This window comes from Helianthus annuus, chromosome 7 (assembly GCF_002127325.2).
Source record: "Helianthus annuus cultivar XRQ/B chromosome 7, HanXRQr2.0-SUNRISE, whole genome shotgun sequence".
Classification (NCBI taxonomy): Eukaryota; Viridiplantae; Streptophyta; class Magnoliopsida; order Asterales; family Asteraceae; genus Helianthus; species Helianthus annuus.
This window is the reverse complement of record NC_035439.2, coordinates 140,092,069-140,164,157: the sequence shown is the minus strand read 5'-3', so window position 1 is coordinate 140,164,157 and position 72,089 is coordinate 140,092,069. Positions and strand designations below refer to the sequence as shown.

At 37.7% G+C, this 72,089-nt stretch overlaps 2 protein-coding genes, 1 long non-coding RNA gene and 1 other non-coding gene across 4 annotated transcripts; 1 reads left to right on the top strand and 3 right to left on the bottom strand.

Annotated features, from left to right (window-relative positions):
* Positions 1-37,318: 37,318 nt before the first annotated feature.
* Positions 37,319-37,902, bottom strand: LOC110867395. The gene is made up of 3 exons (XR_002551571.1): positions 37,817-37,902; positions 37,497-37,529; positions 37,319-37,390 (listed from the first exon to the last, which is right to left on the bottom strand). It is a non-coding gene; the product is annotated as an uncharacterized LOC110867395 (long non-coding RNA).
* A 14,694-nt stretch (positions 37,903-52,596) lies between these two features.
* LOC110867032 (APETALA2-like protein 1) lies at positions 52,597-55,119 on the bottom strand. The gene is made up of 6 exons (XM_035975063.1): positions 55,106-55,119; positions 54,787-54,874; positions 54,047-54,192; positions 53,930-53,974; positions 53,729-53,838; positions 52,597-53,111 (listed from the first exon to the last, which is right to left on the bottom strand). The coding sequence occupies exons 1-6, from the start codon at positions 55,117-55,119 to the stop codon at positions 53,008-53,010; spliced, it is 507 nt and encodes a 168-aa protein (XP_035830956.1). The 3' UTR covers positions 52,597-53,007.
* Positions 55,120-55,284: 165 nt separating this feature from the next.
* LOC110867033 (APETALA2-like protein 1) lies at positions 55,285-65,971 on the bottom strand. Its single transcript, XM_035975062.1, has 5 exons — positions 65,902-65,971; positions 64,454-64,541; positions 55,587-55,732; positions 55,470-55,514; positions 55,285-55,378 (listed from the first exon to the last, which is right to left on the bottom strand). The coding sequence occupies exons 1-5, from the start codon at positions 65,940-65,942 to the stop codon at positions 55,285-55,287; spliced, it is 414 nt and encodes a 137-aa protein (XP_035830955.1). The 5' UTR covers positions 65,943-65,971.
* On the top strand, positions 60,729-60,834 carry LOC118480834. Its single transcript, XR_004863815.1, has one exon. It is a non-coding gene; the product is annotated as a small nucleolar RNA R71 (small nucleolar RNA).
* Positions 65,972-72,089: the final 6,118 nt, after the last annotated feature.

Genomic DNA, 72,089 nt, shown 5'->3' with positions numbered 1-72,089 from the left:
AACCCCTCAAGTTTGTCATTTGTTCATAATTAACTCAATTTCCTATCCTTATTTGTTTTAACCAAGCTGAAGGGGTATGGTCCCAGATCTCGCGTCAGCATCGACCGCGAGTGACCATTACCCTTATCAAAACCCCTACTAGCTAACAACCTACCTGTGTCCATGCGGGGACGCACCGACACAGTGGTTGAATCCAATCTGCCCAATGATGGAGGAGGACTTACCTGGAATATGAGAACGGTATAGTGATGCGGCATAGCACCGCATCTGGTGTATGAAAACAGAAGCGTCCACAGCGATGCGGCCTAGCACCGCATCCAGTGAACACTTCTATCAATACAAGGGAGCTGGATAACAGCAACAGTCACCACGGGTGACGATGCGACTTGGCACCGCATCTCGCGTATTTCTTGATCAAAGAGTGAGAAGCCGGAACGTCTACAGTTACCGCAAACAGCGATGCGGCCCGCACCGCATCCTGTACACTCAGCAAGTGGGACTGACACCACAGAGCAAGTAGCACCAATGGCAGCCGCCTGTCAGGTCTACGTAAGTGACAGACTGACGTGGCATCACCTCCACAACCGACATGCCTGACACACCTGCAAAGGTGCAGCATGCCGTCAGTCTATCCATCCACCTCCTCCTTCACTCCTCGGCTATAAATACCAACCCCAAACCAGGTTTGAGGTATCTCTTCACAACTCTCTCACTACTACTACTATCATACTTTGCTTCCCAAGCAGACTACTGATTCTCACGCCGGAGAGTGGTAACAAGGAGCACCCCCCACCCCATCCTCCTTGTTACGAGTCACGGTTTGTTTCCTTGTGCAGGAGATCAACCGGCAGGCGATCCAGCCAGCGATCCTCGAGAGGAAGGGATTAACCCTTCTTGGCGAGACCAGTGTGTTAACCCTGCCCGGTTAACCATTGTTTCATCACAAGCATATAACTAGGTTTAATAACCTAGTTATTTCATTTCCTTCTTTTAAACGTGGTACATACTTGTAACTGAATAATTCTAGTTTTTGGGGTGTTACAAATCTACCCCCTTAAAGAAGGGTTCGTCCCCGAAACCTCTTTCATTTCTTCTATAACCCGTCTAGTCTTATTCTTCGTTCGTTCATTCATTCAGGTTACATTGGACGACTTACATAAGTATGTTGTGAGAAACTGACGTTTGTGACACATCCCATAATCCATAATTTGAAACTAGCATCCTTTCTAGGTTCTTTCGCTAACACACAATAATTTGGGCCATTTACATACTCATTTTTTTTTACTTTCATTTGAATTTAAACATTATCGCAAGATAATTATTATTTCATTCCGTTTATCTAGAGCAAACAACTACATTCTATTACTAACGTTGCTCTTAATTTCTTTCATGTCCCTATGTGAAGTGAGCGTATAATAGTACGCATTACCGTAAACATCCAGGTATCAACATTCTAACATAACTATCATTTTTATATCTCATTATCCGTACTTGTCATGAGGATCAATCATTAATCTACATTTCTCTCGCCACTTAAACTACTTACAACCTTATGTCTAACCTTATATTTAATCTTTCACATTACTTCCTTATACTAACCCGGCATGTCGTGCAAGAGCACCATATGAGCATTAATCAACTAGTTCCAAGTTTTCATTCAAGGTCCTTAAATCTTCCTCTTATTGACATAAATACTTTCTAAAGATGACCATTGCTAGTCGGTTATTTCATACTATACCATATTTGTCCTACCATTCATTTCATTCATATGTACAAATAATTTACAGATTCTTACCTTTCAATCTAGAATTAAACATTTTACTAACCTCGCCTTCATTGCATAAATTAACGATCTGCAAACCGGATTGGCCCGCTTCTGAATGAGTCCGTGTCAAGGCCGGTTCGATCCCTTCCTTTCATGAATGGGCTTCCGCTCATGGGCTTCCTTCTAACAATATCTTGTTTAAATGAACATGGCCAACAAGCCTAGCATCAAAGTTAGCATTTTCCATTGGTACTTATCATTATTACATTCTTTCCAATTTATTCTGTTTAGTGTTTTAAACACCCACAATTCTTTCGTTTTGTTAATTATTTCACCCCTTTACAGTTGCCTTTCCAAGGTCAAACTGGCGTTTCTTAATTATCATGGATGTAATGAAGTACACGATTGTACTTCTTTCCATTCATGCTTACATACAAGTACTTTAATACATCCTTTCTGTACTTCTTGCAAAACTTACCCTTCCCGTCCATACTTAAGTTATTGTTCGGGTCGTAGCCCGTCATTCATTTTGACCCACAAGAGTCATTTAGTAATATACCTATCACGTAACTTGCTCACATCTTATTTCTTTCAACTAAGGTTTCTTGCTACTACAATAGCTTTCATCGGTTTTACCTACATAGTAAATCAAATACTTCATGCTAATTTTACTATTACTTGCTTAATAACTATCACTTACTTTGTTTAACTGTTCAGAATCTAATTGTAAAATACATTCTGACCATATGTCTACCAACTACCCATTTCTGGCATATCCCTCTCTAGTCGAGCTATATGCCCCTACTTAAAAGAAAACATAACCTTTGTACATACCTTGCGCGAATCAAAACCTTTTGACTCGTTATCCATAACTTACAATGGTTATTTCTTTTCAATTGTGACAATGCATGTCCATTCATTACGCTTACCTATAAGCATAAAACTTGTCAAAATAAACATTAAGTACAAGGTTTAAATGGCGATTACCATTTGACCCGCATGACTCATTCGTCCCTTTAACCATTCTTGCATACAATCATATTTGTATAGATATATATATTCACACACACACACACACACACACACATATATATATATATATATGTTTAAGACATAACTTAGATAATATCCGCTTTTTAAAGAATACGTACTTGCTTAGTCTATAATTACTTACACATTCGAACTTTTATTTATTTATTTAATAATTTTTTTTATCATTCGTTCCTTTCTATGTTTCGAATCCGTCTCGCAAATTCTAACATATCATTCATACTTTCATTCCTTTCATGCTTCGAATTCGTCTCACGGATTCTAACATATCATTCGTACTTTCATTCCTTTCATGCTTTGAATCCGTCTCGCGGATTCTAAGATATCATTCATACTTTCATTCCTTTCATGCTTCGAATCCGTCTCGCGGATTCTAACATATCATTCGTACTTTCAAATCCCTGAAAGTCATACCTTTCTCTTCACTCTCACGTCTACCTACTACCTAATTCTAACAGACATACCTGCAACAATTATCACGGTCTCACGAACGTCATATGTTTCTTGTGTACTGACCAGGTACATAATCCATATACTAGTTTTGTGTCTTCGTGTAATTGTCACCTTATGCCCGAAAAATTAGGTTTCGGCACGTGTAATATTTTCATAACTTCGTTTCCATCCTATTATTATATTTCATTAAAATTTTTCCTTAATTTGATAAATTTTACCATTACATGCACCCATATGCTAAATTTACGTACCTGGGTTAATATGTCTTATTACATGCCTTGGTGCCGGTCCTAGACCACATTCATAGATCATCCCTTCCAAACTATTGTGCTTACCCTTCACATAACATACTATTAGTTTCCTTCAAATACATAATTCAATACATACTTAGATTCGCTTTTAACTTTAGGACTTGATCGAGTCTTGGATTGTACGGGTTCCTTGTCACAAGAGCACACAGGTTTGAGTTCAAGTATTCACCTCCTTCGACTTGATTTCCCTCAAACCAGGGCTCTGATACCAACTTGTAACGCCCATATTTCTTACTCCGAAAAAGTATTATTATTTACAAAATTCGGGCATGACCCGTTCGTATAATGAACGATTCCCTATAAGACCAACTTGTAAGAACTTAAATATGACACATCGGAAAATATGAGCCCAAAAATTTCTTTCTTATTTAGACACATTACTTACTTAAAGGCTCAAGTACAAATGATAAACATTTACAAAAGGGGATTTACAATAACCACAATAAATTAACGCTTCAAGACAATACATAATTCAAACTATGTGGTCGTTCTTCCCGTACAATCCTTGATTTGCGGCTCGATCAACGCATGCTTATCTTTGGTAGTAGAAGTGGAAATCCATGCGATACCTGTGGACATCCCATACAACTTAACCATTAGTCCTTGACAATATCATACTACATTATTATCACATAAATTAATGACCGTATAACATTCGACAATATAAACTTTAATCCATTTGATTATCCTCTTGAATTCTCTTATTCCGAGTTCGGCTTCAATTCTTCATGAACCCGATGTCCTCATACCTGCATTACATTTCAATCTCAATACACAACTTTAGTATTCATCAACACTCAAGCGTATTGATACCATTTCTATGTACATTCATAGTGGCTTACATTCATACATGCATACATTCCTATATTTATACATACTTACGAGCTCTTAATTACCACTTTTATTTTCACGTACTTTTTCCAACACGTCATATTCGCAGCTTTCCATTATATAAATTTTATACGTATTGACTTACATATTTACTCATCCCTAAACACATACACTATAGATTTTCTTCACTAACACAAGGTAAATCCATACTTATGCTATACGGAGACCCGTAGCACTTACTTATAATCAAAACCATCTAAATCGTTAGTTAAGAGACCTTAAAAGCCGATTAGATCAAGTTCCATGGCCAAAACAAACAATATAAAGATTTTTGCCAGTTCTGGAGGCTGTTGCGGGCCGTGACAGCTTTGGTCTCATCATTCGCGGGCCGCCAGAGCCTGTGGCGGGGCGCGACCGTCTAACCTATCTCCGTCGCGGGCGCGACAACCACTTTTCGACAGAATGTTATTTTCTTTTTGAGCTGCAGATTCCCAGCTCTATATACTCAATCCTACGTTGCATAAAACGTGCATAACTTTCATTTTACAATTCCGTTTTACAATCCGTTTCTTCCTACACGATCATAATTCAGCCCTCTAACGTATGGACTCAAAATCTGATATCCAGACTAAGAAAATTCTTAACTTATATGTTTTCGAATTTTACATTCATTCGCTAGTCATTTGACCCGTTCATGTCCTACCAAACAACTCATTCATTTATACTTAAAAACTGACAACCGAGTCTTTTATCTATTAGTTCACATCTCTGTTTCTCGATTAGCGTACTAATATGCAATTATATTTATTACCCAGTTATAATACCGCAGCCATTACCTAAGCATCATTCCGTCAAATCAATAGGACCTCATTTTTGACCCGTTCCTTCTACTTAGATAAAATTTCCGAATTCATACAACCAAACCATATTTAACTTCAATCGTCAATATGCTTAATTAACTAGACGTTACCTTACTTAAACAACTAAGAAGTGATTTCAGAAATCACCTACCTTATGCATCCGTGTTCATAACCGCTTCCTTGCCTCATTTTGATCCGTTAGCCCTCCATGCTTGGCCCATGCTAGTGTAGTTCCTATTCTTTCATGCCGTCATGCCATAATAATGTTAGTATTCATGCTCATTCATATTAACACACATTTTTCAACTCTTATCTACATTGACTTTCACTAACACGCATACGACATGAATAGTCAACCACATTGTTCAATATCTTCGAAATCCAAATTCGTTAACACACATAACACCTAATTGGTCTAACACATATTCCATGATCTCTCGATTCTTACATGTGTCAAAATGCCTAACCATGCTATAAATTCTCGGTTGACTTTCAGAAAGTCAACCTTCTAGCATATAGCTTCCTATTTTTTTTAAATAAGCATTCATGTTGATATGGTAGAACATATTAGTGACATCATATTCATTTCATACATAATGTTGTATGACACATACAACTACATGATCACCTAGTCACATACACATTATCAATTCACACATACTTATGCTTTCATAATTCTACATTCGACAACCACACTCTATGTGAATCAACTTAACATAATCGTAACATCATCCCTTGCTAGTAAGGTCATATGCTATATATTTAGTACACGTTCACTTTTAACCGCAATTAAGGGATTAGTAGACCACATAGCAAACCTTACCCGTGCAAACACAATGTACAAGCTCCTAATGCATAAACTTGACCAACACATGTAAGATTAAATATATTTATTCTATATTTAATCTAGTAGCCATTATAATCATTTACATTATATGGATCAAAATATATATAACAATCCTATTAAATAATTAGTTGGTAATTGTTGATGGGCCTAATTACCCTTATTAACTAATTAGGGTTTCCTCCTGGGTGCATATATAAGGAGAATAATGTGGAGGTTAAAGGGTTAGACAATTCTCTAAGAGTGTAAACCATACGTTTTTTTGTAAACCATACGTTTTTTTGTAAACGTTCAACTCTCTAACATGTGTGTTAGAACGGAATTATTGGTGTAAACCATACGTTTTTTGTAAACGTTAAATTCTCTTAAGTAAAGTTTTTTATGTCTTTAAATAAGAGTTTTATATTACTTGATTAGAGTTTTATCTCTCTAGTTAAGTCTCTATTTAAAGTAGACTTTTCATCCACCCATGGATTGATATGAACAAATAAGTCTTATAATGATTTTTGTAATCATTTGTCTTCTAACATGTGTGTTAGAAATGTTCATGAAACGCGTTAGTTTGGAAGCAATTTTTTAATTGTTTAGTTTCTAACGTGTGTATTAGAAATGATTATTTATTTGAACCATATATGTGTTTTTAGCAAGTCGAATTAAGATTTTGTGGAAATGTTAATATTTCTAACATGCGGTCAGAATTTCTTTCATTTTAACATGATTGTTAAAAAATGGTTAAAATACAAATGCTTTGAAATGTTTTAAGTAAACATTTTATATAAGTAATTTGTTGTAGCATTGATTTTAATGCTTTGTATGATTTAGAAATAAAAGGTCATACATTGAAGTTGATGTTTGATTGGCTTCAAGAATTAAATCACCATAAAATGATGGTGTAGTTGTGTGGGATTTATCACCAACTTTAATTTGTGATTTCTAAATCCATTTGAGTGAAATTTTAATTACTAATTTAACTCTTCATATGGTGAAACTCTTGAGTAGAGTTTTAATGATGATATTTGCTGAGTTTTATTAGAGTTTAAGTCTATAATTATTGAGACTCTTAACTCTTCATATGGTGAAACTCTTGAGTAGAGTTTTAATGATGACATTTGATGAGTTTTATTAGAGTTTAAGTCTATAATTATTGAGACTCTTAATTGTTCATATGGTGAAACTCTTGAGGAGAGTTTTAATGATAACATTTGATGAGTTTTATTAGAGTTTAAGTATATAATTATTGAGACTCTTAACTCTTCATATAGTGAAACTCTTGAGTAGAGTTTTAGTGATGACATTTGATGAGTTTTATTAGAGTTTGAGTCTATAACTATTGAGACTTTAACTCTTCATATGGTGAAACTCTTGAGTAGAGTTTTAATGATGACATTTAATGAGTTTAAGTCTATAATTATTGAGACTCTTAACTCTTCATATGGTGAAACTCTTGAGTAGAGTTTTATTGATGACATTTGATGAGTTTTAATAATGACATTTTATGCTTTAATTTGGTCATGTTTTGTATATATAAAATGACTTAAATTTTCTAACACGTGTGTTAGAAATTGTGTATCACGAATACGAGGTTAGAGATTGTTCATAATGAACAGAAATGTTTTATGTAAACATTTAATTGCCTATGTGTGTATTAAAAATGATGAGAAATGGTTTATTTTATAAATTATATCTTTGGAAAACGTTTTATGTAAACGTTCGATTCTATAATGTGCTTGTTATAACATTTTTTTTCTAACATGCGTGTTAGAAAATGTTATTTGGTAAACAACTTGGTGTTGTTGTGAACAAATTTAATTGTTCAAGTTTACTACTTAAATGTAGTATTTGTAACAACTTGGTGTTGTTTTGAGCATACTTGTCCAAATTTAAAGTTTCAAGATGAAATGGGGAACTTGTACTTACAAGTGCATGGAGTCTTATTGAGGGAGTACCTCAAGACATGCCGTGGGACGATATTGTTGAGAAGATTTCGGTCAGATTATAAAGTGTTGAAGATAAAAGCACTTTGCTATTTGATGTCTACATATTGTCTATGCTTCCGTTTAAATTTCAAAAGTGATTGGCACTTATGATTTAGTTTCTAATGTATTTTATTGTTTTGTGTTCAATATCTTCGGATAACACATGCAATTTTTTACAAAGAAATAAATCACTAAAGGTTGTGACGTATAAATTATTTTTGTGGAAAATAATTATAACGTCGGTTATACATTGTTTAAAAGAATATGGTTTTAAACGGATAGTACATGAAAATACTTGGACATAAACGACTTGAGAGTTGTTACATTGACTAAAAGTCAAAGACGAAACATCAAATGTATAACCACATTATGAGTGAGTAATGAAAGAACGTAGTGAGTGTATTGAGATGAAATACACTAACGACATTCACGTCGACATACTTCATTAGAAGTCATTGGAAAATCCACAAGTGTGAATTCTAACATATGAAAGTAAAAGTATTATATGTTATTGTATACCTTTAATAAATCTTGCAAGATTTGTAAGTAGATGCGTCTACCAATTGATTATTGTTAGATCTATATGGAGATTTTACCTTCATTTGGGAGAGAATCCTAAATATACATATCTCCTAATGAATAACAATAGATGTGTGTAAATCACTTATGGCAAAATTATGAATGCCATGTTGTTGAGTGTCGATCTAGTTGACTCTATCTCACACATAATAGTGATTGTAGACGAGGAACATTCATCTTGTTGGTGATGAATGTGTTCACCAAGTGACTTGGATTAAGACTTATGTTTAAGTCCTTATGAGTCAATGGTAAAGTGTTGGAGATCAAAGGTAAACAAGTTATGTTCCTTAAATGAATGATAAAATTTAGCTATGTGCTATATACAATAATTTGTGAGACCTTCCTAAATATTGAAGTTTTAGGATTATGAATAAGTCTCATTATTTTGTCTTAACAAGGGATGAATGTTGCAAAGTGATATTATGATATCCTTAGGGCTGTGAAGAATCAGAATGATGCATCTTCTGCTCACATGCTAAAGTATTGTAGTCTAAAGCATGCTAGACTAGTACTTGGTTAATTATGGGTCTTGACGGAGATTAATTAACTCTAAATATTCAAATGTGTATGAACACAAAAAGAATTTGTGTATAGACAAAGTTGAGGGAAAATTTTCATTCAGTATAAGGAAAAGACTTGTAACTTTTTAAGAGTTTGTTCGAAAAGCTAATGAGGAGAACTCATTGTCTAAGCTTATTCTAGATGTTAAAATAGAATTATTTTAAGTTGGTGACAAACTTATGACAATGGCATGTGTTGCTTTGGTCAGCTCAGAAGCTTATGTAAGCTAATGCAATATGAGTTGAATTCACTGATACAATGAAGTTGATCTTGTTCAATCATATGTGTATAAATGTCGCCATAAGTGGTGTTACGGAAATGTTGATCAAATGGCAAGAAATGTGGGGTATGTAGAAATGGTTCTCATTAACCTATCTAGATGTTATCTAACAACACTTAAATATGGGAGTGTCTTGCATTTGTTTTTGGCTAAGGATTTTGTAATCCAATCTAATATTGCAAATAGACGACTAAGTGGAGGACACAAATTTCGTAGTGCATAATGGAGATGTGTTTGCCTTAAATGATAAATGTATCATTCTAAGACAAATATTATAACCAGATTCAGGTGGCCACTGAGGTTATAGTCTTAGAAGTTGACAATAAGCAATGTTAACTTTCGAGTTATGAACACGTCATGACAATTGATCTCAACTACAACGTTATCTTTAGTGACTTGTCAAAGACAAAGATAATGTTATGGATCCAACAACCTGAGGGTTTGAGACCAAGTTGTGGAATGAGACTAAAGCCTACGGAAAAAGGGTGTGTGAAGGAAACCTACCTTAGTTGACTGGAGATCCCAAGATCTAAGTTCAATAGGACAACGGATTCATATACCTAAGGGTGGTCACTATAGGGGCATAACTGATATGCATAAGCTAGTATATATGGTTATATATACTCCCTAAACGATAAAGGGTGTTTATATATGTCCTAGTTCATTCCTATGAAATTCAGTGACAAATTGTGAGGTTAAGCATATTATGTGGTAAATGATTTTGCGTAATCATGATAACCACGATGCTTTTAATGATTTAAGGAGAATCACCTATGTTAGAGAGAAGTGGGGTCGCTTCGAATGGAATTTGGGGCACAATTCCTAGAGCTCTCGCAGAACCAGGAAAGTGTTCCACGACCATTATTGGACCCGACTATGAGGGGATGACCCAGCTAAGGAGAGTATTGTGTGAAGTGTATTGTCGTCTACACAAATGAGGGTTTGTTCAAGGACATCGTGTCTACAAACCGCTAGGAGGCTAAGTATGCTTCACAACGGAAAGTTCAAAGGGACACCTACTTATTCGGCAATACTCAACTGTCGAGGTTCCATTGGAAACTTTGTGTGTTTTGATCAGTCTCCATTCATGTGGGGGATTGTTGGAAATTTAGATATTATGAATGGATATTAATTTAGTGAAATTATAATTATTTACTAGACTATTCATATGGAACAAAAACTCTTAAGTAGAGTTCTTATGTCAATTTATTAGTTTTTATTAGAGTTTATGTCTCTAATAAATCTCTAATTAAGTGAGACTTTTCTCTACCTCATGTCTCTTGTATTAAAAGTAGGCTATGTGCCTAACTTGATGGTTTTCATATATAAAACTACAAGAGTAAATATGCATGAAGAGGAGACATAAAGATATGTATGAAGAGTCCTTGAAGAAGAAGTACTTGATGACCCATATGTTGGGAACATACAGAGATAAGTTCTCTACATGATTCAACTACATTTTTATTCTTAATTTCCAAAAAGTCTAACAAAATGTTTTTATCTGGTGTAACCTCGGGCGCGTGGCCTTCTCCGGCACTACAAACTGTGACAACCCTCACCAAAACAGGTATCCGTATGAATTAATTAATATTTAATTAATGCTTAATTACTGTGCTTGCTTACATTGTGGTTAAACTGCTACGTGATTTCTGATACATACATATACATGCATCATACTTTATTACTGTCACTCCATTATTTACACAGAACTATAGTGACAAACTTGATGCACAAAAGCACAGTTAGCACAATGAACGGATAACCCAGTAACATGCTGACATAGCCAGCACTAGACAGACACTGTCTCTGAGGCCAGTATGAGCCGGGAATAGATTACTACACCAGTAGAGAGTGTAGGGAGGTGAGGATTGTAAAACTTCGTCACTAGATGATAGTTATAGTGACCGGATGTGCCTAAAACATGCTTTAAATACAAAATTCTGCACTCTATTACAAAATTCAGCATTTTATTTAACTAGTAAAGTGCAAAAACATGGGAAAATAATACTAGACACTTTCCAAAGTGTTGGGAATTCATTGTGTCACAAAAACACTATAAAAGGGCACTTTAAATACTTATTTAACACTTTAACGGATCAATATCCAACCGAACAACCGGACTTTACCCGGAACATAAAAATATTGTCAATAACATTGTTTATCCTTTTCTGAGCTAGTTAGGGTCCCCGAACACCCTAACACCCGCTATATTACATAACACACTAACAACCCACTTGAAGTCCTAACTAAACTAACTAACACTTAACTATATCATCCAAATCCAACCAATAACCCCCCCCCCCCAATCCGGTCGGTCCCCATGTAGGACACTCCACAAATTTCTTGATTATTTAATTAGTCTATGTCTCATATCTAGATTACACAATACACCATGGATATTAGTAAGAGTTGGTCTATAAGTATGTATGAGAGATAAGCATTTCATTCACAAAAACACTTAACAAAAAAATTGCTCTCTCTCTCTCTTCTCTCCATAGTGTTCGGCCGAGAACACTAGAGCCACCACCACCATCATCAAGTTTTGATCTTGCTATTCCACATACATCCCAAGGTGCAAGGTGACATACGAGGAGACCCGGTGCTTTCGGAATCTCAAGAACCTCACTACATTGCTTTTATCCACCTTGTTTACGCTTTGATTCTTCCCTAGCCACGAGCTAGTAGTAAGTGCTTCTAAACACTCCCTTGTTCTTGTTTAAAGTGGTTAATAAGAGATTTAACGGATAAAAATCAAGAACACTAAAGATCCAAACTAAAAGTCTTGAAAGAATGATGAACTAGTTGGTTAAAGAGTAACTAGTGGTGTAAATCTTGTGGATCTTGTTTAGATATGATTATTTTATGTTTTTAGTTGCTAGTAGTGGAACGGATCGTCATCTAACCATGCTAGATCATGTCCATGGAACATGAACTAGCAATATGTTAAGTGTAAAAGATGCAAGATGATGAACCCTTCCACACATAAACATGAACTTATGTAAAAGTGATTTTTCTTGTAAAATAAAGTTCTAAACTAGTAGATCTAAAGATCTACAAGTGGTTCTTCGGAAAAACCAAGTGTAAGATGCAAGACTTGTTTTAAACCCGGATCTTACATAAACTACAAGCTTTTTAGTGAAAAAGCAAGTGTGTAAACACTTGTGTAACAAAAGATTTAACAAAGAAATATTTTCGTAATTTTTGAGTAGAAGTTGTAAAATCACATATTCTTTAGAAATAAAGTTTTCAAGAAACTGATTTTATTTTTAAAGATGACAAAATCCGCTAAATATGTTGTTAAGTTACTACATACTTTTACAAGACTTTCAAGTTCATGTGTTTGCGATTAATACTTGTTTTGACTAGTTTGATGTTTGAATATTGAATATTGATGGTTGAAAAGTTGTTGATTGAATTTTTAAAAGAAAATGATACGCTTGTAAGCGTGGCCACCTCCAGTTACAGGGGAAACTCTGGCGAAATTTTTTCCAGAAAATTAACACTTAAAAATATTTTTGTGACAAGTGTTATAAATATATTTTTAACTTGTTTTTCCAAATAAAATTCGCCACGATTTTTATTACAAAATAACCAAGAGTCGGAGGTGGATTTGCGTAAATAAAACTTGTTAAATATATATTTAGAATATATATTTCATAGTAAGACGCTTGTGTGATTTTATGATTATTTTGTGAAATAGAGATATATTATTTTTAGAGTAAAAATAATATTACTTAAAATATCATGAAGTTACGACTCCAAAATAATACCAACACCCTCACAATAAATATTTAAATTACACCGGTATTGATATTACCACACGAACTCTAAAATGTAACTTATGTATTTTCGGAAAATACTCTTAGATGCGTATTTTGATAAAAGTATTATTTTGGGAAATTGTATGGAATAAAATATAATATTTTTGGGAAAAATGTGTATATTTTGTAGATAGAATATTCTAGACAAATGAATTAAACTATATATTTTATTAAGTGAGACTTAATAATATATTTTTGAAATTATAAAAACGCACATGTACGAAAACCCTCATCCTTGGGAAGGAATATAATTATGAAATAATTAAGAAGTGTAAAAACGAAATAGTTGCCTAACTATTTCCCAAAGACATTAAACCTTAAGCCAAGGCACGACCGTCCGTCTAATAGAAGTTAGTACGTGTAGATCGTCACGCAGCAGGTTGATTGGGATTTACTATTTCGAGACGCACTTCAGTGAGTTCATGTCCCCCTTTTCTCTTAACTGTTTTCAGTTTTTATACTTCGGGGGTGAAATACATGTTACAATGTTTACGGATACTTTTATACATGGTATGGTTAGCGTAAGGAGGGTTACTACTTAGATCATGTGAGTGGGTAGGCAGAAACTAGAGGCCATTAATCCTCATTGTAGGACCGAGGGTCATTAGCAGTAGATCTATCTGGGTGTAGCGAGCCCAACAGAACGGACCTCGGGGTGACTTTGAGCCCGACGCAAAAATCTGCTAGGTTTGAGTCTTCCTACTGCACTTCACACATATCATTGGCTTTGCAACCCAATGGTGCTCTCTTTATTTCCTTATTTGCTACATACCATGGATTTTTCATACTTTCAAATGTATTACAAAGGTTTTACATATTCACTTACACATGAACTCGCTCAACATTTTTGTTGATTTTTCCAACTTACATGTATTTCAGGGAATTAGGGATTCTGGCGAGGTATGCTATGTCTACACGCTGCGTAGGAGAATGAGGTCATCCGAGGCTCTTGCCTGGACGAGTCACAAGTCTTAAACTGTGTTTATTTTACGTTTGTGGTTGTATCCTTGAATAAGATTTCATTTTGTTGTGTTGTACTTTCGTTGCATGTGTCAGCGTTAAAACATTGTTGTGGTATTTTACTTTTCAAACTTGAATCAATGGATGATCTTCATGGTTTTACCTTCATATAGCTTGGTTGTGATTAAGCTATGGTATTAAGAAGTCACACCAAATAAACCCACGCTTCCGCAAAGCCAGGGTGTGACACAAACTGCTTCGGTTGTTGTACCCTAGGAGATAGACGCGTCGTCTTTAGTAGAGGCGCGAAATCTGTTTTAAGGGAAGCGTGTTGAACACGTGTCTCAGCCACAACCGTCAACATTTGTTTGTTCTTTTTGTAGGAAATTATTGTACAAGAAGACGTGGTTCAAGACCTCGTTGAAACCTACACAACGGACTGAAAACACAACGAACCATACGAGTAGACGCGGTTAAAGATCAAGTTGAAGAATTTATCTTTTGAAAATATTGGTTTGAATCGATTGTTTTATTAAATATGTTGTAGTTCATATTTATTTTCGTTTGAATTTGTACACGGTCCATGTACTACAATTTCCCAAATGTTTAAAGAGAGTATCTTTATTTTTTTTATTAGTTTTATTAATAAAATTGTGATTCATTGTGCTCATCCCTACTTTGTGATTAGAGTCGATCCACAGTGTGGATCAATTCCAACCGCAAAGTTTTAACTAATGGCAAAATAGACCACAAACTTTTGGGTTTTCTTTAGTTTGTTCATCCTATCTTTTTTATGAATTTTATCTAAACTTATTGAATATAACATTTTTTTTAATGATAAATTTCTAATAATCTTTTTCCTCTAGGGGACTTTAACTCAGGACTTCCCTCTTCTAAACCTAAGTGTCTGAAAAAACACCAAGTCTAACCGAAGGGTTTATCCTTTTGGGAATGGTCTTATCAAGATGGTTAATCCTTAATCTTTCCTCAGTTGATGATCTGAGTATGATCTGCAAAACAACAACACCGTGAGACTCGTTACAAGGAGGAGAAGTGAGTTGTTCTCCTTGTAATCACCCTTCGACATGAGAATAAGTATCATTTAGGAAAAGTAAATGTGTTTGTGTTAAGAGTTAGAGAATGAGAGAGCCGATCATTCAACCTGGTGGTGAAGGTCTGTATTTATAGTCGAAGGTGGAGGAAGGACTTTGGGCTGATGGGCCTTGGGACAGCTGTTACCATGAAGGAATATCCACTTGGTCTTCTCGGACAGGACAAGTAGTGCTTGTAGAAGTGGGGATGACGTGGCACAACATGACTGGCCTCTTGTCGTGGTCCAGGTGTACCTTTTGTCGGCCCTGACACCAATTGTTAGTAGAGATCTCACGACAAAGTCTGGCAGGGCCTAATTGGTGCCACGTGTTATCCTTTTGTACCTGATATCCCCTAACTGGTACCTTCATCGTGAGAGGAGAACTGGTAGGGTCTACTACACCCTGATTGGTTATAGCTGCCAGTGGGTGTACTGTCTGTACTTTGAGTGAGTTGTCACCGTGGACGTGCGCGAGTGCTTTTATGCGAAGTGACACACGTCAGCCGAGTTTTACAAGTTATGACCTTGGTATGGTTTGGCATGCACATGGCCATGCGCGATATTCATAACCATACCCCTTCATTTTCTAAAGGTTTTGCCTTTACCAATGAACCACCACCTCATTGATAAATATCACATTTTCTTGTCGCGTTGATTAAAGTCAAATAGAAATATATTAGAAAGTAATCATTGTCTTTTCTATTAAACACTTATGTTATATTATATAAAAGATATTAATATTAGTTGAAAAAATATCATCAAAACAATACATAAGAGTAGTAACTTTAGATACAAGTTTTTTTTTACCTAAAAATGGTGTAAACATGAGTTACATAGTCAATTTCTTAACTGACCCATTGAAAGGGAGATCTACTCTTGACCAGCCGACGTTTTGGTCTTTGGATGGGTAGGAGGTAAACATGCATGTGTGGGTCTAACAGGGGTTTCTCCGCTTGTGGACTTAGGGGTAATGGTTTCACAATGGGTCAGGCTACTTTAAAGGCTGTTTCAGGCAAAATGACCAAACACGAGAAAACATGCCTTGACAACCAGCATTTGTTTATCTCATTTGCTTTTGTTACTTTTGGTTTCTCGACGTCAGAGGCTGTGAACCTACTTAGTCACTTACCACATAATCATGGTGGGAATGTTATACAAAGATGGGGTTTGCACACACCTTTGGGCGTTTACCATAAGGCAATTCACGAGAGGTAAAACCGATATCCAGATTTAGATCAAGATTGAAACTACCTGTTGCACCAATAGATGCTTTGGTTCAATAGGAAAAAAGATACGGAATTTGTAACTAGGGCTGCAAACGAACCAAACTTTCAACGAACAGTTCGTGAATCGTTCGGCTGAAAGTTCGTTTGTGTTCGTTTGTTTGTTAAACACACAAACAAGAAATTTCCTTCGTTTAGTTAAATGAATGAACATGAACGGAGGCCGCGTTTGTTCATTTTTGTTCGTGAACGTTCTGTGACATGTTCGCTTATGTTCGGTAGTTCATTAGTGTTTTTAATTTTTATATTTTAATTAAATACTTCAAAATTCTGACAAATAAAAAAATTTAATACGTGTCTGCGAGTTCCGGTACGTAGCATTCTCTCTATACGCACAGATTTGTAATTCTTTATATTATGTTCTACCGGTGCCATGAAAGTGTTTTGACTTTGCAAACGTCAAATCATATTGAACAATTTTTACAAAATAATATATTTTGGTGGACCTGGATCAATTAATTTAGAAGTTGTAATATTGTTGGTAATTTTCATAGAAATGTACTTGTAAGACCCTTTGTTTGTTTCTAAGATTTGCGTGTAAATATCTACTATAATCGTCTTTATAAGATTACACATACATTGACAAATACGAATTTTTCAAATCATTTAAGAATTTAGACAATTCAACATACTATACAAATATTCGTCGTTTAAAATGAGACAACAAATTCAATCGCGGAAGCTTGTATCTTGCTCGTGTTCGGTTCTTCTGCTTGCTTGATCGTCATCCGGGAGCCTTAAAAACATTTACCTAAAATTCAACCACCATAAACATAGGTTATCCCAGTTGAATAGTGCTTTTAACAAGTTCTCAAAGCTGAAAAATCAAAATAAATAACAAATTTCGGATTTTATACCCGTCGCGTGGCGCGACGGGCTTCACCTCTTTTGTCGCGTGGTGCGACGATCGTCGCGGGCCGCGGCCCTTAAATCGTTTAGTGGTCACGCAGCGAGCGCTTGTTTTCGGCAGAATGTTATCTTGGCTGATTCTGCACATACCCAGCTCATTTTCTCAAACTTAACATAGACAAAAACATGCATGACTTTTGAACTACATATCCGTTTTACGATCCGTTTCTTCCTACGTGATCGTAATTTAATTCTCCATCAAATGGAGTTAAAATTTAATATTCAAACTAATAAAATTCTAAATTTTTAAGCCTTCGGCTTATTATGCAAATTCAACATTTTGACCCGTTTGTAATTTAAAACACCAACTTGTTTCTAAATAATCAAAATACATACATCCATGCATTTATCTCAAGATCTCAAGCTCCTATTCCTTGATTATAATGCAAGTTCCTAGCCAACCCGTATGTATCGTTTGCCCAATTAACCCATCAAGGGCTTTTTGGTCAATTTTAGTCCCTCATTTAATGACGAAGGACTTTCACTAGTATTTGACCAAATATCACTTTTACCTATAAATCCAATTATGCGTACCTGGCTCGAGTCGACCCATAGACCCGTTTTGTGCCTTGCGTCAGTTAACCAATATTCCATGGCGTAGCGTTTACCCAATTGCTATTCGCTCCTGTTACATACTACTTGACAATCACTTAGTCGATATTGTCAAATGGTGTATCATCACCATTTGACCCGTTGGATTTTAAAACCAACATTTACATAAATTAGAATGAAAACATGGTTTTAGTTTCCCATTTCACCCATCCGACCCATTTCGGATTTTTACCACTAGATTCGTTTCTCTTAGCTTCTATTCTCATTATTAAATTACACTATAAGGTAATCTTAACAAGAATTCATGAATTCTTAGTCATTCTAAGACTAAATCACCGTTTCGCCCCTTATACCATAAATCATGGTTTTCATCATTCATATTTGTTCCGACTTGTATCAATCGTGTCAGAACCTTTATTTCGGATATTACATTAGTCACATTATAGTTTGTAAAATAAACACGTATCCTACAAAAATGGTGTAAGTTTTACTTACCTTGCATCCATGCCACGCTTTTCTTTCCGTACTTGCTCCATTTGACCCGCATCATCCACAAGCTTTCACCTAGCTTGTTAAGCGTCAAACTATCACCATAATTTCCACAAGGTGGTTAGCTTAGTCATTCTAAATCATGACCTTCACACCTTATCAATCTTTTTACCGTTATTATTTATTGAACTTTATCATAGGTCGGTTTGACTTTTAAAAGTCAAACCACCAATTGACACATAGGAGTGCACTAACAAGTTTACAAAACTTAATTTAGGCACATTATCAACCACTTAATAAGCATCATCCTTTGAGATGCCATATTAACTAACATGTTATCCATTTCATACATCAAATAACAATAAATCAACATGTAATTGTAATCATTATAAGCTCATATACACGTTAACCACCATAATCATGGGTTTAACTCTTGTATGAAGACCCACTTCTAATCACTTATGAACTCTTAACAAAAATCTCTAATTTGTTCAAATAGTTCATTCATTCTAGTTAGTATGATGTTTATAAACACCAATACAACATCAATTTGTCAAATCATCAAAACCCATTTATCACATACTAGGTTAATCTTTCAATCACTAGATTGTGGCACTAAATCACCAATTTCACATCTAGGGTTTGTTCCTAGCCTTGTACTAATGCCATTTTCATTATAACATTAAACGTTGAATCTCAAATTTCATTTATGAATGTTCATCCAAATTTCGAAACATCATCAAACGATAAAATTCTACATACCTTGTGATCTTCTTGCTTGGTTGATCACTAATTTAGTTAAAGCCCCAAATTTTCTAGCTCGATTCCCTTTGATTTGCTGAATTTTCGTGAGGTTAGGGTTTTCAAAGAGAACCCTCTTTTGTTCTCCAGTACGTTCGATCCAGAACACACACTTTGTATGTGTTTGGAGTTTTAATTTTTTGTTTTAATAATAATTATTTTCACACTTAACCCTTTTAGTCCCTCTAGTTTCCAAAAGTTATAAAAAGTCAAAAATCAAGTTCCTTCATTATTTTAAAACACTTAACTAACTAGGTTGATATTCCTAGTTACTTAGTGGATCCCGGCAGTTATAACCCGTTTTATTTTAAGTCCCATTAACTCGGGCTTCTTATAAATTTGCTTTTCTCAAATCATTTATTCTCCTTTTAATTAATATTAGGATTATTTGTTTAAATCCTAATATTCACCCGGTTAATTTTTACCACTAACGGTACTTTACCCGTTCAAAATTATTAACGTGGTTTGATTACCAAACCCGTTTTCGGGGTGTTACAGTACTAAGAATGGGATGATTATTTTCTTTATGTTTAAAAAATATTTTGGATTCATATTTCTCTTTGTTGTACTATCAGGAACTTATGTGAAAAATTATTTACCGAACAATCATTATCGTATGCCATCGATAGGGAGTTTAAGCAATAGTAGTGATGATCTAATCGATCCTGCCATAATGGCTGTCGAAAGAGGTAATTCATCATCTTATGACACCAGATCAAGCTCGTTTAATGAAGGGACAAAGCTCTGGCTCTTGATGCAACAGCAACAATCAGCTTCGACCACACACCATCACGACCCTCGAACATCCTTCATGCAACAACACGTTTCACCCCGGTTTCCTTCACGAGATGATTATTATAAAGATCTCACTTCCAGACTAGTGGACTGTTGGTGCACTACATCTGTCGACTTCGTCTTGTATCGAACTACATCTGTCGACTTCGTCTTGTATCGAGTCTTACATTGTATTGTATAGATTAGGGCACGTATTACGAGAAAATAAGAGAATGTATGTCTTTAGTGAGGTGATTTCGCTCATAAGAACATGAGGTTTCGCTTATATGGTCTTGTAGGGTTTCGCTAATATGTCATGTACATAAGAGCGAAATCATCAGGCCTATATATAGGCACTCATGAGCGAAATCACATAAGATTGCCTTATATTCCATACCGAAGTGCTGCCGGTGTGAAGATCGAGCTGTAACCGTTGTCAAATCAATACAATCAGTAGATTAAGTGAAGAATCAGCTGTTTCTACCTCCGTTTCTTGTTATTCCGCACCTGAAACAGAGAAGAACACCTCTGAACGACTCATTTGGGTCAGAACAGGATCCTACAAGTGGTATCAGAGCACAGGAGGAGGAGTTCTGCAGAGATTAGCTGGATTTCATTGAGATTTCTTACTTCTACACCTTCTTTCATCATTTCAGGAAGTTTTACTGGTCAAAATTGGATCAAAATTTCACAGACTGTGCGTAATTGGACATAGACAAATCCTTGAAAGTTTCACACTGAAATTCGGACTAAAATTGGACCAAATTACCTTCGGACTAGATTTCGCTCATACGGACATTAGGAAGGGGTTTCGCTCATTTGTACACCTAATTTCGCTTTTGTGATCACCAAGAACTCTAATTTCGCTCATAGGGACATCCAAAACCCTGATTTCGCTCAAAATTGCACCTGATTTCGCTCTTAAGTCAACCAAAACCCTAATTTCGCTCTTGAGTACAACAGATTTCGCTCTTGTGTCACATAACCAGAGATTTTGCTCCAAACAACATCCTGATTTCGCTTTTAGGACTTCTGGGATTTCGCTCATTGTGCACAAACACCTGATTTCGCTTATTTGTCACTGTTTTTGAAAAACGTGCTAAGTCATCATGGATACCGAGTTCTATAATGCGTTTGCAACACCGTCTGGTCCATCTGCTATTGTTCAAGCCATGAGTTTAGAAAACGAGATAGGAACCGCCCAAAAGCCCCCGAAATTGATGAGTATCGAAGAATACTACGAGTGAAAAGATAGATTCGAGAACTGGGTTCAGGCAAACCATCTTAGGTCGTGGGAATGTATGTTGAAGAAATACGTGTTGCCTCGAACAGATTTGCAGGTTTTAAAAGAGTTATCTGAGTTCACAGATCAAGAACGGGTTATGTACAAAGCCGAGAAAATGATGATCAGTCTGCTTCAACAAGTAATCAAAGAAGACATTTTCATTCTGCTACAGCATGACAAAACTGCAAAATCGATCTGGGATGCACTTAAAGTCAAATTTGAGGGTAGTGAGAATATGATAAAGAGCAAGAAGGCACTGTTAAAGAAAGAGTTTGATTTGTTCAGTAGCTTACCGGGAGAGGATACAAAGAAGTTGATCGAACGTTACTGCCACTTAGTGCGATCAATGTCGATGTTGAGTATTACTAAAGATCGTGAGGAGTGGGTGGACAAGTTAGCCGATGCGTTACCACAGAAAGAGTGTGGAACGTACTTGATGATTCTAAAGAACACGGGTGTTTATGATGGATTAACTATCTCTCAGTTTATCGAAAAGATCGAGAGTCAGGATCTGGAACAACAGAAGATCGCTAGGATGAATAGTCCGAGTGGTCAACAGGACGTGAAGATGTATTACAAGTGTAGTATTTCAGTTCCAGAATTTGAGAGAAGTCCGAAAATCCAAACTGCATTCAGTGCTGGGGATTCAACAGAAAAAGTTGATCAGGGTTCAAACAAAAGCAGCAGTGGATTTTCATCATTTCCAAGTGTCAATCCTAAATAGTCAAATACAAGCTTTCAGTCTCAAGGCACAAAGACAGGAAATGGTTACGTGATTCAGTGCAACATCGCTCTAAATCTTCCAGAAAGTCAAAGTTTTTCAGAAGAAACTGCTAAAGACCACATGGCTCTACTTGGTTCAGTGTTGCTCTCATATGAAGGTCTTGTTGCTGGAACCTTCAGAAATCCTATGCTTACAAAGGAGGATTACGATCAAATAGACGTCGAAGAGATGGAATTGATGGATATCAAATGGTGTCTAGCGAGTGTTCTTAGGCGTGCTAAAAAGTTCAAGACAATTACTGGGAGAAATGACTTTCTTGATGCTCATGTATCTACTCTAGGTTTTGATAAATCTAAAGTTACTTGTTTTCGATGCAGGGAGAAAGGTCATTTCAAGCGAGAGTGCAAGAACAGGGAAGCTAGTGGTGCTCAGAATCCGTTTGGAAAAGATGATTACTACCGGAAAGCCATTTATCAGCAGGTTGGTCAATCACAAGATTCACAGATGGCTCATGGTAGGAAGATTGAGGATTCTAAGAGAGCATGTTTGGTAGACTTCAACTGGAATAACTACATATCACCTGAAAGCAAAGCATGTATAGTCGATCAAGATGATGAAAGACTACCTGAAGGCTTCAGCTGGGATATGTTTGTTGATGAAAAGGGAGAGTACAAAGCTTTTATCACTAAGATTGTTAGAGAACCAGACATGTTTGCCACCTGGATGAAGTCTATTGGAGAGACTGTGAAAAGTGTGGTGGAAGAGTCTGTTGCATCTGATGAAAGCTCAGAAAGTGCTGATGAAGGTTCACAGAGTTCAGATGAGAGTGTTCAGAATGATGTTACTTCAGAAAAGGAAGTTGTATTTGATCAAACACCGTGACGGGTGGTCCGTTGGACAACCCTTAATCATGTTAAAAGACGAAATAATCCTTCACTTAATCGTGTAATTATCTTGAATTAGATAACTACTGTTGCTTATGTTTCAGGTGCGGTTCGGGAGTTAAAAGTTGGATTAAATGTAGCTTTGGAGGGTTTAGAGACGAACGGTTCGAGCGTGGAACAAGAGACGAAACAAAAGAAGATATATCAGCCCTCCACCGTAAATTACGGTCCTACCGTAATTTACGGTGGACCTGGATTTCATCTGGAGCCTACCGTAATTCAGACAATATGCACCGTAAACCTTTTATGCCCACCGTAAATTACGGTGGAGCCGTAATTTACGGTGGAGGCCAGCGAGAAATGTGTAACTGCCCTATTTTATGATGTTTTATTGTGTCTTTTCAATGCCAATGATGGTGGGACGTTTTGGAGCAGTTTAGGGGCGATTTTTGGCTATCTTCTTGTGTTCTTGAGTGGTCTAAACATGGGGACTTTGTTTTGGATTCGAATGAACAAAGGTTTGATTGTGACGATTATTCACCACACTATGAGCGGCTAGGTTTGCTTGGTGATCATCCCGAATGTAAGGTTTACTTGTGACAATTATGTTTTTGTTCTTTAATTTCTGGAATAATAGACTTTGCATGTGTTGTTTAGTTTATTATGGTGTTTGAATGATTGTTTGTAAATTGTTAATGTGTGTTTGATCATAGTTCTAAACCATACGTTCTTGGTGCCATTGGCAATCGAGATATCATGGGAGGGATTAGGGTTGGATATATGTTGATTGGTCATCGGGTAACAACCTCGCGTTCTAGGAATCCGAGTACTTAGTTCCCTTTCATCACAAACAATTGATCTTGCATGAGCTATGTCTATGTAGTTCTTTCCAGTTGAACATAAACCTTGATTGTCACTTAAAACCTGAAACTCCGGATGATCACTATCCTCTTATCCTGTTACAAAAGTTAACTTTGATTTGTAATCTAATTTAGTTTAATTTAGACAATTAAAACCAAACAACCAAATCAGTGAATTTACTTTTCTTGCAATTTAGTTTACTTTACTTAATTTAGACATACATCGAGATAGCACATATTCCACAAACTCCCTGTGTTCGATACCCACTTACCGCTAGCTAATTAGTTGTAATTGGATTAAATTTGCGTGTACCTACGACAGCACGTCAAATTTTGGCGCCGTTGCCGGGGAGTAGTGCGCAACGTGTGTTATCTTGTGTATTAGTTTGAAAAAAAATAAAAAAAATCCCAAAAAGATTTCTTTTATGTTCATGATTTACACTTGGTAGTTGAGTTGTGTTGTGCAGGATGACAGGGCATTACACAAATTTCAGCTTATTTACGTGTAGATTGTGCGGGGGTCCACGACATCCATGTATTGGTTGCCACGAGGCTCACTACAGGAGGGCACATGGAAAACCGGTGTCTTATGTTTCACAGCTTCCACCTCCATCATACGTTGACGATTATGAATCAGAAATGGAGGATGACTATTATTCATATGGATACGAGCGGGACGAGGAAGTTTATTATGAGGCAAGGATGGATGGTCTATGTTTTTGTTGAGATCGCGATCACACTTATGATTATGATGTGTGCCCGGTGTATTCGGAAAACCCGAAGTATTGGAATAAAAAGATGATGGAAGCGCGCATCTATAGACCGTATCAGGGATATCGACAATATCATCCCGAAGAATATTCTGAGCCCGAGGGTGTTTATGTTAATGAGACCGAGGAGGAAAAAGAGCTTGCTGTATTGGAAGTAACTTTGTCCAAACTCGAGCAATATTTAGCAACACCCAACCTGTCCGATGTAGACCGAATCAGCTGCTTGGTTTCTAAGTGTCATACTTTAAAATTGAAGATAGAGATAGAAGAACGCCTCTCACCATTACCTGACGATATTATAGATTATTCTCACATGAAGGAGGAGGTTGTGGAGGATAATACCACACCAATGATCCTTTATCTGATGAAGAGTCACTTGTAGATCAGATGATGTGTGCAGATTATGAGGTAGAGCAGGCTGATGGGATGGATATGTGCACCGAACCTCTTCCCATATCAATGATTCAAATTAAAAAGTGTGGGGAAGAGGGTTCGAGGAACAAGATGAGAAGGGTGAAACTACCAGACATTAAGGTATATGTCATGAAGTGGACTAGCAAAGCCCGTAGGAGCAGCTTTAACATGCCAAATATACTGACAGATCTATGGAGATGGCATGTAAATTTCCGGGCATTTGTTGGAAATGCTGCGGGTAAGTGTGCATTAAGACCACCATAACGCATATCAGGTATGGTCTGGCTGAAGACCTTTAAACTTAGCGCTCTCGGGAGGCAGCCCGAGGTTGTAGAGTATTGTATTTGTGTTTTGTTTAGTTTTGTTTTGCTTTGTTTGGTTTTGTTGTGTTTGTGTTTTGGCAGGTTATTACGTTTCAATCCTCGTGGATGCAATGATTCAAGTGTGGGGATGTTTGGCAACATCCCCATTGAGATATCGGCGAATCCAAGAGATGTTTATGAACCGGTCCGATTATCGCAGCTGCATCACTACCAACACTGCTGATTTACTAATCAGGTTGTGTCTTGTTCTCATCTTGTGCACCTTTGTATATATTCATGTTTAAGTTTTTGGTTGGGCGGTTGGGAGGTGTTTTGATATGTTTAGTGATGGGTTGTGAAAGTTGGTGGTGTTTTTAGTTATATATAAAAAAACAAAAAGAAAGTTGTGGTTTGAGTAGAGAAGCAACAATTGATGTTGTAGTGGTTTAAGCGATCTTCCCTTCAAAACCATACATTGGGGACAATGTATCCCAAGCGTGGGGATGAGGGGAAATTTTTGAAAAATTGTAAAAATTTTAAGAATCAAGCGAAAACTGGTCCAAAATTGAACATTTGAGTATTAAACCGCATGACATGTCGGTAACCCATATCCCCTTGTTCTTTCTTGGTGAGAGTTGAGCCACTACTTGAATTTATTAGAATACATTTTTCTTGATGAGAGTGGCAATGGGTGGGGTGCATTAGAACTTGTGCTTGAATGCGGTTTGAGGCCTTAGCTTGATATTCATGTGAAAAGGATAAGGGCAATTAGGTTGCCTCGTCTTGGTGAGTGCGAGTGTGGGATTTGGGGGGTTGGACCTCATAAATTATATATATGAGCATGGTAGCGAGAGGGACGGGGGTTTGGACATTTAGTTGCCCATTTTGTGCCTTAAAAGCTTATCATTTGTTACCCCTAGCTACTTAAAAATTTACCCAAATTTGACCCGGTCTTATAGTGTTAGTGATAGTATTAGTAGTTTTGCTAGTTTGAAGTAGATATGGTTAATGCGTTATTGTATTGTTGTTTGCAAAAAAAAAAAAAAAAAAATGAAAAATAGAAAAAAGTGATGTTAGTTATCTTGTATATAGTAGTTAAGTTTGATAGTTGTTTGTTTGTTTTTTTTTTTTGTAATAAAAGACCGGGTCAAGTTTTCGCTACTTCATATATATTCCATTTCCTACCTATACACCTAGCCGCGTTACAACCTTGAAAGTCCCTTTGATTTGTATTTATGTTTGACACATTTTAGGAGAATGATCGATTTAGGTACAAGCCTATGATTGTGCAACCACCCGTTTGCCTAGTGTGTATCTAGCTTATCTTTGCTAGTTTTCACTTGTAGCCGAGAGGAGAGATTTAGAGAGGGGTGCATTAGTTGGGTGTTAAAAAGGGGTTAGTAAAAGGATTGCTTGTTTTGCTTGGTTTAATTTGATCACTTATTTTGAAATTGATTTGATGAGTTGCTTGGGACAAGCAACGGTTAAGTGTGGGGATGTGACGGGTGGTCCGTTGGACAACCCTTAATCATATTAAAAGACGAAATAATCCTTCACTTAATCGTGTAATTATCTTGAATTAGATAACTACTGTTGCTTATGTTTCAGGTGCGGTTCGGGAGTTAAAAGATGGATTAAATGCAGCTTTGGAGGGTTTAGAGACGAACGGGTCGAGCGTGGAACAAGAGACGAAACAAAAGAAGATATATCAGCCCTCCACCGTAAATTACGGTCCTACCGTAATTTACGGTGGACCTGGATTTCATCTGGAGCCTACCGTAATTCAGACAATATGCACCGTAAACCTTTTATGCCCACAGTAAATTACGGTGGAGCCGTAATTTACGGTGGAGGCCAGCGAGAAATGTGTAACTGCCCTATTTTATGATGTTTTATTGTGTCTTTTCAATGCCAATGATGGTGGGACGTTTTGGAGCAGTTTAGGGGCGATTTTTGGCTATCTTCTTGTGTTCTTGAGTGGTCTAAACATGGGGACTTTGTTTTGGATTCGAATGAACAAAGGTTTGATTGTGACGATTATTCACCACACTATGAGCGGCTAGGTTTGCTTGGTGATCATCCCGAATGTAAGGTTTACTTGTGACAATTATGTTTTTGTTCTTTAATTTCTGGAATAATAGACTTTGCATGTGTTGTTTAGTTTATTATGGTGTTTGAATGATTGTTTGTAAATTGTTAATGTGTGTTTGATCATAGTTCTAAACCATACGTTCTTGGTGCCGTTGGCAATCGAGATATCATGGGAGGGATTAGGGTTGGATATATGTTGATTGGTCATCGGGTAACAACCTCGCGTTCTAGGAATCCGAGTACTTAGTTCCCTTTCATCACAAACAATTGATCTTGCATGAGCTATGTCTATGTAGTTCTTTCCAGTTGAACATAAACCTTGATTGTCACTTAAAACCTGAAACTCCGGATGATCACTATCCTCTTATCCTGTTACAAAAGTTAACTTTGATTTGTAATCTAATTTAGTTTAATTTAGACAATTAAAACCAAACAACCAAATCAGTGAATTTACTTTTCTTGCAATTTAGTTTACTTTAGTTAATTTAGACATACATCGAGATAGCACATATTCCACAAACTCCCTGTGTTCGATACCCACTTACCGCTAGCTAATTAGTTGTAATTGGATTAAATTTGCGTGTACCTACGACAACACGTCACACCGTCTGATTCTGGTGTATCAGATGCTGATTCTGAAAAATCTGTACAGTTTGATCAATCACCAGTTGATAGCAGTAGTGATGATGAGGAAGAGAAACATATCAATATTGCTAAATCTCATCTTTCTTCTGAAAGTTTTCATTTCTATTTTGCAGATCGCATGGAGAAATTGAAGGAGAAACGAGCTGCTAAAGAACAACAACAAATGAATACTGAAGATGTTGTTCAGAATGTAAAAGTTGAAAGTGTTGATGAAAAGGTGGTTGAGACAGAGAAAGTGGTAGAAGTGGTGAAAACAATCGAAGTTGAAAAGATTGTTGAAGTTGTAAAGCCTTGTGAAAAGTGTTTGGAAGCATGCAAGGGATGTGCAGCAAAAGACGAGATAATTGCTGAATATGAGAAAAAGAAGGAGCAGTTACTGTTCAACCTCAACTATGTGAAAGAATCTTATGATGTCTTGAACAAACAGTAACTGGTCTCCAAAAGACAAATTCAGAAAGAGAACAAGCATTAACGATGATGAATGTTGTGATGATGACTAAGCAGAAAGCTATCAACTTCTACATCGAAGAGAGTGCTAAATGGAAGCAAGAGTTGGAGACAGAGAAGATTGAGAATGAAAGAATTAGACGCTTGTTACAAAGTTATTCTAGTTCTGATTATCTCATTGATCGTATTTACCCAACTGTTGCAGGTATGGAAGCTTTTCAAGATGAGAAGCCGAAGAAAAAGAAAAATAGTGGTAAACGACTGTTAGCTATAACAAGTGTCCACCTCCAATTTGGGAAGGGTATTCTCCTAGAAAACCAAACGAGGAGCAACTTGAAAAGGCAGTCAATATAAAGCTAAAAACCGACACAACTGATGAATTACCAGAAAACATTGATATCACGTTTACCTCGTCTGACACTGATCATGAGTCTGAGTTAATAAAAAAGGTGGTCGATCAGGTGTTGGATACTGATGAGGATGAGTCAAAGTCAGAGTCTGGAGGGTCAAATTTGTCAGTCAACAGTCCAAAGTCGTCAGTCAAACGGTCTTACAGTAAAGAATTTTTGTTATCGAAAGCAAATTTGGATGATGGAACATTTGAAGTCGTATACACTTTAAATGATTCGGACAAATTATGTTTTGACAAAGAATTTCCAATAAGAAGTGTTCGTTTTGACATGATCAAAAAGGTTTTCAAAATGACAGAAATTAACATTTCTGAAATAAAAGATTTAAATCTTAATGAAAAACCTAAAAAGTACACTTCAAGAGTTCAACAACGTTTAAACAAGAAAAAGGGTTACAATTCTGGTTCTGGTTTTCAAAAGAAACCTAACCAAAATCGTAGCTACAAAAAGAAAGGTTTAGGCTTTATTCCACCAGAAAATTATAAAAATATGAAAAATTCTAAAATAAAAACAGAATTTGTTTCAGGTGGAAGCGCAGAAAAGGAACAAAAGAAATCGTTCTGGAGACAGTCAAATCAAGAGTTTCTTGTTGAAAAGAAGAAGAATGGATCTAAAGGATGTTATCCAAAGGAAACTCGAACCTGTTACAGATGCAATGAAGTTGGTCACATTGCATGGAACTGTCAGAAAAACGCCAAAACAAAACAGGGAGTTTCTAAGAAGCTAAAAGAAAAAGTTGTTGATATTGAACCACCAACCGAAATATTTAAAATTTTTGAAAATTCAACATATGAGGTTGGTGAGTGTTCTAAAAAGAATTTGTACAAAAAGAAAGAGAAAGACAACCAAGTGTGGGTTGTTAAAAAGGTTGATGTAAAAGTCGGCGATGAATCTGGTTCCACAAAGCCAGAAGAGCCACAGGTTGAGGTGAAAATTTCAGTGAATGATGATGAGTTTCCATCACTGAAATTTGAAGAGGTTAAACAGAAAGTTGGAAAAGTTGATATCTCGAATCAGTTTTACACAGATAAAACTAAGTTTGATGTCGAAAAACATTTAATGGAAGTGTAAAGAAAATATTTGGGAAAATGCTTAATGGGAAAGCAAAGGGGGTTAAAGATTTTTATGCAACTAAAAAGGCAACATACAACCCTACTATGCAAGAGTTGAAAGCCATCAAGTCTGAAAAGACTTGGATGGAAGTCTGTTTCCCTTAAAGTCTTAGGACTATGCCGGAGATCCCAAGTTTATATCGTGGATCAGGAATCGGCATCTTTCTAGTGTTTTCAAAAGATTGTTTGAAAAAGTTTTTAAAGTTATTAAAATTTTACAGGTAAAAGGACTACGCCGGAGCTTACAGATTGGTAAATGCGAAGCAGGAATCGACATCCTGATTGGTAAATGTAGACGTAACATTCCTACAGTGGGTAATTGTTCAGATATATCTACAAGTGGTATTGTTGGTGATTTTACAAGTGGTTATTTTTACAAGTGATATAGAGGTTACTTGATTGCAAAACGGTAAATCAGGGACATTAAGTTGTACTTGATTTACTAACATGACAAAAATAAACAAGATGATGAACCATATCCCCGTACTTAACGAGTGGTAAACCTACAAGTGATAAACACAAACTCATTTTCCGGAAAAATCATTTTGATTGAAACAAACTAACTTAATTGTTTTGAAATCTAAATGAGAAAATGGTTTGTGATAGGGGGAGTTCTGATTGTTTATGCATAGTGAATGGCGATTTGATGCGATTCGATGTCAGTTGTCAAGTTTTGTACAGTTTGTTTACTTTTGTGTTCAAGTGGGTCAAGAGTTTAGATGGTTTTCAAATTTTTCGATAATGTGTTTGCATTTTAGGGGGAGTAAGAAAATTTCAGAAAATCCAAAAACATGAAAAATTTGAAAAAGACAAAAACATGATAAAATAAAAAATGAGTTTTTGTTGTGAAAAGAGGAAATGATAGTACATCAATGGACTGTCACAACATGCTAGAGAATTGTAAAGATAAAATGTGATAAACAATTATACTGTGGATGTGTCAGTAGGTTTTTACACATTTAGTAAATTGTGACGAGATATAAACCTAACAATCAAACTTGCTTGTTCTGTGGGTTAACAACTTCTTGGATATATAGGTAACCCCTGAAATCTTGTTTGAAAGGTCCCTTATTCTGAGATACTAGGTCTTTATGCTCAGTGATATCTGGGGTATTATCCTGGGACTTCTGCTGAATGGAAGTTCTGACCTAGTCCCTGGATAATGCTTTCCGCAAAAGCTTGAAACATAGCTTCACCCTCAGCAAGCTGATGAAACAATAAAATTGATAGTCGCTGCTGTTGTAATCAAAAGATCCTCTAAAGGGGGACACACCAAAAAGTCGAAGCCGTCATCTCTTTGCGTATACGGAAGTATCGACCTGAGCTCTCACGGCCCTCGCATCAAACCCCTGAACAGATATCATCTGTGGTATACTCACCTGTAAGACTGAATATTGGGATCTGGATACGGTAGTATATTCAAGAAGTAGGACACTCGAATAAGTTTAAGTGCTTAAAACATTAATTCATATCTCGAAGCAGTTGAAATTTGTGTGAAAATTTAAGTGGACAAATATACTAACAATCTAGGTGAATTGTTTAGAACTTAAAATGTAATGCAGCTTAACGGTGGTAGTGACATGTCTCATAAACTGATATGATCCTTTTGCACAAACTCACAAAAATATTGTTTGTAAATATTTCATTTCTGCATTTTCTTGATTCTTCAAGTGGTGTCATTAACTTTCTTTCAGAAACTCCAAAAAGATTTTGTGTGTTTTAGCATAATTTTTGAAAAGTCAAAAAGATTTTCGACAACTGATGTTGGAAAGCTGATTTTCAAAATTCCAAGTGCTAAACATGAAGACATTGTTGTGAGGGGGAGTGTGCTTTGAATGTGAAAATATGTTTTCTAAATCAACAAGTGGTTCATCATGTGTATGTGATCTGAGGGAGAGTGATTGTTGATGTATATGTTTCTGAGAGAGAGTCAGTGTTGGTGCATACATATTGTTAAATTTAGAAAATTTTCTTCTAGGTTAAGATTGTGCAGGAATAGCCAAGTTTCGATCCTGAAAATTAAAGACTCTGCAGATAGAGCTTGAGCCAGGTTTCGATCTTGGAACATGAAGAGCCAGACAATGATCCTGAAGCTGATGTTGCTGAAGAACAAAGAAATGCCAGCAAATCGAGAGGGGGAGTCTGAAGATATTCAAGCAGAGATTGCTTAAAGGGGAGTCTGTTGATGAAGATAGAGAGAGAAAAGCCCAGAGACTGATCAAGACTGAAGAAGTGAAGACACAGTATTGTCGTGACTCGATAGTCGACTCGTCAACATCTGAGGGGGAGTCTGTTGGTGCACTACATCTGTCGACTTCGTCTTATATTGAGTCTTACATTGTATTGTATAGATTAGGGCACGTATTACGAGAAAATAGGAGAATGTATGTGTTTAGTGAGGTGATTTCGCTCATAAGAACATGAGGTTTCGCTTATATGGTCTTGTAGGGTTTCGCTCATATGTCATGTACATAAGAGCGAAATCATCAGGCCTATATATAGGCACTCATGAGCGAAATCACATAAGATTGCCTTATATTCCATACCGAAGTGCTGCCGGTGTGAAGATCGAGCTATAACCATTGTCAAATCAATACAATCAGTAGATTAAGTGAAGAATCAGCTGTTTCTACCTCCGTTTCTTGTTATTCCGCGCCTGAAATAGAGAAGAACACCTCTGAATGATTCATTTGGGTCAGAACACGATCCTACATGGACCAAAGCTACCGATACGGTTCTACCTCAAAGGATTTACTTCAATAGTATATGTTAATTCTATAAGGGGCAATGTGAAAGTTCTAAATAGGGTTAATAGTTTGTTAGATGAATATTAGTATAAATAGTAAGGAATAAAAGGAGAGAAAATAGGGATTAAGTTGTTAGTTTGTTAGGGCTCCTGCGTTTGCTGTGAGAGAGGGCTAAGAGAGGGCGTAGCCCTGGAATTATCTCTGTAATTTCCGTTTCCATTTGTTCTTATTAATGAAATCTTCCCGCCAATTTCTTATTCTCTTTCAATTCCAGATCTTAGTTCACAAAGTCACCCTCCAATCTCTATCATTGGTCTGACCTGCCTCACCTCTGCTCTCCTATTGATTTCAATTTCCAGATTTGTGTTATGTTCAGATCTCAGATCCAATGCAATTTCAGCTTTGATTATCGGATCTACATCCGATTTCTAATTCCGATTTCTACCTCCTAATTCCTCCTGTGTTGTTCCTTCAATTTTCGTTTCAATCCAATTCTTCCATCTGTTTTTTCCGATTCACTCATGGTGAATCAGACATCTCGCTTGAACACTCATGAGCAGCAAATACGGCAACTACAATCTGATGTTACAGAGATCAGGGCGTGTCTCTCTGTATTGAATGAAGATCGTGCAGAATCCGCTGAATTCTGCAAAGTTGTTTTAGCGTAGATGAAATCGCAGGAGAAGAAACATATGGATGATTCATCTGGATCCTCAGGTATGGTGTTCTCGATGTCCGACCCCAAATCTGGCCCTTCTGATCCTCCATCTGGCTTACCATGGGCTGTGAAGAAGGTGAAATTTCCTGAGTTCTCTGGTTTTGATCCGCAAGGCTGGATCCAGAAGGCAAATTTGTATTTCGATCTCAATCATACTGCTGATGCTTCTTGTTTGCAGCTTGCTCAATTCAGTATGATAGGTGTTGCTCAACAATGGTTTACGATCATCACTCAGGTTCGGCCGTCTCTCTCTTGGCTTGAATTTCAATCAGAAATACTGCAACATTTTAGTAGCGTGGAAATTCAAAATCCGTATGAACAACTAGCCACGATTCAGCAATCCGAATCGATTTATGATTACATCGATGATTTCGAGTATCTATTCCCTAGGTTGCCCGAATCTCAGGCACTGGGTTGCTTTGTTGCTGGATTAAAACCTGATGTGAAGCAATGGGTGCGATTGCATTGCCCTCAGTCTCGATTGGACGCTATGTATTTGGCTAAGGATGTGGAATCCATGTTACGCCCTTCTGAGACATCGTCGATAACTCATTTCCGATACCTTCAGCCGTTTGGGTCTCAGACCTTTGGGTTGGGGGATGGGTTTTTTACGTTTGGGCCATTTTGCGCCCCACTATTCGTTACCTCCTAACACCCTTGATTAAGTTTCCACAGCCTAGTCCAACTCCAATCGACCCGGTTCTACCTCAAAGGCTAGTATTCCTCCTTCGACTCTGGGCCAGGTTTTTCAGCGGGATAAGGGGTCCGTGCGCTTTCTCGTACAGAGTGGGAGGATCGTAAGAAGAAGGGGTTGTGTTTTTGTTGTGGTCAACAGTATGGGCCGGCTCACAAATGCCCTGAAGGGACCCTTCGGGTTTTGTTATTGGGTGAGGATGAGTATGATGTTATGGAGGGGGCTAATTTTGTGCTGGAAAATCAGGCGTCCTATGATCATATGCAGACAGGGGTTTTTCGTGATTCGGACCACTCCATTTGCATGTCTTGAGGTCAAGACTTAATTGATGGGGGAAGTAGTAATACGGTTCTACCTCAAAGGATTTACCTTAATAGTATATGTTAATTCTATAAGGGGCAAAGTGAAAGTTCTAAATAGGGTTAATAGTTTGTTAGATGAATATTAGTATAAATAGTAATGAATGAAAGGAAAGAGAATAGGGATTAAGTTGTTAGTTTGTTGTCACACCCCGATATTTCCACGTATTATCGGTGGGCCTGGTGGGGAGTATTGTGATGTAGTTGATATCATCATAGTCAAAAATCACAGTTTAATGCACAACGGAAGTCTTGGTAGAAAATGTCAATACAAACCGAAATGCAAAGTATAATAAAATATTATACAAACAGTTGTAAGTGGATCAACAGGCGGATCTAAAACATAAAGTAAAATATTGTTCGACAAACTTTAAACACCAAGAACTTGCAAGATTCTTTAATTAGTGCTCAGGAGCTTCCAGCCAATTTCGCGTAGTACCTGCCACTTAGTCTTTTTGAAAAATATGTCAGTTTACACTGGTAAATACAATTAACTGACTCTTTTGAAAACATTTATAAAAATTGATTTGAATTCACAAGGCACAAATATTCTTTTATAACTTGGGATAATTATATAAAATAATCTTGTATACAGATTCACATGTTTGTCGCACATTCAGGGCCCGGGATAGAAGCCGAGACAAGATTAATAGACACACCACTAGTATAAGCCCACAAGAAGTTATCCTCAGGAGTGGGATACCATTTTACATACGCAACTGTCAGGTGTATGCCTACACCCCGTGCTTAAGTCGTGGCCATTTCAAATGAATGAGCCGAGGATATCCAGGAGACGGTCATTAACCCCCAAATGCTTAAATCAAACAAAATAGATTAAAACGGGTTATCTTAATGATTTAACCACTAATCGATTAAATATTCAATACCCGACCAAGCGGTAATAATTTACCATATCCCAAGCCCGTATAAGGGAAAATAAGTTAAAAGTATTTACCTAAGCTTAAAATGTAAAATTTGTATTCTCAGCAGTATATCCTACTCAACAAGTGTAGGTAGCTTTTACTGGGCTCCTAATCTGGAACGAAGGTCATATTAACCTATTAGATTCCTAACGGGTCTTATTTAAGTTGTAACTTAGACCGGTTATTTTAAAGAAAGGTTTACGGTACGAAACGCTAGATTAAGCGGTGACCGGATTGGAATGTGATTTTAGACCCGACAAGTATGAAGACTTGTCTAAAATGGGTGAACTAAATACATTCTGGATTTTGAAGTAAAAATGATAAGGTTTGACCCGTTTCGGCTAGTTTATGCAAACTAGTTACATAAACGTACCGAACGCGTATAAGCATAACGGGTCACCGGATGAGTCAAGTACAAGTTCCATAGGTTATTATGCTTAAAATATGTTGTGATATCAGTAGGATATCTTCAATTATGCCCAAAACGAATTTAAAACCAATTTAAGCCCCTTAAGGGTATTTTGGTCATTTTAAAGTTTATAAAAGAGATTTAATAGTAAACTGAGGTTCTGGCCTAAAACATTCAGTAAAAATATTTATTTTATCATGTTACATCAGTAAGGTATCAGACATATGTGAGGTTTATCATTTATGGCCAAACTATGCGCTGTAGGGGCATTTTGGTCATTTCACATATGTTTTAAGGACCAAATTGGAAGTCTGAGTTCAAGACTTATACTTACTATTAAAATATTAAAATTCATTTATAAAATCAGTAGGTATCTTGTCTTAGGTGCTAAATATGGTTTTAAACCATACTATGCGCCTAATTTGCGTAAAAGTCGATAATTGACGATATTTGAGATGTTTATGGAAATCTGAGATTTTTATCAGTCTTGAATGCTTAAAATATTTTATTTAATATATAACATCTTACAATTCTGTGTTCCGCAAATCTTGTGAAGTTCAAAACCGGTGATTGTGGGTTAACTTTTTGAACTGTCTTCCTGCACTTCGTCTGAACATAATTGAATTAACTAGAACATATTCTAGATATATATTATAGAAATTATATATTATCACGAAACGAACACGAGACTATATTATCACTAAAACAATATTATCACGAAAGGAACATGAGACTATATTATCACGCAAAACAATATTATCACCTATATTATTACGAAATAAATAAATCCTGAGTTATCATCAAACCAAACCAAATGAGCAAATGACTATATTATCATGAAGCGAATAACACCTATATTATCACGAAACCAAATGAAGAAATGACTATATTATCATGAAACAAATAAAGCATGTATTATCACCAAACGAAATGAACAAATCACTATTTTATCAATTAAGAAATAACGCCTATATTATAACCAAACAAATAGCGCCTATATTATCACCAAACCATTTAAACCCAAACCCATTTATTGCAGAAACCATATTGACCGAAAGCCACTATGTAATTAAGATATATGAACTATGTAAACAATAAAAAAAATGTCAAAAAAACTTACAATTTGGTTTTGTACCAGGTCTGTGGATTTCAAGACCGGAGAACCAGTGATTGGCGCTGCATCAACCATTTTAACCCTGCTTCAAAGATTTCGTTGTGTCTGTACCAAAAGTAACACAAATAATTAATAACTTTTATAAAAATATGTTACTATGAAATATAAAGGGTAAATGTCAAAAAACTTACAATTTGGTTTTCTACCGGGTCTGTGGATTTCAAGACCGGAGAACCAGTGCTTGCCGCTGCATCAACCCTTTTAACTCTGCTTCGAAGATTTCGTTGTGTCTGTACCAAAAGTAACACAAATAAGTAATAACTTTTAAATAAATCTGTTACTATAAATATAAAACGGTAAATGACTTGAGCGATATTCATTTTTGGTTTTAAATACCTGAGCTTCATATACCTTGGACTTGCCTTTAACCTTCACAATAAAAACAATAAGTATGAATATGTAAAAGTTAAATAATAGTTCGAATAAATAAATGATGTACCGGATTTTCATTCTTTGTTACCAAAACATGAATACGTAAAAGTTAAATAATAATTCAAATAAATAAATTCATAAATGTTAAACATATAAAACACTTTTGGAGGTATCTTCGTCTAATAAAGCATGAATACGTAAAAGTTAAATAATAATTCAAATAAATAAATTCATAAATGTTAAACATATAAAACACTTTCAGAATGAACAACTTGAATACCTACATCTTTTTGATTTCCTTCCAGATCATCTTCACACACATCAGCCGGCAACTTTGATTCAACTATCATATCATCATCCGTAGTAGACTATAAATTTTAAAAAACCTCAGACAAAAATTAGATTTTAATTATAAATAGTTTTAATTAATGTGTTTCGATATATACTTTTAAAAGAACCCCTCAACCTTTTTTAGAAAAAACTTTTGTTCCGGTGTCAGGATCGAATACCGAAACATCAACGGTTATTGAATCCAGCCTGGTAAAAACCAAGAAATAGTCAGTGTCTAGAGGGACCTCTTCCACCACCTTACCCCATCCAGCCTTGAAATAACCACCCTCCGAGCTTCCTTCCAGTCTTACATTCCAAAATCTTTGTCCAAAATAAACCTTGGCCATTCCACCTTTGAAATTTTTGCCGTAAAACTCATTAAAAAATTTATCTGCCATTAGCTATAAAAGAAATTCAACAAATTATTACTATAGAATTTCAATAAATTAAAAAATTGTTTAAAATGAGTACTGAACTAATATAAATTCACTTACAGACATTCCAAGTTCTGTTTCAACTTGTGCTGTAATATACGAGTTCTGACATACCAAATCTTTAGAACACAATACTTCAAATTTCAACTGCCCAACTGCCTTGATCAATACCCCATCTTTGTATTTCAATTGATGATGTCTAACTAACAAGATCCACCCATCTGTAAATACTGGCCGATCATTTGTTTTCCTAATACGCACCTTTCTCAAATTTTCACCATCCCGTATTTCAACTGTTTCATAATATGGGATGTTATCGCCCCACAGATTATAAGCAAAATCATTTGATATCTCCTAATAAAGCAATAGCAAACATGTCAAATGATAACCTCAAATATTCATATAACAGTCCAACGAAATTAAAAAAAATTACCATTAAGAAAGGCTCTTCTTTATCAATAAACGCTATGAATGAATGAGCGTTTTTTCTTGAATCCATATCTGCACAGAATGAAATAGATACTTACAATTAGGAAGGTAAATACACTAGCATATGCAGAACTTGAATATAAAATAGAACACCGAAATAATAAGGATTTTTTACAAGGATTTTCATAGCATTCATATAAAAACCATATGAAATCCGGTGGGTATCTAATGAATGTAATAACAGTTAAAGTGAGTGAGTACCTTGAACTATGAACATCAAAACAACATGAAAACAACTTTAAGAAGAGCCTCTTACATTAGCAAACTTTCACCAGCACCATTTTAACCCAAAAAAGTCCATCATTTTAACTCAAATACATCATCTATGCAATGTTTTAACTACAAACAGTGTAGATTTTTGACCGAAAACAGTGTAAAAACAATCATATACAGTTTGTGCAATCTAACTCACAAAGATCACTCGTAAGAATTTTCAATTACCACACTAAAATAGAACTTACAGGGTTGAAAGAACATATATCAAAATCTCCGTTTTAGGGTTTGAAGTAAACAAAATCAACAACCACCAACAAAATATTTACTATTATATTATGTAATCGAAAGATAAGTGTTTGATCATTATCACGGATTTAGGGTTTGATGAAAAATGAAACATACAGTAAACATTATTCAGATCGGCAAACAAGTCAAGAAATCAAACTGAAACACAAACGATTGAAGTTTCGGTCATTATTATTTTGTTTTTGAAAACTTAGATTCTGATTATTTAACATATAAACTACAAAATCTTCAAAAAACATATACCGGATGTTGAACTTGATGTTGAACTTGAATGTAGAACGGCGGAGTGATCGGATCCTCAGGCGAAACCACCGCGTTTTTGGAAGAAGTCTGGTTTAGGGTTTGTTAGGTAGAAAGCGAATGTGTGAAGAAGATAATGAAGAGATTTGGTGTGTTGTCTATTTTTTAATCTTTTTGCCAAAAAATTAATCCGTTATTTTTTTTTTCTAAAAAACTTGTATTGTTAATTTATGAGAAATCAATTAGAAAAAAAAAATTCGCAAATACATTTTTTTTAAAACAACCCATAACCCGTTAAGCTAACGGGTATATAACCTATAAATAATATGCTATATTTGTATTTGTATAAAAATATATAGTCCTACAGGTTACGGTGTACATTGAAATGTTCTGAGTTTTTGGATACGTTTAAATGTGTTGTGAAGTTTCTACCGAGCCGCATTTTCAGAGTTAATTAATGCAGAAAATAATTATGTCATTATACCATTGATCTACCCGATAACACTGTTAAATAAGATATTTTTATGTGAAGTAAATGTCGTAATTTATTCAATTTATGTTTTTTAACACAACCCATAACCCGTTAAACTCATGGGTATATAACATTAAGCGTGGGAGGGTATAAATAGGAGACATTAAGCGTCATGTTAGCAAGGCGGCACGGTAAGAAAGACATGTGGTGGAAAGGACGTTAAAGTGGTGTTGTTCTTTAAAAAAATCAAAAACCAATAAAATGTTAGTATGAAGAGGTTATCCAATTATAAGAAATCAAATATATAAAATTCTTTTATAAATATAACATTTTATAAAACAACCCATAACCCGTCGGGTATATAACCTAGTTTAATATATAACATCAGTAGGAAAAGGTTTGGCATATAAATGATAAGTAAATCTCATTTTATTAATGAAAAGGACATTATCGTCAATTACCGAATTCATACAAGAACTCTATGTTATGGTCAGTATAAAATCTGACCAAAATTTCCAAAATTCCCTAAAAATTATAATAAAATAGTAGGTAATGAGTTTGGTGCCAAAATTCGGGTTTAAACATGATTTATGCTAAAAATGTAATTTAATTAACAAAAAGTTTTGTTTTACGATATCTTGCATAACTTTTGTTTGAGACCATAAACGGATGTCAAATTTATTGGACATACTTATATATCAGTAATAAAGCTTTTTGTCCTCTCACGTTTTCAAAAATCTCGTTTTTATAACATAAGGGCATAATAGTCAATTTTAAGCATATTAACGGAATCATGCAAATAACTCAGATTTCTATGGGACCATGTAGTATAACCTCAGAGGGTTATACTAACATATAATATGGTCACAAAGGAACCCTAAGGCATAACTAAACTAAACTAATTCGGGTCAGAACTTAAAGTCAAAGCAAAAGTCTACTTTTGTGACTTTCGGTTGCAAAACGAGCCTAAACTCAGAATTGTCTGGTTGAACATGCCTAAACATGTTCTTATATTATTTACCAAGTTATTTAAGTGATGAAATGTATTTTATAGCTTCTACATTATCAATTATGAATTATTTTATAAAAACTGACTCGTTTGACTTTTCTGTTCATTACTTTGACCCGAAAATTGACTAAGTAACCGTGATAATTAGGAGGTGCCCTTTTGAGGGATTATCACCTACTTAATTACCAACACATAGTCACTTTCAATTCGAATAATGGCTGTACCGATTTTGATTAATTTAAAAGTCAAAGCAGAATTACACTATCTTTGACTTTCGGTCCTTGAACTAATAAAAGCTTAACTACAGAAGCTAAGATCGCTTACAAAGGTCCTTAGCATGAAGATTAAACTTAAGAGAGCTTCCTTAATGATCAGGATGCTCCAGAGAATGCTCCAAAGCTTGATCAATTGAGATTATGAGAAAAATTTTAAGTGCAAGTGAAGAAGCTGCCCAAATGCACCTATTTATACTACTTCAAGATACTTTCAGATCATCCCAGGTGTTATATCTTGTTTCCAGGTGATAACAAGTGTCTCTAGTGGTTTTAGAAACCATCAAACAGTCCATTGTTTCGAGTTTATGAGAGTATAAGGCTGAAATGATGAAGAAATTCGCAGAGACCTGCACCTGTGCATGTTTGTGACACCCCGTTGAAACACGCTAGCTTGGCAGTGGCTGCCTTAACTTTCGGGACGAAAGTTCTTAAAACTTGGGGATAATGTGACACTCTAGGTTTTTCCGAACGAACACCTTGTAATATTTTGTGTATATAAATATTATTAAATGAAAACGTGACCTTTGTGCATGATATGTGATGTATGTGTATTATATATATATTTGAGAGCCGAGACCACGACTCGCAACCACTCGGTTGCGAGTGGGCCACTCGGTCTCGAGTGGGCCTTTGGGCCGTAACCGGTTTGGGCCGAAACCCCAAGCCCAACTCGTGACCCCTTGGTATATAATCCCCACCTTCCCCATTTCCCTCATTTGTTACCAAACATATCCACACATACACTCTTCTATTCTCTCCCACTAGAAAACCCCAACAACACCACTTTCCTTCTCCAAAATCTCGGTCCAAGCTCAAGGATTCCGGACAAGAAACTCGGTCAAGATCATCATTCGGACACTCTACTTTCTCGGTTTCTTTCCTTGTTTTCGGCTTCTTCTTCTAACCGGTTAGTGTCCTATTTTGTGGAAGATGCTTTGAATGTTTGATAAATAAAATGTTTATAAACTAGAAATGGTTAGTTAAAATTGTTATGCATGACTTTTAGTATGATTTGTGAAGATTGACTATATGTGAAAACCCTTATGTATGAAGCTTGATAACATGTTCATAATGGCTATAGAATAGTGGTTTAAAGAATGCTTATGGTCAACCAAAACTATGTTCTAGGTCACAAAGTGTATGTTTTACTTGTTCTTGCATAATAATCTTGTTAAAAATATGTGTGATTTTGGTTCATAAATGTATGATTTTGTTAAGGTGAAAACCCTAGAAAACTTTGAATATAGGATGAACTTCTTGAATGTGGTTTGAAGATTTAAAAATGGCAAAGTTTGATCTAAGTTTACTAATATTCAGATTAGGCAAAGTGTTAGTAGAAACCTTATTGGTTGTTTCCTAATCTGGGTCTGAATTCTTGGTACAAATCGGACTGATGGTTCTGCATCATCACGTGTGCATGAAAATGACAGCTTCCGACTCGCAACCACGACATTACGACTCGAGACCACGCCGTTGCGACTCGCAACCAAAGCGTGACAACTCGAAACCACACGATTGCGACTCGAGACTACGACGGTTGCGACTCGCAACCACAGCGTGACAACTCGAGACCACGGTTGCGACTCGCAACCACAGCGTGACAAGCCGAGACCACCTAGTTGCGACTCGAGACCTTCTGGTTGCGAGTGGGCTGTCCATTTTGGTTATTGGGCCAATATGTGTTTAACTTGGGCTATCTGTTGACTGGATTATGTGTTGCTGTTGACTGCTTAAATGTTTAGGCCGGCCCAATAACCCCATGACTGTTTACTTGTATGCATGTTACGTACCTGTATGTGTTTTACGTGAATGCTTGTACATCGAATCTGACCTATACCGGTAACCATGTTAGGACGTGGTGACCAGCGTGTTTGACCAAGTAACCTAAACCTACCGAGCAACCCAAGGTGAGTTCACAACTTAAAAGCATGCGTCCCGGTGGTTTGGGACACGAGACTAAACAACCCTATCCCCTTGTAAAAGGGGATACCATTCACATTTCCTTCCCGAGTTACTGGGAACAAACTTACTTTTCCTTCCCTGGTCATTGGGAAACCTTTGGTTAATTACTGTTTATACGGATTGCAACTAACGGCACTAAACGAAACTCTATCACTCAAGTCCCTACTACAAATACCGATTAGTCGCCGGGGTCAGGCGAACGGGTTATTAGTTGATAGCGCTATTTAGGTGTTTACCAGCCTCACACCGTGCCCTGGTTTGGGATCGGTCGTGAACTAATGTACTCAGGCATCCGTCAATGATGATAGAACATTGACATCGGGGCATCCTGCGGAAACGCAACGGTTACCTAGTATTCGGTATTGGAAAAACAGTTTAGTCGCTAACTTTTGGGGTAGCTCCCCATGGCATGTATAAACGGATAAATTAACCGGTGAAACAAGTTTTTGGTAATTAAAACTGGACAACTAGTGAACTCACTCAGCATTATTGTTGACCCCTTACTGCATGCTTTGCAGGTAACCCGTGACGAAGGAGCTTGCTGCTTGGGAACGTGTAGTGTCTGTTCACCCTTGTGTTGGGTGTTACCTTATTTTGAATTATGAACTTTGTTTAAACTGCTTTACTTATGCTTCCGCTACTTATTAACTGTTTGAACTTGAAACCTTAAACTCTGAACTTGATATTTGCCAATCTTATGGTTAGTAAGTATTACTTTTGTTAACAATTTAATTATTCGGTATAATTGGTGGCTGGATCCTGGTCAGTCACGCCCTTGAAGCGGGTGTTATCCGCAGGTGGATTTTGGGGGTGTGACAGATTGGTATCAGAGCCATTGGTTATAGTGAACTTGGTTTTCTAAAAAGGGGGAAAATCTTTTTGGAGAAAAACCAGACTATAACCCGTGACTCGTGACGACACTACACTCCATGTGCAAGGCTCAACACTTTCGACCTCATAGCTCGGACCAGTGTTTACTTATTTGCTTACCTTATGTTTCCTGTTATGCTATACATACTAGTGTGCCTAATTAGATAGATACACCTCTCTCTCTTCTATCTCATTCTCGTTACCCTACGGCATCACACTCATACTGTGTTTTCTGGTTATGAAGACAATGAGTGGACGTGGAAGGGGAAACATCAACATGACTCAGGCTCAGTTCACTAACCTACTCAACACAGTGGCTGCAGCTTTCGCAGCTCACCCTATAGGTCAGCATGCACCTGCGCAACCACCAGTGTGTACTTTCAAAACTTTCATGGATTGCAAGCCTCTCCCTTTCAACGGCACTGAGGGTGCCATAGGTCTTCTGCATTGGATTGAGAAAATTGAAGCTGTTTTTGCTGTTTGCGAATGTCCCCCTGCGAATTGGGTGAAATTTGCTACTGCTACGCTTGAAGGAAGCGCGCTTTCTTGGTGGAAGGCGCAAATTCAGATGTTTGGATTGGAAACTGCAAATGCTACTGCGTGGGAGGATTTCAAGGATATGATTAAGGATGAATACTGTCACCGGGATGACATCCACAAGCTTGAGAATGAGTACTATGAGCTCAAGATGGTTGGGTCGGAAATTGAAACTTACACCAAGCTGTCTAATGACTATGCTGCTCTTTGCCCAAACATGTCTCGACCTATGTATCGAAGAATCGAACTGTACATCAAGGGTTTGGCTCCAGAAATTCGAAGCCATGTAACTTCAGCCAACCACACTACCATTCAGCCGATTGTTCGACTTGCTCACAAACTTACTGATCAGGCCGTAGAAGAGGGCAGATTGCCCAAAAGGATCAGTGCTACTGTCGGAACTTCTAGTGACAACAAGCGTAAGTGGGAAGGAAGTCAGGGCAAGGATGCTAACCCCACTCAGGCCCCAGCACAGCAAAAGAAAACTGAAAACAACAAGGGCACTCAGCAACAGGGTGGCTACCGGGGAAGCTACCCTAAGTGCAACAAGTGTAACAGACACCACAATGGGGCATGTAACAAGGGCCAGTGTCAGCGATGCCACAAGATGGGGCACGAAGCCAAGGATTGTAGGAGTCAGCTCCCAGCAAGACAAAATCAGCAACAACCCCAACAGCAACAGCAGCAAGGAAACGACCGAGCGTGTTTTAAATGTGGGGCAACAGGGCACTTTAAGAAGGATTGCCCTGAACTGAATCAGAATCGCAACAATAATCAGGGAGCTGGGAACAACAATCAAAACAACAATGCTGGGAATGGGGCAAGGGGAAGAGCTTTCGTGATTGGAGCTGGTGAAGCAAGGAATGACCCCAATGTCGTGACGGGTAAGTTCCTACTCGATGATCGTTATGTTTCTGTGTTATTTGATTCCGGTGCCGATGCTAGTTATGTATCCCTACGTATTTGTAAGAAGCTTAAGCGTCCGCTTTCGTTACTAAGTTCTCCTCATATCGTCGAGTTAGCTAATGGTAGAAACATCGAGGCCTCACATGTTGTCAAGGGCTGCAAACTAGAGTTGTCTGGTCAGACATTTAGCATCGACCTTTTTCCTGTTACTCTAGGAAGCTTCGACATCGTTATTGGTATGGATTGGTTATCCAAGCATCGCGCTGAGATCCTCTGTCAAGAGAAAGCAGTTCGTATTCCTCGCCGTTCTGGCAAACCCCTCATTGTACAAGGTGGCAAAGGTGGAGAAATCTCCGGCGTTATCTCGTTCTTGAAGGCCCAGAAGTGTTTACGAAAAGGGCACACCGCTATCTTAGCACTTGTTACCAACACGCAGGAAAAGGAAAAGAGGATTGAAGACTTTCCAGTAGTGCGTGACTACCCCGAGGTATTTCCTGAGGAATTACCTGGACTCCCTCCCCATCGTCAGGTCGAATTCCAAATCGAGCTAGCTCCCGGAGCAGCGCCTATAGCTCGTGCGCCTTATCGACTAGCCCCCGCAGAATTGAAGGAACTCTCGACGCAACTACAAGAACTATTGGATAAAGGATTTATCCGCCCTAGTTCATCGCCCTGGGGAGCACCGGTACTCTTTGTCAAGAAGAAGGATGGCACGTTCCGAATGTGCATTGACTATCGTGAGTTGAACAAGGTTACCATCAAGAATCGTTACCCTCTCCCTCGAATCGACAACCTATTCGATCAGTTGCAAGGATCGAGCTACTATTCCAAAATTGACCTGCGATCAGGCTACCATCAGTTAAGGGTCCGTAATGAAGATATTTCCAAGACTGCATTCAGAACTCGTTATGGTCATTATGAATTCCTCGTTATGCCCTTCGGAATGACCAACGCCCCTGCAGTGTTCATGGATCTCATGAACCGGGTATGCAAACCCTACCTCGACAAATTCGTGATCGTGTTTATAGACGACATCTTGATCTACTCGAAAAGTCAGGAAGAGCACGAACAGCACCTACACCTTATCCTCGAACTCTTTCGCAATGAGCAACTGTATGCCAAGTTCTCGAAATGCGACTTCTGGCTTCGAGAAGTCCATTTCCTTGGGCACGTGGTTAACAAGGATGGAATCCACGTCGACCCTGCAAAGATCGACTCTATAAAGAATTGGCCTACCCCTAAGACCCCGACTGAAGTCCGCCAATTCTTGGGACTGGCGGGATACTATCGAAGATTTATCATGGGATTTTCAAAGATCGCTCAGCCTCTCACGGCTCTTACTCAGAAGGGTATGGTTTATAAGTGGGGTGAAGCTCAGGAAACCGCGTTTCAGAAACTAAAGGATAACCTCTGCAGTGCTCCTATTCTCTCGTTACCTGAAGGAACGGACGACTTTGTGGTTTACTGCGATGCGTCTATTCATGGGCTCGGTTGCGTGTTGATGCAACGCGAGAAAGTTATTGCCTATGCATCCCGACAACTCAAGACACACGAAAGGAACTACACAACACACGACTTGGAACTAGGAGCGGTGATATTTGCGCTTAAGATATGGAGACATTACCTGTACGGTACCAAGTGCACCATTTACACCGATCACAGGAGTCTCGAGCATATCTTCAAGCAGAAGGAATTAAACATGCGACAACGCCGATGGGTCGAACTTCTGAATGATTATGAATGCGCCATAAAGTATCATCCGGGCAAGGCTAATGTCGTGGCAGACGCCCTCAGTCGAAAAGACACTATACCAAAGCGCGTGCGAGCGTTACAACTTACCATCCAGTCTAGTCTTCCTACCCAGATCCGAAATGCTCAGATTGAAGCTCTGAAACCGGAAAACATCAGGGCTGAGTCCTTGCGAGGATCGAGACAACAGTTAGAGCAAAAAGAAGACGGCGCCTACTATGTGGCAGGGCGCATTTGGGTCCCACTTTACGGAGATCTACGAGAGCTTGTGATGGACGAAGCCCATAAGTCCCGTTATTCAGTACATCCTGGTTCAGATAAGATGTACCACGACTTAAGGACCACGTACTGGTGGCCTGGCATGAAAGCCCACATAGCAGCCTATGTTGGCAAATGTTTGACATGCGCAAGAGTCAAGATCGAGTATCAGAAACCCGCAGGCCTCCTCCAGCAACCGGAAATCCCGAAGTGGAAATGGGAGCAAATTTCCATGGATTTTGTTACAGGGCTACCTAGATCTCAACGCGGAAATGACACTATTTGGGTGATAGTAGATCGATTGACTAAGTCTGCACACTTTCTGGCCATTAAGGAAACAGACAAGTTTTCTACCTTAGCAGAAATCTATTTAAAGGAAGTAGTCTCCAGGCACGGGGTGCCAACTTCTATTATTTCCGACCGAGACGCTCGTTTTACTTCCGAGTTGTGGCAAGCTATGCACAAATCCTTTGGCTCACGTTTGGACATGAGCACTGCTTATCACCCGCAAACGGATGGGCAGTCTGAACGCACCATCCAAACCCTGGAAGACATGCTTAGGGCATGTGTGATCGATTTTGGCAAGAACTGGGAGAAACATCTACCGCTGGTGGAATTCTCCTACAACAACAGCTACCACACTAGCATTCAGGCGGCGCCTTTTGAGGCACTGTACGGTCGTAAATGCCGATCACCTCTTTGCTGGGCGGAAGTAGGTGACAGTCAACTCACAGGCCCAGAACTAGTGGTAGATACAACGGAAAAGATTTCCCAGATCAGGCAACGCATGGCGGCAGCTCGTGACCGTCAGAAAAGCTACGCTGACAAGCGTAGGAAACCGTTAGAATTCCAGGTCGGGGACCGGGTTCTACTTAAAGTCTCACCCTGGAAGGGTGTGGTTCGTTTCGGTAAACGGGGCAAGCTGAATCCACGATATGTTGGACCATTCGAAATTACCGAGAAAATCGGTAAGGTTGCTTATAGATTGAACCTGCCTGCAGAGCTGAGCGCGGTACACAACGTATTTCACGTATCTAACCTGAAGAAGTGTTTGTCGGATGAAACACTTGTGATTCCTTTTAAGGAACTGACGATTGATGAACAGCTACACTTTACTGAGGAACCGATTGAGATCATGGATCGAGAGATCAAAACCCTCAAACGTAGCCAGATACCTCTCGTGCGAGTTCGTTGGAACTCACGACGCGGCCCAGAGTTTACCTGGGAGCGGGAGGACCAGATGAAGTCCAAGTATCCCCAGTTGTTCCCAAACGAAAACCCCAGCACTGAAGCTACAACCGAATTTCGGGACGAAATTCCAAACTAACGGGGGGATGATGTGACACCCCGTTGAAACACGCTAGCTTGGCAGTGGCTGCCTTAACTTTCGGGACGAAAGTTCTTAAAACTTGGGGATAATGTGACACTCTAGGTTTTTCCGAACGAACACCTTGTAATATTTTGTGTATATAAATATTATTAAATGAAAACGTGACCTTTGTGCATGATATGTGATGTATGTGTATTATATATATATATTTGAGAGCCGAGACCACGACTCGCAACCACTCGGTTGCGAGTGGGCCACTCGGTCTCGAGTGGGCCTTTGGGCCGTAACCGGTTTGGGCCGAAACCCCAAGCCCAACTCGTGACCCCTTGGTATATAATCCCCACCTTCCCCATTTCCCTCATTTGTTACCAAACATATCCACACATACACTCTTCTATTCTCTCCCACTAGAAAACCCCAACAACACCACTTTCCTTCTCCAAAATCTCGGTCCAAGCTCAAGGATTCCGGACAAGAAACTCGGTCAAGATCATCATTCGGACACTCTACTTTCTCGGTTTCTTTCCTTGTTTTCGGCTTCTTCTTCTAACCGGTTAGTGTCCTATTTTGTGGAAGATGCTTTGAATGTTTGATAAATAAAATGTTTATAAACTAGAAATGGTTAGTTAAAATTGTTATGCATGACTTTTAGTATGATTTGTGAAGATTGACTATATGTGAAAACCCTTATGTATGAAGCTTGATAACATGTTCATAATGGCTATAGAATAGTGGTTTAAAGAATGCTTATGGTCAACCAAAACTATGTTCTAGGTCACAAAGTGTATGTTTTACTTGTTCTTGCATAATAATCTTGTTAAAAATATGTGTGATTTTGGTTCATAAATGTATGATTTTGTTAAGGTGAAAACCCTAGAAAACTTTGAATATAGGATGAACTTCTTGAATGTGGTTTGAAGATTTAAAAATGGCAAAGTTTGATCTAAGTTTACTAATATTCAGATTAGGCAAAGTGTTAGTAGAAACCTTATTGGTTGTTTCCTAATCTGGGTCTGAATTCTTGGTACAAATCGGACTGATGGTTCTGCATCATCACGTGTGCATGAAAATGACAGCTTCCGACTCGCAACCACGGCATTACGACTCGAGACCACGCCGTTGCGACTCGCAACCAAAGCGTGACAACTCGAAACCACACGATTGCGACTCGAGACTACGACGGTTGCGACTCGCAACCACAGCGTGACAACTCGAGACCACGGTTGCGACTCGCAACCACAGCGTGACAAGCCGAGACCACCTAGTTGCGACTCGAGACCTTCTGTTGCGAGTGGGCTGTCCATTTTGGTTATTGGGCCAATATGTGTTTAACTTGGGCTATCTGTTGACTGGATTATGTGTTGCTGTTGACTGCTTAAATGTTTAGGCCGGCCCAATAACCCCATGACTGTTTACTTGTATGCATGTTACGTACCTGTATGTGTTTTACGTGAATGCTTGTACATCGAATCTGACCTATACCGGTAACCATGTTAGGACGTGGTGACCAGCGTGTTTGACCAAGTAACCTAAACCTACCGAGCAACCTAAGGTGAGTTCACAACTTAAAAGCATGCGTCCCGGTGGTTTGGGACACGAGACTAAACAACCCTATCCCCTTGTAAAAGGGGATACCATTCACATTTCCTTCCCGAGTTACTGGGAACAAACTTACTTTTCCTTCCCTGGTCATTGGGAAACCTTTGGTTAATTACTGTTTATACGGATTGCAACTAACGGCACTAAACGAAACTCTATCACTCAAGTCCCTACTACAAATACCGATTAGTCGCCGGGGTCAGGCGAACGGGTTATTAGTTGATAGCGCTATTTAGGTGTTTACCAGCCTCACACCGTGCCCTGGTTTGGGATCGGTCGTGAACTAATGTACTCAGGCATCCGTCAATGATGATAGAACATTGACATCGGGGCATCCTGCGGAAACACAACGGTTACCTAGTATTCGGTATTGGAAAAACAGTTTAGTCGCTAACTTTTGGGGTAGCTCCCCATGGCATGTATAAACGGATAAATTAACCGGTGAAACAAGTTTTTGGTAATTAAAACTGGACAACTAGTGAACTCACTCAGCATTATTGTTGACCCCTTACTGCATGCTTTGCAGGTAACCCGTGACGAAGGAGCTTGCTGCTTGGGAACGTGTAGTGTCTGTTCACCCTTGTGTTGGGTGTTACCTTATTTTGAATTATGAACTTTGTTTAAACTGCTTTACTTATGCTTCCGCTACTTATTAACTGTTTGAACTTGAAACCTTAAACTCTGAACTTGATATTTGCTAATCTTATGGTTAGTAAGTATTACTTTTGTTAACAATTTAATTATTCGGTATAATTGGTGGCTGGATCCTGGTCAGTCACGCCCTCGAAGCGGGTGTTATCCGCAGGTGGATTTTGGGGGTGTGACAATGTTGTCTGTCAAAACCAGGTCGTCGCGTGGCGCGACGGCAGACCATGTTCGAGGTCACGTGACGCGAGCCCATAGGGGGACCAGTTTTCATGTTTCAAACTTGGCAAGAATGGCCCTTGAACCTTTTAAAACATCTGAACCTCTATTTTAAGCACTTTTAACCCATAAAGTTAGAATGTGGATGATCTTAAGGTTATAATCAAACATCGTTAGGTCCGGTTTCGTTAAAGGATAACTGAAAACACTAGTTTCACCATGTTGACGCTTTTAACCCTTTATTTACGAAAGTTAACGTATTTAATACCAAACGATATCGAAACCTCGTGAATTTTTCGTCACTTGTTCTTGAGAGCATAATCAACCGTTACAAAGCCCCGGGTTCGTTAAAAGGTCACTCAGAGGTAGTAATTTAACATGTTGACACGTTTAACCCCCGTGTCTTGTAAACTTTCACTTTCTTTCACAAACGGCTTCATACGTTTCATAATTTATTCGTTCAAGAGTACAAGCATCGTGTAAGGTTATTGAAAAGCATAGTTTTCACATGTTGACACTTTTGATCCTTCCACATACATCTTTTCCTTGTTTGTCAACTTTAATCCCTCAAAATCAATTCATTACACGTTTAAAGTTTATAACACGTGTCATCATTGTATTGGACATGATTTTGCGAGGTGTTACATTTGTTAGGGCTCTTGCGTTTGCAGTGAGAGAGGGAGTAGCCCTGGAATTATCTCTGTAATTTCCGTTTTCGTTTGTTCTTATTAATGAAATCTTCCCGCCAATTTCTTATTCTCTTTCAATTCCAGATCTGAGTTCAGAAAGTCACCCTCCGATCTCTATCAGCTACACACACCAACATTACTTACATCCCAAGTTTTCAAATGGTCATATAACAAACAGGTATCGGCAATTACACTTAGATGGGGCTCAACAAGTTAACACTAGAAACAAAGTCGGAGGCTTGCAGAAACGAATTCATGGGAATGGGAGATTCGGGTTGGAGAAATTACAGCCGGGGTATGGTGATTATAAGTTTCAGATGCTGAGTTCTGGCGATGTATACACTCGGGTATTTGGAATGTAAATTATTCACCTTTCTAACTTATCTCTGGTTTAATTATATGAAGTGAACCCTCCATTTTAAATCTGTACTGTTTATGTTTTCAAAAGAAAAAAAAATTTGGGTGCTTGTCATTCGACATGGTTTCGGAATTGGCTTTGCGTTTTCATATTATTTCAAACAAGTTATTATAATAGTGAAACATAATGAATTCGGTGATATTATAGTTTGTGCAGTCATCTATATAAGCATATCAAAGAGATTAAAATTATAGGTCTATATTACCCCACTGAACATATATTTGACTGATTAGTTTGACTGATTTAGTATTGGGAAGAAGCCTTGTTATGCATGTTTATGTTGAACAGAATTGGGTCGCTGAACTTGATTACAGAAGAGTAGAATCCTGATGATGTTGCGTTAGAGGCAACAACCACATTATGACCAATCGCCGTTTGCATTTGCCACGATGTGTTCGAGACCCCAATTCCTGTCGTTTCCTGCCGTTATATATAATCACAAATTCACTATTAGTTCATAATCATCACAAACAAATCATGTAGAACTCAATGAACTGTTACTACATAATCATGGTGGGAATGTTATACAAAGATGGGGTTTGCACACACCTTTGGTCGTTTACCATAAAGCGATTCACAAGAGGTAAAACTGATATCCAGATTCAGATCAAGATTGAAACTACCTGCTGACCAATAATTGCTTCGGTTCAATAGGAAAGAAGACACGGAATCTGTAAGTGGGGCTGCAAACGAACCAAACATTCAACGAACAGTTCGTGAATCGTTCGGTGGAAAGTTCGTTTGTGTTCGTTCGTTTGTTAAACACACAAACAAGAAATTTCCTTCATTTAATTAAATGAATGAACATGAACAGAGGTCGCGTTCGTTCATTTGTGTTCGTGAACGTTTTGTGACGTGTTCGTGAACGTTCTGTGACATGTTCGCTTATGTTCGATAGTTCATTAGTGTTTTTAGTTTTTATATTTTAATTAAATACTCCAAAATTCTGACAAATAAAAAAATTTAATACGTGTATGTGTATCATAAATTTTATTCATGAAGGTTTGTTTGTATTCGTTTATTTCCATTTGTGTTCATGAACGTTCGTTTTCGTTTATTGGCTAAAATTAACAAACGAACACGAACACATTCATTTCCTTAACAAACGAACACGAACATAAAATCTTGTTCGGTAAATGTTCATGAATGGTTCGTAAACACATATATTTCTTAACAAACGAACACGAACAAGGTTTTATTCGTCCGTTCGTTTGCAGCCCTACTTTTAAGCAAACATTAGTACCTTCATTCTTTCCTCCCCAATTCATATCTACACCGTAACCGTAAGTACTCGGCTCAAAGTTAGTGATAGCTTCTCTTCCGTTACATTTAACAGCAGCTTTATCATAAGCCCTGAATACAGAGAAAAAATTGCGGGTTATGTAGGAAAATAAACTCTACAAACTTGAGATGACTATTGTGTAATCACAAAACTTCCAATAGCCTTGCAGCTTCTACTTCATTGTCGAATAATCCAAGGTAAACATACCTGCAACCGAACTTTTTAATCTTATTTAAAGCTATATTGTTTCATCAAAAGTAACAAGTAATTTTTGCTTACTTTTTCCCAAGTAACTGACCCATGCGAGCCTCCCATCTACCGCATTTGTGAAGGGTTATTCCTCGGTATTTTGAAGTTCCACATGAGAATCTGTTACTCTGTCGACGCAATATATGAATGAATTTTTCTTTCGACTGATTCTTCATCTGTTACATCAGTATTCAAAAGTTAAAACTTACAATGATCATGGAACTTACAAATACTACCCATCAATAGGGGTGTTCAAGATCGGATTATCCGGTTTTCGGATATCCAAAAATTTCGGATAGTGAATATTGATATCCGAATCCGTATCCGAAATTTCGGATATCCGATTTCGGATATCCAAACGGAAATCCGAATTTATAAAAAAAAAAATCAAAAAATCCGTTTCGTGTATAGATTAAAACTAAACTTATATTCGATTTTCTAAATTTCCAACAATTAAAACTAAAAACAATCATAAATTCACACGAATACAATTATTTACTACTTTTTTCCTAATTTTTGCATTACTTCAAACTAAATATAATGCTCATATACTATATATATTTATAAAAAATAATTAATTTTCGGATATCGGATTATCCAAAATTTTTGAAATTCATATCCGAATCCAAAAATTCGGATTATCTAGATTTTCGGATATCCGAAAAATTTCGGATATTTCGAATACGGATTTTCGGATATTTCGGATTCGGTTTCAGATCTGGATTTTTTTGAACACCCCTACCCATCAAAACCACCTAAATTGTCCCCACCTGGGCCAGATCTTCCTCATAATCACTTAAATCAAAATTGATATCCGCATCGGTTCCTCGAAACTTGATTGCAGATCGATCATATGCTCTGAAATTTAATTTGCAAACAAGTCAAAACCGAGATTACAAATGTGTATGCAAACTAGTGTTTTTAATTTTTATATTTTAATTAAATACTCCAAATTCTGACAAATAAAAAAATTTAATACGTGTCTGTGTATCATATATTTTGTTCATGAACGTTTGTTTGTATTCGTTTATTTCCATCTGTGTTCATGAACGTTCGTTTTCGTTCATTGGCTAAAATTAACAAACGAACATGAACACATTCATTTCCTTAACTAACGAACACGAATATAAAATCTTGTTCGGTAAGTGTTCATGAATGGTTCGTAAATGCATATATTTCTTAACAAACGAACACGAACAAGGTTTTGTTCGTCCGTTCTTTTGCAGCCCTACTTTTAAGCAAACATTAGTACCTTCATTCTTTCCTCCCTAATTCATTTCTACACCGTAACCGTAAGTACTCGGCTCAAAGTTAGTGATAGCTTCTCTTCCATTACATTTAACAACGGCTTTATCATAAGCCCTGAATAGAGAGAAAAAATTGCGGGTTATGTAGGAAAATAAACTCTACAAACTTGAGATAACTATTGTGTAATCACAAAACTTCCAATAGCCTTGCAACTTCTACTTCATTGTCGAATAATCCAAGGTAAACATACCTGCAACCGAACATTTTAATTTTATTTAAAGCTATATTGTTTCATCAAAAGTAACAAGTAATTTTTGCTTACTTTTTCCCAAGTAACTGACCCATGCGAGACTCCCATCTACCGCATTTGTGAAGGGTTATTCCTCGGTATTTTGAAGTTCCACGTGAGAATCCGTTACTCTGTCGACGCAATATATGAATGAATTCTTCTTTCGACATATTCTTTATCTGTTACATCAGTATTCAAAAGCTAAAACTTACAATGATCATGGAACTTACAAATACTACCCATCAATAGGGGTGTTCAAGATCGGATTATCCGGTTTTCGGATATCCGAAAATCGGATATCCGAAAATTTCGGATAGTGAATATTAATATCCGAATCCGTATCCGAAATTTCGGATACGGATTCGGATATCCAAACGGATATCCGAATTTATAAAAAAAATCAAAAAATCTGTTTCGTGTATTGACGTGAAGTCGTGGGTCACGCAAATTTAATCCCCAAAACAACTATAGATAGTGGTAAGAGGGTATCGAACTCAGGGAGTATGTGGAAGGTATGTCAATTGTATAGCTTTGTACTTAAACTAAAATTAAACTAAATTGCAGAAATTAAAATTCAAGAGTTTGGATTGTTGTTTTAGAAAACTAAATTAAAAACTAATTTCAAATCAAATGTTGGTTGTAAAACAGATTAGGAGAGAACAATGATCATCTTAGGTTTCAGTTTCTTTGAACAATTGTGTGTAATTCCAACTAGAAAGAGTTACATAGACATAACTCGTGTATAGATAATTGAAGTGATAAAAGGGAACAAAGTACTCGGATTATATAAACGCGAGGTTGTTTCCCGATGACCAATTAATCAATAACCAACCCTAACCCTTCCCGTGATATCTCGATTGCCAACGGCACCAAGAACGTACGATTAAGACTAGAAATTGCAATATCGATTAACAAATTACAATCAACCAAACATACACCATGATACTCAAGCAATGCAAGTTATCATTCTAGAAATTCAGAAATAAAACACACAAAAGTTCAAGAAACCTTCACCTAAGATGATCACCGAAGAGTTTAGCCGGACATGGCTTGGTGAATCATCATAATAGCAAATCCAATGTTCATGCGAATCGAAAATACAAACCGAATAATAGAAATTGTTCAAAAACAAGCAAGCACAGCCAAATTCGCCCCTAGTGAGTTCTCTAACCGTTTAATGATGAAGCATAATGAAAAGACACCATCAAACTGATTTAAGAGGGCAGTTACATTTTTTCACGCAGACACCACCGTAAATTACGGCTCCACCGTAATTTACGGTGGACTTAAATGTGTTACGGTGTGTATTGTCTGATTTACGGTGGGAACTTTGCCAAAATCAGGTCCATCATAAATTACGGTGGAACCGTAATTTACGGCGACCGCCTGATGGTTTTGCTTTGTACCTCAATGTCACTTGTGCCGCCCCAAGAAGTCAAATGATGATGATCATTGTTGTCTTTTCTTACCGTCCACAGAACCCAATCCTTGATGTTGTTGCTTCGCGGCCCAATCCAACAACTCCACAAGTCAGCCGCCCATAACATACATGTCACCTAGTCCACAACTTGTATTGTTGGCCCAATCAACCAAGAGTCTTGTGAACAAAGCCTCATGTGCACCTGACAATATGGATGCCAAAGTCAGCTCACAAGTTTCGAAGCCCCCCTAGATGGTCTGTCGCCCATGTGCATATGTCGGCTTAGATGATGTGATGATGATGTTTGTTTGCTGACCATGTGCCATCAAAGAAATACAAACCTTCCTAAACCGGCCAAACCCATGTGCGGCCCATCTCTCATATGCGTGTCTATCTTCTATTCGGCCCAAAGAGGAGTCCATGTGTAGCCTTCAAAGTCCACGTGACTTTCTAAAAGTAATACTAGTATTATTCCTTTGAATGCTTTCCAAATCTACTCCCCATGTAATTGATGATATTGATGTGATGTTGCTGATGATGTTGATATATCTTTCATGAAAGTCAAGCCCACATGATGTCTTGTATTTTCTCACCAACTCCAAGACCCCAACTCACGAGATGATGATATGTTGATTTTAGGATGATGATTATGTTGTCAAAACCCTAAAACCACATGATGTGATGCCTGCTTCTTCACATGTGCTTGCTGCCTTTTTATATCTATCGTAGCCTCGGTTCCAATTTAACCAAATTAAGCGATTTACCTGTAAAACACACGAACACTCGTAGTTACTAAGTTCAAGCAAATAACCAAGTAAAGCCTGGAATTTTAATCTTTTTAAACCATTTAAGGGTTGTCCAACGGACCACCCGTCACATCCCCACACTTACCCGTTGCTTGTCCCAAGCAACCCGTTTGAAAATTATTTCAACAACACAAGCGATCAACGTGTAAACCAAACTAAAATGTATCGTCCTTTTACTAACTTTTTATCACACCACAAGACACACCCCTCACAAAAATCTCTCGGTGACAAGAAATATTAGCACATAAAGCTAAACCACTCAATGCGTGTGTGTTTTTGTGCGACAATAAGCTTGTATAAAAACCAAGTCTCCTCCTAACAAATATCTAGCATGCTTTCGAATCAAAGGAACTTACGGGTTGTAACGGGGCTAGGTGTAAAGGTAGGAAAATGATGGAATATATATAAAAGAGCTAATTGATTTGACCCGACTTTTTATTTCTACTACTACGATGCAAACACCAAATATATACAAAACTTCTTCAACATCTCAACTACTATTGCAACTAAATACTTCTTTTTGTATTTTTTCCTTTCTCTTTTTTTTTCATTTCATTTTTTTTATAACACATCAAACTCAACAATATATACAAGAACATCAATACTACATACTAAATCTCCTAAACCGGGTCATCTCAATAGGTAAAATTTTGTAGGAAGTAGGTTTGGGTCACAACCGAATGGTATAAGGCTCAAACATGGTTTTCTAAAGACCAAACCCCCACCCCTCACAATACCAAGCTCATATATATAAAGTATGAGGTCCAACCCACCAATCCCACACTCTCACACGTCTAGACGAGGCTACCTAAAAGTCCCCTATCATTTTCAAAAGCATGCTAACTCTAGGATTTAACAAGAATTCATACACAAGTTCTATTAACACAATCAACACACCGCCACTCAAAACAAAGAAAACATATTAATAATCATATGTGGCTCAAACTCTCACCAAGAAAGGACTAGAAATGGGTGTCGGTATGTCAAGTGGAACAATATCAAGTGTTCAAATTTCGACAATTTTTCGCTTGATTTCACAATTTTTTAAAATTCTCAAAAATTTCCCCTCATCCCCACACTTGGGATACATTGTCCCAATGTATGGTTTTGAGGGAAAGATCGCTTCTAAAAAAAAAACATTAGCTTTCGCTAATACTCTCAAATCCCAAATTTTTTTATCATAAAGCAAACAAACTAACTACCAATATTTCAAAGCTAAAGAACATAACAAGACTAAGGAAAGAGTACATTGACCTGGTGAAGTTTGACACAACAGATGTTGTAAATAATCCGACTTCCAATCATCACCTTCACGCAACTCTCCGCACATCTTCCCCACACTTGAATGCCGCCATGGCCCTGAAACATAGAAAAATAAAAACAGTAAGATCAATATAAAATGCCGGGTTGCCTCCCGAGCAGCGCTAAGTTTCAAGTCTTCAGCCAGACCACGCCACTCCCATTTATGGTGGCTCAAAGAATCGGTTCCTGCCATCTCCAACACTTCCTTGTGCCATTGAGCAAAATGCATCCATCTTGTTTTGACTCGGTGGGTAATCCAATACACTCTCGCTCGCACCAATATGTGTTTCTTCACGGTCCGGTGGGTGCTTTTTTTCTCATTCGTGGTAACACATTTTTCATACAGTCACTAGACTCATCACCCTTCCTCTCAATGGACTCATAACTAATCCCTCTAGTTTGAACATCAAAATACAACCTACGGTTCTTTTCGGTCATGGTAATAATCTCGTCTCTACAATTAATATGAGCATTTGCTGCGTATAGAAACGGTCGACCTAAAATTACCCTTTGTTGTGATGCCATATTGGTAGAAGCATAGTCCAAAACTAGGAAATCCACCGGGTATTCAAATTCTCCCAACTGAATCTTAACATTCCTAACCATTCCCCGTGGACGCCTCCAACTTCCATCCGCTAAGCTCACCATGGTGTCTATACCTTCGAGTGGACCAAAGTCGTACATATCGTATAAATCGCTTGGTAGCACACTCACACTTGCCCCGTAGTCCAACAATGCGTGAGGGATTTTTAATTTTCCCACACGGATAGGCACGATTGGCACTCCATACTCTTTATCATTCTCGACTTCGGCATCTTTTTCCAAACCTGCATTCACTTGACACGAAGAAGTTAGACATTTTCATTAAATTCGGTACTAGGAACGGTGCTTACCACATTGATGTTAATGCTTTTTATGTTCTTGGAATTTGGCACCGTATCACTCGGTAGCTGGCCTTTTGCTTTCTTTAAAATCGCCACGTCACTCGCAAGTTGACCCATTTGAGTGGTCAACGATTGGATGCTTTTGTCACGAACCTCGTCCTTTTGCATCCGAACCTCATCACGTTGATTCATTCGTTGCATTTCACTTTGCATCGCCTTCAACATCTCCATCATCTCATTTCCACCCGAAGAGCTTTGACCCGTTTGATATTGCCTTTGAAATCCTTGGTTTCCTTGGAAATTCGGGTTAGCTTGATTTGAAGGGTTCCCATAGCGAAAATTTGGGTGGTTCCTCAACCCGGGGTGGTAAGTATTAGAGTTCATGTTGTTGTAGTTTCTACCACCCCCTCCTTGACCTTGACCTTGTACCGCATGCACCTCTTCATATTGCCCTTCCAACATCCCTTGGCAATTTTCAGCCGCATGACCTATTTCATTACACAAAGCACAAACATCATAAATTTGGTTAGTAGTTTGAACATTACCATCATCTATGGCGTGCACTTGAGGTCGGGTAGTGGTCGGTCGGGCTCTTCTTGAGGCTTGAGCTTTCCTCCTTGATGTAGTTGCCATGCTTTCCAAGAACTCCCAATCATCGTTCTCATAATTTGTTCCAAACGTCCCACCGGTAATAGACATCAAATCACGTGCATCTTCGGCACTCAACCCCTCGTGAAAGGCATTCATCAACTCCCATAATTCAATTCCATGATGAGGGCAATTTTTAATCATCATGTTGAAACGCTCGAATGCCTCATGAAACATCTCACCATGTTGTTGTTGGAAGCTTCTCAACCCCTTTCTTGCATCGTTGGTCTTTTGGGCGGTGTAAAACTCATCCAAGAAAGTTTGTTGCATCTCCCCCCATGTATATATGGATGCCGAAGGTAACGTGTAGAACCATTTTTTCGCCTTCTCTTCCAAGGAAAAATGGAACAAAACCAATTTAATATCGTCGGCCGAAAACCCTTGACTCCCAAGAGTGTTGCAAATCGAGTCATAAGCCTCTAAATGAAAATAAGGCTCCTCCGTTGCTAACCCCTTATACTTTGGTAAACTTTGCAAAGAGTTGGTTCTTACTTCAAATGTTCGCCCTTGATCATTATGAGGAATGACTACCGGTGAAGGGTTTTGCGTGATTACCCGCCGAAAATGTGCTTCAATGCCCCTCACATTTTCTCTAAGGTGTCTCCTTGGTACACCATACTTACCTCTTGGAATAATAGGACCATTTGGCCTTGGTACTTGCCCTTGTGCTGCGATTGGTTGTTGAAACTGTTGTTGTCGCATCGGTGGGCGTTGAGGTGGTCTTTGAAATTGTGGTTGTACATGTTGTGGCCGGACTTATTGCAATGGAATAGGTTGTGGCATTGGTGGCCCTTGAGGTCTTGGCCGAATGTGTTGTGGTATAAGTTGTTGTTGTGGCATTCCACCAACACTTGCCATCCCTTGAGATTGATTTTGCACATACCCAAACTCCCCTTGATCACCATAACCTCCATAAGCGTACCCATCATCATCATACCCCTCAAAATCTTCAAATCCCTCATCATAACCATCTCCTTGAATTCCCGAAGTTTGCCCAAATGGGATGGTCGAATACTGAAAACCCGATTGTTGTGGTCTAAAGGATGAAGTAGTATGCACAATAGTTGAGTTTGGTGCAATTGTGAAAGTGGATGATGATTGACCCGTAGTTGGGGGAAAGAAATGGGATAATGGTGGGATTGTGGTGGATGGGTTGTAGGTGATGGTAGGCTCAGTTTGAGCGGTGATTGGTTGGGTGACATTGGATGGTGTAAATTCAGCGGTGGTATTAGGTAATGTGGTATTTGGTGATGGTTGGGTGGAAGTAGGTATAAAGGGTGAGGATGATTGACCCGTTGTAGGTGGAATTTGAGAATCAGCCATGATGTTTCTCGGTGTGATGGGTGAAGTGGGTGAACCGATGATTTTGTTTTCTCGTACTTAAACTCTGTTTTGTCTTAGCGTTCTTTCAATTTCCGGATCAAACGATAGCGGTGATGACCTGTGAGAGCCTCTAGTATGCATACACCTGAAGTACCTGCACACTAAACACAACCAACGTAAACCCGAAAATAACAAAACAAAACTATTAAACTAACACACGTTGCGCACTACTCCCCGGCAACGGCGCCAAAATTTGACGTGAAGTCGTGGGTCACGCAAATTTAATCCCCAAAACAACTATAGATAGTGGTAAGAGGGTATCGAACTCAGGGAGTATGTGGAAGGTATGTCAATTGTATAGCTTTGTACTTAAACTAAAATTAAACTAAATTGCAGAAATTAAAATTCAAGAGTTTGGATTGTTGTTTTAGAAAACTAAATTAAAAACTAATTTCAAATCAAATGTTGGTTGTAAAACAGATTAGGAGAGAACAATGATCATCTTAGGTTTCAGTTTCTTTGAACAATTGTGTGTAACTCCAACTAGAAAGAGTTACATAGACATAACTCGTGTATAGATAATTGAAGTGATAAAAGGGAACAAAGTACTCGGATTATATAAACGCGAGGTTGTTTCCCGATGACCAATTAATCAATAACCAACCCTAACCCTTCCCGTGATATCTCGATTGCCAACGGCACCAAGAACGTACGATTAAGACTAGAAATTGCAATATCGATTAACAAATTACAATCAACCAAACATACACCATGATACTCAAGCAATGCAAGTTATCATTCTAGAAATTCAGAAATAAAACACACAAAAGTTCAAGAAACCTTCACCTAAGATGATCACCGAAGAGTTTAGCCGGACATGGCTTGGTGAATCATCATAATAGCAAATCCAATGTTCATGCGAATCGAAAATACAAACCGAATGATAGAAATTGTTCAAAAACAAGCAAGCACAACCAAATTCGCCCCTAGTGAGTTCTCTAACCGTTCAATGATGAAGCATAATGAAAAGACACCATCAAACTGATTTAAGAGGGCAGTTACATTTTTTCACGCAGACACCACCGTAAATTACGGCTCCACCGTAATTTACGGTGGACTTAAATGCGTTACGGTGTGTATTGTCTGATTTACGGTGGGAACTTTGCCAAAATCAGGTCCACCGTAAATTACGGTGGAACCGTAATTTACGGCGACCGCCTGATGGTTTTGCTTTGTGCCTCAATGTCACTTGTGCCGCCCCAAGAAGTCAAATGATGATGATCATTGTTGTCTTTTCTTACCGTCCACATAACCCAATCCTTGATGTTGTTGCTTCGCGGCCCAATCCAACAACTCCACAAGTCAGCCGCCCATAACATACATGTCACCTAGTCCACAACTTGTATTGTTGGCCCAATCAACCAAGAGTCTTGTGAACAAAGCCTCATGTGCACCTGACAATATGGATGCCAAAGTCAGCTCACAAGTTTCGAAGCCCCCCTAGATGGTCTGTCGCCCATGTGCATATGTCGGCTTAGATGGTGTGATGATGATGTTTGTTTGCTGACCATGTGCCATCAAAGAAATACAAACCTTCCTAAACCGGCCAAACCCATGTGCGGCCCATCTCTCATATGCGTGTCTATCTTCTATTCGGCCCAAAGAGGAGTCCATGTGTAGCCTTCAAAGTCCACGTGACTTTCTAAAAGTAATACTAGTATTATTCCTTTGAATGCTTTCCAAATCTACTCCCCATGTAATTGATGATATTGATGTGATGTTGCTGATGATGTTGATATATCTTTCATGAAAGTCAAGCCCACATGATGTCTTGTATTTTCTCACCAACTCCAAGACCCCAACTCACGAGATGATGATATGTTGATTTTAGGATGATGATTATGTTGTCAAAACCCTAAAACCACATGATGTGATGCCTGCTTCTTCACATGTGCTTGCTGCCTTTTTATATCTATCGTAGCCTCGGTTCCAATTTAACCGAATTAAGCGATTTACCTGTAAAACACACGAACACTCGTAGTTACTAAGTTCAAGCAAATAACCAAGTAAAGCCTGGAATTTTAATCTTTTTAAACCATTTAAGGGTTGTCCAACGGACCACCCATCATGTATAGATTAAAACTAAACTTATATTCGATTTTCTAAATTTCCAACAATTAAAACTAAAAACAATCATAAATTCACACGAATACAATTATTTACTACTTTTTTCCTAATTTTTGCAATACTTCAAACTAAATGTAATGCTCATATACTATATATATTTATAAAAAATAATTAATTTTCGGATATCGGATTATCCGAAATTTTTGAAATTCATATCCGAATCCGAAAATTCGGATTATCCGGTTTTCGGATATCCGAATTTTTGGATATCCGAAATTTCGGGATATTTCGAATACGGATTTTTGGATATTTCGGATATTTCGGATTCGGTTTTGGATCTGGATTTTATTGAACACCCCTACCCATCAAAACCATCTAAATTGTCCCCACCTGGGCCAGATCTTCCTCATAATCACTTGAATCAAAATTGATATCCGCATCGGTTCCTCGAAACTTGATTGCAGCTCGATCATATGCTCTGAAATTTAATTTGCAAACTAGTCAAAACCGAGATTACAAATGTGTATCCAAACTAGTGTTTTTAATTTTTATATTTTAATTAAATACTACAAATAAAAAAATTTAATACGTGTCTGTGTATCATATATTTTGTTCATGAACCTTTGTTTGTATTCGTTTATTTCCATTTGTGTTCATGAACGTTCGTTTTCGTTCATTGGCTAAAATTAACAAACGAACATGAACACATTCATTTCCTTAACAAACGAACACGAACATAAAATCTTGTTCGGTAAGTGTTCATGAATGGTTCATAAACACATATATTTCTTAACAAACGAACACGAACAAGGTTTTGTTCGTCCATTCGTTTACAGCCCTACTTTTAAGCAAACATTAGTACCTTCATTCTTTCCTCCCTAATTCATATCTACACCGTAACTGTAAGTACTCGGCTCAAAGTTAGTGATAGCTTCTTTTCCATTACATTTAACAACAGCTTTATCATAAGCCCTGAATAGAGAGAAAAAATTGCGGGTTATGTAGGAAAATAAACTATACAAACTTGAGATGACTATTGTGTAATCACAAAACTTCCAATAGCCTTGCAGCTTCTACTTCATTTTCGAATAATCCAAGGTAAACATACCTGCAACCAAACATTTTAATCTAATTTAAAGCTATATTGTTTCATCAAAAGTAACAAGTACTTTTTGCTTACTTTTTCCCAAGTAACTGACCCATGCGAGCCTCCCATATCCTATTTTCGGATATCCGAAATTTCGGATACGGATTCGGATATCCAAACGGATATCCGAATTTATAAAAAAAATCAAAAAATCCTTTCCGTGTATAGATTAAAACTACACTTATATTCGATTTTCTAAATTTCCAACAATTAAAACTAAAAACAATCATAAATTCACACGAATACAATTATTTACTACTTTTTTCCTAATTTTTGCAATACTTCAAACTAAATGTAATGCTCATATACTATATATATCTATAAAAATAATTGATTTTCGGATATCGGATTATCCGAAATTTTTGAAATTCATATCCGTATCCGAAAATTCGGATTATCCGGTTTTCGGATATCCGAAATTTCGGATATTTCGAATACGGATTTTCGGATATTTCGGATTCGGTTTCGGATCTGGATTTTTTTGAACACCCCTACCCATCAAAACCATCTAAATTGTCCCCACCTGGGCCAGATCTTCCTCATAATCACTTAAATCAAAATTGATATCCGCATCGGTTCCTCGAAACTTGATTCTAGCTCGATCATATGCTCTGAAATTTAATTTGCAAACTAGTCAAAACTGAGATTACAAATGTGTATCCAAACTAGATTTTTCACTGGAAACACTCACCTTGCTGCAGCATAGGATGTGTCAAAACCACCTGTAACCATACAAAAATAAGCTAATATATCAAACTGAAACTAATTAGTTGTGAGTTGAATAATATTGAGATATCAAGCATGCTTACCTAAATACAGTTGTTTTCCACAATCCCTGAACAAGAATTAAATATGAAGATCTTAGATTCATATTTCATCAAACAAAATAAGAAGCAGCGTTGGGATCATTGTTAATCTACAAAACAAACTCTTATAGTTAGGGTTGCTCACACTTCGATTTTGACGGTTTCTAGGTCAAATTGTGAGCCGACCTTTGGTAATTGTTTTTGACCATCGAAAACCGAAACCAGATTTTCACGGTTTGAGCTTTTGTAATTGAGGTTTGAAACTGTAATAGAAACTAGAAATGACACTCGCATAGTTCAGTTTTCCAACCAATTTTGCACCAATTCCAAAAGTTAAACGAGTTTTAAGATGCTTATGATGTACGTTTTCACAGTTCACACACATGAGAAATATAGAATATAAAACAATAACTCATGAGTCAATTACTGGTACTATTACTATGATATGTAAATTAACCGGTTTGGATGATTTTACGGTTCACGAGAACCGTGAACACCCCTACCTACACAACCTACTAATTCATATTCTGATTTCAATAAGAACTCAAATTCATAGAGGCTTTAAACACAGACTTCTTAACTTCTAACCATCAAGTGAGACGTGCAGTGACGTATTGTACCATACAATTAATGATGCACATGATTAAATTAAGCAGTTGCAGATCCAATAAGTTATTAACCAATAAAATGCTCTAAGTCTAACATAATAAAAAAGAGTTTTTTTTTCCAAACTAGTGTTGGTGGAATAAATATTTACCAAAATAGTGTTTCTTGAAAACTATTTACCAAAATAATGTTCATTGTTAATTTTGTATTTATTAATCAAGTATATATTTTTATTCTTAAATAATTTATATTATTTCAATCAATCCAATATTTTTTAAATTTTTTTATTTCTCCAATATGTTTTTATAACTCGTTTACGTTCGTAAACATATATATAATAAAAATGAAAGTGTTAAAAAATTAATTCAGAACGTTGATACAAACAAAGATGCCTCTAACTAAAATTCATAAAAATAGAAACGAAAAAACCATTTGAGAGATTATTACAATACACAACTAAAATTTTGTTTATATATTGTAGCTTAAAAATTTTTTTACAAATTTTTGGCATAGAAATTACTATTACTATTTATATAATCTTAAATACAAATGTCGGTGGCTGTCCCATCAAAAGCCACCAACATTTGTTTGTTTATATTAGTTACTGAAAGCAAAGCTATCAACAAAGAAATGGTTGGATCAGGTGGCTGACGCATGTGGTATTCTCAGTTCCAACCCGGGTTCGAATCCCACTTATGCACTTTTTTTCATACCCTTTCACTGCATTTATACCTCTTTTGAACAAGGGTTAATTATGCAAACTTTATAAACTCCCTATCCACATTTCAACATATTCTCATCTTTTCTTTTGTTTTCTTTTTCTTTGCTTTTTTATTTAATTGTTATTTCTTTTTCCTGAACATTTGTTCAAATTAAGTAGTTGTCCAGATGGTCTATTGTTAGTTGCATGAATGACACAAAGTCGTAGAGTTCGAATCCCAGCATGGTTTCTTAGAGAAATTTTTCTCCCCACTTTATTTTCTTTTTCTCTCTAACTGTAATTTTTTTCTCCTAACTAATTGGTTTAAATTCTTTTAGTGATTTTTCCTTTTTCTTTTTCTCTCTAACCTTTTCTGTTTTTCTAAGTAATTGCTTTTAATTATTTTATTGATTTTTTTCTTTTTTCCTGTTTATGTTTTATATTGTCTTTTTAAATATCGAATTTACTTTATTTAATCCTTTTATTATTTTTCTGTAACTCAAATTATATAACTATTAATATTAATTAATATATTTTATTATGGTATAGTAACATGTGCTTTAGAGGTTTTCTTTGTTTAAAGGATTTTGTACATGAGGCTTTGGTTGATATACATTGTTTATTTAACGAACAAATTGACCGGCAACCTTTTCTACTTAATAACTTGACACTTCATTTTATCTAAATTACTTTTAAGGTTATACACCGTAACGTGTGACACAATATTATACTTTTTTTTATCTATATCTAACCATGTTAATAGCAAAATTACTTTTACGACTTTACACCGTTGTTTAAATTATCTTTACAATTTTAAACTGCAACATCCAAGACATTATACTCTTTTTATTATCTATATATAATGATATTATTGTCACAAACGTAACGTGTGTAACAAAGTCAAAAATGTGTAACGTCATGTACAGGCACCACACGTTAATGTCATTATCGTTACGCGTGTAATGAGTTGACAAACACGATGTTGCCGCTGCAACGCGCGGCATGGTCCAAATTCTAGTACATCTTAAAGTACAAAGTCGGTGCCTACACCACCGACAAAACCGTTTGGCATTTTGTGCATCCTTTGCCACGTCTCAGAGCTGTGCTTTTGTCACACCCTGGCTTTGCGGAAGCGTGGTTAATTTAGTGTGACTTCTTAATACCATAGCTTAACCATAACAAGCTATATGAATTTAAAAACCATGCAAGATCATCCATTAATTTAGGTTCGAAAAGTAAAATACCATAACATTGTCTCAGCGGAAACACATCCTAACAACATAAACAGTGTTCAACAGACACAAACATCATCTTGACATAAACACAGTTTAAGAACTGTGACCCGTCCAGGAAAAAGTCACATCCCTTAAACTTGGATGACCTCGTAACTAGTGCAGCGGGAAAACGTGCCATACCATGCCAGATCCTTTAATTCCCTGAATTACATGTAAGTTGAAAAATCAACAATAATGTTGAGCGAGTTCATGTGTAAGTGAGTAAATAAACCTTTGTATGTATAAAATCCCGGTATGTAGCAAATAAGGAAAAAGAGATCACCAATGGTTTGCAAGGCCATTGATATGTGTGAAGTGCAAGTAGGAAGGCTCAAACCTAGCAGATTTATGCGTTGGGTACAAAGTCACCCCGAGGTCCGTTATGCTGGGCCTGGGGCTGGGCTCGCTACACCCAGATAGATCTACCGCTCCTGCCCCTCGGTCCTACCGTGAGGATTAATGACCTCAAGTTTCCGCCTACCCATTCACATGATCTAAGTAATAACCCTCCTTACGCTAACCAATCCTTGCTTGAAGTTCGAGAACTTCCGTTTGTTACCTCCGGATGACTCGACGTGAGTCTCCTTGCCAGGGTTTGCAAGTTTTTCTAGTCTAATGACTTCCGTAACGAGTGCCAAGCCCATCTTACTTGCAGCCATAGATGTTGGTGGCGTGGATGCTGTCATTAAGCTCGGGACTTGAGGTGCCAGTTCCCAAATGAAATGTCCTAATTTCCTCAATTCTGGTTCTACCAAGTACGTAACAACTCGTGCCAAATCATGAAGTCTTTGCATGAATTCCAACATTTTCGGACCTTCCATTATCAGGCTCTGGAATTCACCTTCCAACCTCTGTGTTTCTGTTTGGGTGCAATACTTCTTACGCATTATTCCTTTCAACTCATCCCAAGTTAACGCGTATGCTGTAGTTAGGCCCATTATTCGAACCTGAAGATTCCACCATAATCGAGCTCCATCTTGAAACAACTCAGTAACGTATGGGACTTGTTGTTCTGGCGTACAACCACTCATTCGAAAGATGGATTCCGTACTTTCAATCCATTTCACAAAAGCTATGGCACCCCCAGTGCCGTCGAACTTCGGAGGCTTGTATTGAGGAAGTGCCAGTAGGAACAACCGTTATTTTCTGAGGTGCCTCTGCTAGGTTCGGAGCGTAGGGCCTCGTGCTGTGCTATAGCTGCAGCAATTATCTTTTGAAGTTCCGCCTCTGAGGTGGGCATGTGCATTTCGCGTCTTGGTGGCATCTTCTAAAAGATGTTTCACGCAGGTTAGGTCATAGCAGGTGAAACGTACGTATGTATTCAACAATATCAGCACATAACATCTCATGTTATAAATAAATCAGCCACATAACATCCCATGTCATAGAACATAAACAATAGATCACTGCGATTGCATTGCCACAAATCGAGACCAGAATGTAAGGTTTACAGGTACCCAACTGTATCATACAACATCAATGACTTAGTAAGGGACGACCCTAGGCAAATCGTGCGATCGCTGGACATGTTCAGGAATCTCTGGTTTGTCCATTTTCAAATTCCAGGACTCCATCTCAAGCTTCTGTTATTCCAGTCTTAGAACCACATTTCTCCTCAATCATTCCCTTGAGCTCGTCCCAGCTCAGTGCATAAGCAGCATCTATACCAAGGGTCTGAATCCGAAGATCCTATCATGAGAGTGTGCCATCTAGAAATGACCCCGAGGTAAAGGTAACACTCTGTTGGGGTGAACAGTTAGTCATTCTTAGAATGGAGTCAATCTTTTCGGACCAACGAACAAATGCAACGGCGCTTCCTGTTTCGTCGAAGTTCAAAGGCTTGCAGTTCAGGAACTGCTTATAGGTGCGATCAGTTGGGGGGGGGGGGGTTATTTCTAGTAGTGCCATTGCTGTGCTTAAAGCGGAGAGCTTCATGTCGTGTAATTGCCTGTGAGTTGCGTTTTCGCAGCTCGGCTTCTATCCTTGGCAACGTACTGGTGTTTGTGTCACGCCTGGGTGGCATTCTCTTCTGCCGAAATGGCATGAAGCGGGTTAGACAACATTCCAATTGTCTATGAGATACATAGCACCATAAGCCATCATGTAATCACCCAATTTTACACGTAAATATACTCAATGTATGGGTGGGGAAATAAATTTCTGAGCCTTCACATAGGCTTGCCAATTTGGCTTGATGCTTGTAACAGAATGAACTCGAGGCTACATCGCCTTGGTCATTAGTTATTTCCTGCTACATTGGTTTTCATTAGCTTGACTCGCAGAGTCCACCGGGATTTCTGTGCACTACAAGTCGTTATTACGTGGGCCTCTGTAATAATAAATTATCTTGCACAGTTACCCCAAATTTTCTCTCGTCCAAGCAGATGATCAACCAAGGAGCAACAGCAGGTGCATCGGCATGAACAGGGTCATGCTCCAATGCGGGGTCAAGAGCAACGCCTGGCTTAGGGCCACGGCTGGCTCCGGATCAACAAACTCCATCTCAAAATCAGCTGGATCAACCATCACAGGGGGTTACAGGATCCTCCAAGGGCTGGTCTAAGTGTATGAACTCAAGGTCATGGTCTGGATCAAAACCAGGTGGAAGAACAGGATCACCCTCAATACTGTGATCAAACTTAAAGCTGTGTGCGGAAACCGGTGCAGCTGATGATGCCGTATCAGGGTCGGCGTCGTGTGAATGGTGCTGCACTCCCTGTATATGCAAAAATGCGGATGTCAGAAACTCAAATGAGTCTGGGACAGGGGAATGGGCATGAGTTTCCCCCGCAGGAGCGTCCGCAAGCAGTAGGCTAATACCAGCAGCAATAGGGCCTCGCCCTCGAATGGGTCCTTCTCTAGAAGATCGTTATCGTCGTCAGAGGCCACGTCGGGGGGGGGGCATATCAACAACAGGATAAGCGGCAAGGGGCACAGGAGCAGGGATCACCGCGAGTGGCAAATTCCCAACAAGATGGCCATCAGTAGGCTCTGCTACGACTTCAGGCAGCGCAAAAGGGCTGAAAGTCGTCATTGTCTGTGCCGGTAGTATCGGAAATGTACACCTCGTGCTTCGATGAAACTATGTCGTCTGATACTATGGCCATGGGATTCGTAGTGTCCATCTTTCTAGTACATGATGAAAGCATGACGTTTGTAACACAAACACATATACGCATAATAATCAATCATATAATCATATAAACATGTAAGTCAACAATAAACAATCAAATAATTCTCCTAGTCCCACTAGCCTCCCAGTCTCTCAGACTGACATTCCTAGTACCACTAGCCAAATTCTCCCAGCCTCTAAGACTACTCTATCATCTACATCGATCTCTTAGATCGAGCCTCGGCCTCCAAGACCGAGCCTCATTCTCCAAGACTGAGCCTACTCTTCCTAGTCTCACTAGCCATCTACCTCGATCTCTTAGATCGAGCCTCGGCCTCCAAGACCGAGCCTCAGCCTCCAAGACTGAGCCTAAAAAAATAA

Coding starts and splice junctions, on each gene's coding strand:
- LOC110867032 (XM_035975063.1), bottom strand. Junction 53,975..54,046: donor GGTCAGTTACTTGGGAAAAA/GTAAGCAAAAAT, acceptor GTTCGGTTGCAG/GTATGTTTACCTTGGATTAT. Junction 53,839..53,929: donor AATGAAGTAGAAGCTGCAAG/GCTATTGGAAGT, acceptor CTCTGTATTCAG/GGCTTATGATAAAGCTGCTG.
- LOC110867033 (XM_035975062.1), bottom strand. CDS start 65,942: ATGGTTACAGGTGGTTTTGACACATCCTATGCTGCAGCAAG. Junction 64,542..65,901: donor ACATCCTATGCTGCAGCAAG/GTGAGTGTTTCC, acceptor ATTAAATTTCAG/AGCATATGATCGAGCTGCAA. Junction 55,733..64,453: donor ATGAGGAAGATCTGGCCCAG/GTGGGGACAATT, acceptor CTGATGTAACAG/ATAAAGAATATGTCGAAAGA.